The sequence below is a fragment of the Pseudochaenichthys georgianus genome, chromosome 8 (genome assembly GCF_902827115.2).
Source record: "Pseudochaenichthys georgianus chromosome 8, fPseGeo1.2, whole genome shotgun sequence".
NCBI classification, from domain to species: domain Eukaryota; kingdom Metazoa; phylum Chordata; class Actinopteri; order Perciformes; family Channichthyidae; genus Pseudochaenichthys; species Pseudochaenichthys georgianus.
In genome coordinates, this window is record NC_047510.2 from 16,761,095 (window position 1) to 16,833,183 (window position 72,089).

General features: G+C 40.9%; 1 protein-coding gene and 1 long non-coding RNA gene across 2 annotated transcripts in view; one reads left to right on the forward strand and one right to left on the reverse strand.

Moving 5' to 3' along the window:
• Nucleotides 1–645: 645 nt before the first annotated feature.
• On the reverse strand, nucleotides 646–53,512 carry LOC139434319 (uncharacterized). Its single transcript, XR_011643678.1, has 4 exons — nucleotides 53,127–53,512; nucleotides 27,389–27,466; nucleotides 1,180–1,344; nucleotides 646–731 (listed from the first exon to the last, which is right to left on the reverse strand). It is a non-coding gene; the product is annotated as an uncharacterized lncRNA (long non-coding RNA).
• Nucleotides 53,513–59,034: 5,522 nt separating this feature from the next.
• LOC117450636 (neurexophilin-1) overlaps nucleotides 59,035–72,089 on the forward strand; it is a 17,020-nt gene continuing 3,965 nt past the window's right edge. Inside the window, exons 1-2 of the mRNA XM_034088502.2 lie at nucleotides 59,035–59,489; nucleotides 71,676–72,089. The exon at nucleotides 71,676–72,089 is cut by the window's right edge and continues 3,965 nt beyond it. Of these exons, the coding sequence (XP_033944393.1) occupies nucleotides 59,433–59,489; nucleotides 71,676–72,089 (471 nt within the window). The 5' untranslated portion in view covers nucleotides 59,035–59,432. The remainder of the gene's footprint in view (nucleotides 59,490–71,675) is intronic.

A 72,089-nucleotide genomic window follows, 5' to 3' on the forward strand; every position in this document is an offset into this window, starting at 1 on the left:
ATGTTTTACTTATTACAATGGAGGATCGACGTCCAAAATAAACTATTTCTTTACCGCACGGAGTTTTGAGCTTATGACACAAGTCTGGATCCAAGGCCTGTCTCTCTCTTCTTACTGTACTACATTGTAGTCAGCCAGTGCCAACCTTTATGAATGTGGATATCATTAGGATTAAGTGTGGGAAAACTAGAACATGGGATAATATCCAAATAACTGAAGAAGTGCATGGAGTGTTTGAGAGGACATAAAAGTAAATGAAAAAAGCAGTCAGATATTTTATGATTTAAAATGGCCCACCAGCAAGAGTGGTTTGCTTAATATACATAGGGTCCCACACAGAATATGGCTCTCCTACCCCCCAAAACCCCAGCTTTAAACTACAGTAAAATAATCCTTCTGGAATTTGTGTGGGTGATCTCCAGCTGTGGGCACCAAGAATCATGACCACCTTCCACGCCCGCGCCCCACGCCTGAGTGTGTGTTAAGTGTGCATGCTGGATTCAGCTGTTTTTTGATAGAACACAGAATGAAAAAATTGCCATTTACAACTAAATTAAAAAGTAGTCAAAATGTTCATTTAATACTTGAATTATTTACAGTAACACTAGAACAGGAAGAATTTAAGCATTTGGAGGTAATCTTCCTTCGCTCCTTTGATACGTTTGGCAATGTGATGCACACATGGAACATATTATGGCACCTCCATTATTGTACACTGCTGTCACTGTGGCCTGGAAATGAGTTTGAGGAAGAATCACTGACACGAGACAAAAAGTGTGAAGTACCAAGTGTGTGAACAATATGGCCGCCTATTTCTCTGGGTTTCTGGAGTGACTTCAAATGTTAGCACTTTACGGGTCACATGAAAAGAAAAGACCCAAGGCCATTACGACATGATTGGTTCAATACATTTTGGTTTATCCTCTTTTTTTAAAGCGATTTTAATGAAAAGTTCCATATTCAAGGACTGGTGGGGCTTTATGTCTGCTTGTGATCTACAGGGGAACCCTTTAATTCATGAGGTAATTTGATGAGGGGTCAATGCTTTCCATGCACAGACACAATAAAAAGTCCAATAAAGTAAAATCCTATATTATTATATCCTGTGTAAACTGGGGATGCAGGCAGTCAATGTATATGGAGGCTGGAAACATATGATGCGTATCAAAGTGGAGTTACCTGTCTGTCTCTCTGCAGTTTGGCATGTGTTTGGCCTTAGTTTGGGAGGACTGGGACCTGCTGTCGTGAGTGATGGAAGAGTGTTGAGCACCGGGGGGGGGAGGAGAGGGTGATGACAGTGTTTAATCCTTCACTGGCACAGGCCTGCTGTCCACCTCACTGCCCCTGTGGTACAAAAAAGAAGGATGAATTAGATCGAACTCTTAACCCTGCCACTGAGCACAAAGACGACAACACTTGGGAAGAAGGACGCTGAGAAGAGGGCAGTGAAATACATGCATGTGGGAGTAAAAGTGCTGAAATAGATGTCTGGATGGACATCAATGTTATGTTCTCATGAACTGGGTCTTAAAAATAATTCCCACTACTCCCTTCCAATCCCTTCGGTCTTACTGTACTCAATTAAATGCTCACTAAATCCAACATGGACCCCTTGTTTCGCTCTGCTGTACACAACACTGTGCCCAGCTAGATGTAGGGCATGTCTGTTTCACTTTAAAGATCCAAACCTTTTATTACAAGAGTTCGGGCCAGCCAGGGGCCGCTCCTGGGAAAGCCATTAGGAGGTGTGTGTGAGCAGAGCCAGCCTCGTTGCGGTTACAGTAGTGCAGGGCTCTGTCTAATGACTGGAAAGGCCTGTATCTGTATTGTAATGTAGGCACGAGTTACCTAATCTTCAGGGTGACTTTATAAGGTGTCCTTTCAGCCCCGTTGGAGCAGGGATAATGTTAAACATGTCAGGGACAAATCCTTATAAAGACCTGCCGTTTGACCGAGAAGTGACGGCACATTGACATGCAACACTCGGATCAAACTTGTAAGGTCAGTCCCTCCATTAAGAAGATTACATGTTTTATTGTTACACGACATTTGACATTCCATGGCAACAGTGATTAGGCTGTAAATCCACTGATGATGGGAAGAGCGCTGCAGCAGAGAGGGATGTAGAAAGGAGTGGGAGATGAAGAGGGGGGCTGCAATTAGAGAAGTGAAAGACCACCAGGGCGGCTGCTGCCCAAACTCTCAGCTGCCACATATTTAAAGTATTCAGAGAGAAGTAGCAGCAGTACCAAAGTCAGTGACAGTGAGTGAGAGTGAGAGAGGCAGATAGCAATTTGAGTTGTACAAACATCTTTGAGGTGCTCTGGAGAAAGAAACCATCTTATTGGTTGAGTTGAAGCTCAGTGGGTAAATGAAAGAAATACACCGGGGTAATTTCATACAGAACAATAGGTACTTCAGAAAAAAAGTTTTTAGTATAAACTTTGCTGTGTTTGCTGACATGAAGGTTTTACTGTTTATAAAAGTCACTGAGAGGAAAAAGTCTTGATTCTAGTCTCCTAATGTTATTAACAAGCAAGACTGAGTTCACTTGGGAGTAACTACAACAATCAAAATAATATATTCAGTAGACAGAGTGAACAACTTCTGCTGCAGCATACAGTATCACTTTTTCAAGAGAATTTGATAAAGATTAGATCAAACTGTATTGTCATTGCACAGTGTGCAATTAAATACAGTTTGCATCATAAGTGCAAATAGTAATACAGCGCATTAGTCCAATTAATTCACAGAACAAACCAACATCTTTAACTATCATATGTACATTACACTGTGCAGTAATGGGGCCTATTATTATACTGTACATGTAATTGTATATGCTGTAAGGTTAAGAACAGGATTGTCCTTGGATGGTAAAATAGAATGAACTGTCCATTGATTATATTTAGTCACAGGTCAATGTCATGTAAACATACCAAGGTAGAGGTTGAGGTCTTTTATGTAATCTAGATTTAAGAGATAGCAATAGTGACAAGAGGGACATTACAAAGAAGATAATAGCATTATAACACTATGTACTGTTGAGAAACAGGCATAGGTTCAAGGTTTAGCTTTATTGTCCTCATACAGTACAGGGTCGCACATTGATACGCAGCTTAAAGTTCCCTCCATTCTACACACACAGAATGGCACAATTATAATCCCGCCCCTACACCCACATCGAAAACTATTGCCAGTTCTTGTGGAGGGTCCGCCATATTCCCAACCACTAAGTGGAGAGTGGGTTATAAAAGCCTCTAACAACCCGTATACATAAATGCTAACTCTTTGTTTCTATCATCAAAACCATTGTGTACAAATAGTTCTGTGCAAACATGAACCTGTAAAACTAAGATAAACATTTCATCATGTCATACAGGCGTCAACAACTAAAAGGTTATAACTTATTCAATCAAGGTATCAATCGGCGTTCTGTGGAAAATAAGGGTGAAGTTTAATAATAGTAATGAATAAAATAGTTGTTGAACAAAAGCTCAGGAAACGCTGAAGTTAACAGGAAATACAGTGTGGGATAAATACTTTAAAAAGTAATGCAACACGGTGTGACCTCATCTGAGTCATAATTGAGGGATGTATGAAGCAAATATCCCTACATTTTATGCGTTTTTACCCCTCTTGAACTTTATTATCAAGTTCCAGTTTTCATTCACCAGTAGAGCAGAGAGACAGTAGTCTCTGCAACAAAAACAAATAAAAAACATACATTTAGAGTTAATGGTTTTCGAGCTGATTGAACGAATTCCTTGCTACTCAGGGTCTGTCAGGAGCCATTGCCATTATAACCTGGGGTGTCCTGCCTTGATGGGGGAAGCACCGAGTAGCTGTTCGGCCCTTTGCATTGCAGCAGAACAAGTCATCTTTAATGCCGGTGTTACTGCTTATCCAACTAATTAGTGTTTGCTTAAGATGGAAACTCTAGCTTCAGTTGGGACTCTTTACATTCTTCTCGCTCAGAGTTGCTGTTGACCTTTTGGTTGGACATCAGGAAAGCAGAAATCCAAAGCCATTAATATGTTTACTTAAAGCACAGACCGCTGATTGATACCTTGATTGATTGAGTTGGGAGCAAATGACAAGAATCAAAAGATCAGCGCTTTCCAAACAGTGTAAACAAGCCATTACCACGGAGCCTTTCCTTCCTTATAAAGCTCAAGTAGAAGTACAGGTAGAGCTCTCTTTCACATTTGTAATTCATATCCTGCTGGCTTTCAATTTGTCTGAGGTCTACCTTTGGACCACAGGCAACCCCCTTAATGACTTGAGGTGACCTTTCTAATGGGCAGGGGCATTGTCGAATGGACACAACCATCGGTTCTCCATCATGGCTGAGAAAATAAAGAGGAAGGAAGTGACAACCTGGAAAAGGCTGATGCTTCCCATATGTCAGAGTTACTGGGACTTGGTTCTAATCATGGCATAGCCTGGAGACGTGTATGGTAAGACAAACTTTTAAATAACCAAATCACTGGTAGTATTCCCATGACGGCGATTAATATACACAAGAGAAATTATGATGAATAAATGATGAGCGGAAGAGACGATTAGATGAGACGATCCACCCAAGGGAAGAAATCGAAGACATTATACCTACAAATATTCTCAGTTGAAGCTGGCACATGTTTAGATTTGAGTTGCTGTATTGCTACCTCTTTAGGAAACCCTCTGCCCTTTGAGCTGTAATGCTATTTTAAGGCAACACTATTTACATTTCAAGCATTTAGACAAGTGTGACATTATGTGTACGTGTGTTAATGGTCCTTAGAGTCAAAACACAAAGTGGAAGAAGACGTCCTCACAGCATCACGTCAAATTAGAGCGGTAACCAGGTATCAAACACACCCAGGAGCAGCACATTAAACAACGTGTGTTAACCACGCACGCAGGTATTATCACAGGAGGAATGCAAGATCACCGTTAGCTTTTTCTGGTTTCCTCCAGTTCCTCTCACGTGAGGACAATCAGTTGTTACGAGCATGTTTTCACAGCATCCACTCACATGCCAGTAAGCCAGAACAAAAGGAATTGCAGTTTAATAATCTACCACTTAGACAGCTGATATAGAAAATTCATAACAAATCTAGTAAAATAACATCCTTGACGTGACAACTTAATAGAAATTTGACAAATTACTTTTACATGATATATTGCCACATGGCTATATAGCGACGACATGGTATTTTATGTGAAGTCGCTCTTCACTGTTAACCTTGTTGGCCTTTATCCTGTACTTGTAGCTCAAATCCCATCGCAAAGCAATTACAAGTTTGAGGCTCAACACATGTTGTAGGGCTTGAACACTGTTCTTATTATCTCGCTGTACAGCAGGATATCAGTCACGAAAAAGCACGGTTCACAGCATTCCATTGAGACAAAGTCCAGCACCGTCCCCTTCAGGGTTAATGCTCTCTGGGCTGCATTACTGCTTGCTCAGTGGGTCATAACAGAATTTCCTGAAACCCAGAGGCCATCAAAGCTCACCTCAGCAGGCTGAGTGGGAAAACCCTTTTAGACTGGACCTCAGGCTGTCAGTGTGGATTATACAGCCTGTGTGTCTGATAGGCATGGGACAGGCCCCCTCCCTTCTCCTAAAGCCTGGTTAATGGTTAATGCCAGACCTGGTGTCTGACTCATGACCTGCCTGAAAGAAAAATATCCATTCTGATCCACATGATTGTCAGAAATAATCCATTGTGCAGATTTGTACTGATCAGTCACACAAATACTGCCATTTATACATTATGATATAGAATAAACTGGGAAATAAGTATTGAAAAAGGAAACTTTGGAATATATTATATTTTATCTGCAAGCAAGTTAATTACATTTGTATTGCTAAACATATTGGCAAACATGAGTTTAACAGTTGCTTCCCGACGTTGGAAACAATTTACAAAGCAATATTAAATCCACTTGCTGGCCTGTTTTAACCTTTTCACCGAAGCAAATCGTCTACTTTTGCATATAGCTTGTACATTTGTAGATATTTTTGAACTTTCCATTATTCTTAGCACTTTAAGGACTATTATCAACCATTGGCTTTGGCAGTTGATTCCACTGAAGGTGGATTCATAGATTATGTTTTGCCTATTGTTGAAATTGTTTTGTAAATGCTGTTTCAAAGTTCAAGAATAAACTGATTTACTGTTATGCCAACAGAGTCCCGAGTCAGACTAGCCCTCAAATGCAAGTGCACTCTGAATTTGATCTGATTTGGTTTTCCATCACTGGATGAAAACGTCGGAGTCTCTTTGCTCACCAGATGCTCCTTTCTAGTCCCATATTTAAATCAGCTCTTCACAAATCCATTGTGTGTTGGCAAGTAGGCAGTTACAAATGAGGAGTAGCATACCTACTGGCATACTAAGACATTTAGCTACAAAATGCATCAAGTCGACTCTCAGAGAGACAGGCAGCACAATACATCTTTCACCACCCCAAACTTCTCTTGTGCTAGTTTCTTCTCATTGTGAAGTCACTAAGATCTTATTTAAATGTATTTGAAAAAGGGCCATTTCCCCCAGCAGAATCATTGATGCTTTTTCTTAAATATCCCTCAAAGAGCAAAGCCGTGTCTTGAAAATCGAACAGCCCAGTATGACCATAAATACAGTTTTTCAGACTGAAATAACTCAAGGTGCTATAAATGCTGCTGATTCTCAGCCCGTCTTTCAACCAGCAAATACAATGGCAAAGCATGTCCAATTTGACAGCGGGATGTAAAACAAAGTTCACGACTTGGGTGAGTGCGCTGCCAACATGTAATAAAAATGTCATCGCTGGCACATACATATGGTGTAACACCACAGAGATTGTCACTTAACAGTAGAATATGAGCAATAAATTAGTTCACCGTGACGTCTGCTGCCTTGTGTTTGTGAATTATGGGGGTGAGCTGTTAGCAGTGATCTGAGAGAGGCGATCCTGACGGCTTCTTCTTGGGGTCAGCACACTCAGCAGAGCCCAGTAAACCGTCCTTCCCACAGGCGGGGATTTTAATGACAGAGGTGGGAGATGCGGGCTCCACACCTGGACATCATCCAGAATGACATCCCCCTGTTGCTGCCTGTAAAGAATGGCTGCCTATGAACTGCATATGGAGGAGTCAATTATTTTACTGTACACCAGTGTGTGGGTGTTCAAGATCTGTGAGAGTGAACCACTAGAGCTGGGCTCGACTAGCATTGATGTCAGTGAAGCGTAATATCAACACTGTCAAACATCTTTGTGTTTGTTGTTGAAACCAAAGGTGATGGTTAGGGTTAGGGTGTTTATTTCATCAACGGTGCGGGTATACCATGAACAGGCATGTTTATGGAATTTCGACAGATGTACATTGACAGAGTAAATGACACAACAGTAGAACTTACACACAGACACACACATAATTGGACACACATATGCGACACTGCTGTTGCTGCTTATCAACAATACCCCATATATATATCGCAGTTGTCTCAATTCTGTTAAATGGGAAGAATTCAGTTGAAAGAAACACAAATAAGATGGGGCAATACAATCAATGTTTGTAAATGAAGACAAATCCCTCCCAAAGCGCAACACCGCCATGATTTACAGGCTGGAAAACATCCAATGACAATACACTGGAGATTAATGCTGTTGGCTCTAGTTTTCTGAGGTTTTTTTGTATACCTAAACTGTGCTAAATTACACAGTAGATCCACCAGTAACAAAACAAATAGAGATCCCCTTAGAAAAACCTGTTGGTGCTGTTAAATCCCCATGTCTATGTTTTGATTACTCTTCTTGGTATATCTGTAATATAAGTTGACATGCATAAATAATCTTCTCTGGGTTTAATGGAGGCATTATTGATCTTGTGGGGAGATTCACTCTTCTCTTCCTCGCTTCACAGGGAGGTCAAATGTCAGGGGCTACTGAGCAGCATCGATGCATCTGAGGCTCAGTCAATTTTGTTTAATGGAAGGATGTGTTAGAGTTGACTGTAGACTCACTTAGAGATTAGTTTAGGGCGTCTATAAATGTTGATGAAGAGTGGGTTAAAGCTCCTTTTCTGGTGTCCCCTATGCAGACTGAAGGACTTGGGAGGGGGGGGGGGGGGGGGGGGAGTAAGAGGACAAAGTAGTATTCAATCCATCTGGAAAACAAATTAATTCCAGGCACAAGTGGATGTTTTAGAGTAAAACATATTCAATAAAAATGGACTTTTACATGCCAACATGTATTTTCCGCATGGGAATAAGTTTAATTCCACATTCTTTGGTGAAGGTGAAGCCACAATATGCAAGCACGGGAAAGGGATGCCAGGGTGAGGACATTTTCCCATTGGCTAAAAAAACTTGCAGCGCTTGCGATTACACTGGAACATTTTACAAGAAAAATGTATAGGCAATGATGCTCAGGTTTAATCCCTGCGCCACATTGCTGCTCCAACTTGGCTTTGGTCCCATTCTCCACATGGCCTTGTACCAAAAGTTTAAAGATTGATTTATCATTGTTATCTGTTTTCCTTTAGCATTGGGTTTAAATCCGAAATATTGACACATTTAGTTTTCTAAATGCAGCAACACAAAGTGGGTTTATAATTGTCATGTCTTATGCACTGTTAAGTATTGATGTTTTTATTAGCGAACAAATAACAGGTTGTTTTTTTTATGATACGAAACATCGACATATGTATTTAAAAAAAAAAAAAAAACATTTAGGATTTGGTTAGGTTGATTGTTTTACTGTACACACACTTCAATGTTACACAATTCTGCAAATGGTTATTCACAATTTCCCCTAATCTGGAGCGAGATGCTAAATAAACATGGAGGTAAAATATTAAGGTTTCAAAATATCGAAAAAACAAAACGTTTATGCAAATTATGATGAAGGAGATGCATTTTATTGAGTAATACCGAATCAAAAAATATTTTTTGTTTATTTAAATCATTTAGGAACTCCACAAGACACACTATCTTGTTGGACGTATTCTTTAGTCACATGACTACTGCTCCCGCCAGTGAGCACACATTTGCAGGTTTTTCTTACCTTTAGGCCAAATGTGCATTTAATAGATGTCCTCATATTGACTATTATTTGACATTTTTGTTCCAACATTAGAAACATTCATCTGTATTTGACCTGAACAGGTGATATTTTCCATATGAAGGTTGTCTGGTGTTCTCACTAGAGTTTTTGACGGTTTTATATTTATGTTCTTGGTACTCTTCCATGTGCATGTTCCTTCCATTATCACCTCCATACTGCTCCCACACCACCATCTCCTGTCCCACAAACTGCAGTTAAGAGACAGCCTCAATCTGCAGCCACAATGAATACTACCTGAATGTGTCGCTTTCCACATAACTGCACTCTATCAGTGAAAACACACTTTACAGCACTTGCTCTAGACTGAGCTTTTGTAAACTGTCACATGGTAGAGGTCAGCTTTTCACCGGGGTCATAGTAACTAAGGTCCTGTAAACTGTGTCACATTTATTAGTCCCAGATGATTGAGATGAGTGATGGATTATTCATCCTGCAGGCTTTCATGAACTCAAGTAAAAAGCAAGATTTCCACTGGAACAAAGCTGTACAAATAGTTTAATATCGTACTCGGGACAACCAATCTCCTAATGCAAAGTCATCGTAATTGCATTTTGAAAAATAATTGCCATTTCATTATTGAGAATGGGCCAATTTGTATTTTTGAATAACAATGCTTATAAAGCAACATCGTCCAATACTTTTGAATGGGTACAATGGTGGTTAGATGAATTTGGTTAAGAATAATAAAACACTCAACATTGAATTCATTCTGTAAAAACATAAAAATAAATAAATAAATGATTCAGTCTATAAAACCTCAAGACATTGAGTGTAATCATGTTTTGTCCAAAAAAAGCTACAAATGAGAATGAAAAATAATCTGTTTTAGGATGTGACAACAATATTTGTAAAGGTTTAATTAGATTAAGAAACAATAACAACTTTGTTACAGTAGGTTTAGAAACATTGTGGTTGGGGTTTAAATTCCTGAAATGTCAGAAGCTTTCTGCAGTCTCCCATGATAAGGTTTTATGTTTTTGTTGTCCCACACATTCACCTTCTGTAGACTTTGGGAATACATATTTAATTGATTTAATTTTTGGCTAGAAAAACTAAACACAATTACCCACAATGACAAAGCCAAAAAACATCCGGTCATAACAATTAAAGAAACTTGATTAATTTACAACAGTAGTCAGACTCTTTAAAAGTATTTTGTAGGCACGTTTGCTGCAAATACAAACAATAGAAAATCCTCTTGAATAACTCTCGACAAGCACACCTTGTTTAGCTTTGGAGAATCTTTGAACTGCTAGCAGGTCTGATTAGTTTCTTAAGCTACTGCAAACTTTACTGAACCTCCACCAAGGAGGTTATTCTTTCAGCTTGGTTCGTCTTTCTAAGAAGCCACAAAGAAAGCAGTCAGAAAACCAAAACTGGCAACACTGATCACAGACTGGATTCACAATTTATCTTTCACTTTCATTCACTTTACAACATCTGGAATTTGTGCTGCATTCATGTGGTAAGGAAAAAAATCGGAAAAATATAAATGTACTTCAACTCCCCAAGGCTAAAGTCTGCACTTTTGAGTGCTATTCTACTAGGGACTTCTTTGAAAAGATGACAGATTTGAGAGAAAATAAGTAGATTAAAAGGCTCATAAAAAAGCAGTAAAAGAAAATTCATAAAACTAAATGAAATATACACAAGCAATGGTATAGAGGCTGAGCAATGTATTCAAATGACTGTACATGGAAATAAAAAGGAAATAGTCTCCTTAGTTCAAAATAAAAGCTTTTCTTTGACAACAATAACCGCAATGGGAATCACAGGGGGCTGATTGTTAGTCGTACGGAGCACTTATATCTTTAGTCATCTTATTTTTTAAGAGGCTCTGTCTTCTTTGTTGAAATAACCGCTGTCATTAAGACTGAGAGGCTCCTGCTCTGTGTATCCTTGACTATAATAAGAAACAGAATGGATCTCCACTGTTCTGTGTGTATACGCCATTCATCACACACACAAAAACTCTCACTGAAAGTACACGGCAACATTCTGACAGTGACTCCTCGGTTTGTGCATCTCTGCAGTCAAGACGTTACCACCCAGACAGCAGCATTCAGCTGGTGGGGAATAGAAGATAGGAAAGGGTGGGGTGGGGGGAGAAGAAGAGAATGCATTAATCTTCTCCTCAAATGGAGATGTTAAAACAAAGCATGTTCACCCTAGAGATTGTAGACATTTGGACAGAGAAAAGTAGATTGTACACATAAAAGAAAACGGCACACTTCTTCACTGTGCGCATCCTTAAAGTAACGGGGTACAGAGTCGCTTAGATAAGCGGGGGAGTGCATCTGACGAAGAGATAGGTTGTTGTGCTCCCTCTCTCTGTTTCTTATCCTATATCTAATAGAACTGCTCGGGTCTTGATAGATTGAGTGGGGAAGTTCATGAGATCTTTCTAGAGGGTTATCAAGAATAACTTTTATCCAATGACCTGTTCCCTCTCTGTCTGTGTCTGTGTATTCTCTTGTTCCGATTAACCCAGCCAAATCTTTTTTCTTGTTTTGCATCTATATCTACGCCGGGATCCGGAGTCGAGGCTGATCCTCTTGCTGTAGTCCTGTGTCTTGGATCCTCTATCCTGAGTTCTGGATTAAGTCGTGGATGTTCGGGTCGTGGCTGAACCTGTCTCTGCGGTCCTGCCTTGGGTCTCGTCATGCTGCTTCCCTGATGGCTTCCACAGGATTGTAGCTGACATCCTCGTGGATTCATCTTCTTATTACCGACACATGCATTTCCTAACATTCGGTCTATATGCTGTAAAATGCATTATCTCTTCGATTTCCACACGGTATCTATTGCACGTCTGTCCGTCCTGGGAGAGGGATCCCTCCTCTGTTGCTCTCCCTGAGGTTTCTCCCATGTTCCCTTTAAACTGAGGGTTTTCTCTGGAAGTTTTTCCTTGTACGATGTGAGGGTCTAAGGATAGAGGGTGTTGTTTTTCTCATACTGATATTCTGAACAATCTGTGCTGTTGTATTTGCTGTAAAGTGTCTCTACTGTAGGCTATTTCTATTATATGTACAGCACTTTGGCTCGACCAAAAATCGTTTATAAATGTGCTATATAAATAAAACTTGATTTGATTTGATTTAAAGGGACAGTACGGATGTTTTAAAAGTGAGGTTGTATGTAGGTTCACAGTCGGCGTGTTACCTAAAGTAGATCGCTGCCCCAGTTTTGCAGGATAGGTTACTTTTTTCCTTTGTGTGCTGCATATATGTAGACTTCACCGCAGTATTCAGATGCATCTGCTGAAACATGCTGCTTTTAAGATGGAATAAAACATAATTGGATGTGACTACATTTGAGGTAAATTGAGATGGATTGGGACGCGGATCGATATCAGTAAGTGACCGGCTCTGCTGCGCCACTCGATGGACTCGGCATCTCTTCTTCTGCTCTCTGCGTCCAGCTCTCATATTCACCACAACATCATAACCCACCAGGCTCATTAGAGGCAGATAGGGAGGGAGGCTTGGGCAAAACCCATTACAGGAACCACCTGCCCTCTACCCATCCCACCACTCTGCCCCCAGCCTCTCAGCCATCATACACTCTCTATACCAACCTCAATACCATCCACTTAAAAGCCCTCTCACTCTCTATATCAGAAATCCACTTTTATAAGATTAAAGGGAGGGAGGCGGACCAGACATAAGTACAGAGGAGATAGATGATGGGGGATGAGGGGGAAGATGCGCCGTAAGGGGTCGGGTTCAAAGTAAGCAGAGAGGGGGGTTGAGGGGAAACAGTCCTACCAGTCTTGAGGAAAAAACAAGAGTGGTGACTAACACAGTGGCCTTGGGTAAGAAGCCCTGCCATCTACAATGAGGGTGTGGGTAGTGGCAGAGAGGCGGAATGATGGAGAACACAAAAGAGACAGAGGGATGATTCAACAGCTGTAAATGAAATCTTTATGAGGGCTGCGGTGCACTCTGGAAGCTCCTAAAGACGTGTGATGTCCGTCCATGATTTCAATCCAAAAGGGATGAAACCGCCCGAAGGCTTTTTGGCTCAGAGAGAAACGCAAGACGCGCTATGTGTTATGAATGGATCAGCACAAACCTTGGTGTTAAAACTGAACAATGGATGAAGCATGTGGTCCACACATTTTGAGCACGATGCATTCATTAAACAAGAAAATTACAACACTCGTACATGAACATCACAGGGCTAAGAATGGACATAAAATGACAAAACGTTTTTTTTTTTTAAACAAATCCCATCCGGTTTGGGTAAGCATTGCCGACTCAAACAAATATTGGTGATTGCAAAGTATTGCATTATTCATATCTAGTATTTGAGATGATTGACCATGACAGCTTGATTAAACCAAACAGAAAGCCCATACTTAAATGCATCATCATGTGTTTGGAATGTGATTTGAATAAACAAAAACAGCCAATGCCAGGTGAAGAGGTAAGAAAGGTAAGATGCAACATGCCATTTTTATTCCCACCAGGCAGCATCAGAGCAATGCTGAATTAAGGATATAATGGCTCAAACTCACTTACTCGGGCACAGTAAACTACAGTCCAGCTTAAAAAACGGCAAACATCCATTTTCCAACCATAACTCATGGGAGAAGACCAAAGCCATCTCAGTATTGTTCCTAATCCGCTACAAGAACATTGTTTAGATGGAAACACAGATGTGGTTTCACTAACTAATGTTGAGCACACACAAACATACCCGCAGTGCACTGAGATGCTCACAAAATATACAACAAGCCTTGAGTGTCCCATCCTCAAACACTTTTCAATCTTCAACATCTGACATTCAGTGGATTCAAGATGTTAGGCGAAGTGATTAATAACAGCTGCAACGGTTTGACAAGATGCTTTAAAGATGACGAGGGTCCTCTGTGGAAAAGTCATGGAAGCTATTAGGAGCAGAGAGCTATGGACAGGCATTGACCATTGTCACATTTATCAGATCCTTGTGTAACTCTTTAGTCTTAATTTACTAAGAAAGCAGCTTTTTTCATTCTTTTATTTAGCACTTCCTATGCAGTTCTGTATTTTAATGCCTTTATTCTCCCCGACTTTGTTATACCCAAATTGTGCAAGTATTATGCATCGATATAATACATTTACTGTTTTTTTATTTTCTTCTTTGTTCCACAGGCCACTGGACTATCCAACTATCAATTTGGAACAACAACTAATTTGTCTTTTAACTTTTCAGAAGTTTTAGAAAAGAGGTTGGAAAGCCTGACTCCATTGCCAAGAAATCATTTGATGTCACACACCTTAAGCGCCCCACAAATCTAAACTTCTAGCAATCTCTGCACTGTACAGCACATCACTGAGACAAAGGGCATCATTCTCAGTTGTATCCTGAGGGGTCATTCATTCTTGTCACCAGAGCCATCATCAATGCAAGGAATCTTTATTTTGTGTGCATGTTGCATCACCCTTTATCAAAGTTACTTCAAATATGTTCATACTGTAATACAGTACTAGGACTGCAACTAATGATTATTTATTTTCCTCATCTGTTAATGTGCAGATTATTTGATAAACTGATAGATTAATTGTTTGGTCATTCAAAATATCAGAATATAGTAAAACATGTCCGTTCCAGTTTATTTAAGGTGATCTCTTTAAATGTTGTTTTCGAAAGTCAACAACCACATTATTTAGTTTATTATGATATAAAACAGTGAAAATCAGGAACGCTTTACATTTGAGATGCTGAAAAGAACATGTTCTGCCATCAAAAATTACTTGATTATAAAAACAGTTGGCAACAATGTTTCTGTCGATGTATATACAGTATAACATACCACACAATGTCTTGTTATTGGCAGTTTGTGAGTTTCACTGTTTTATAAAAGATCATCATGTGGTTTTTTAGGGTCCACAATAAGGTCCGTGGTGCATAAGAACCATAACTGATGGACAGGAATAGTGAATGTAGGTTTGCAGCTTTTTAAGGAAATTGGTTGCTCTTATTTTCCTTGAAGTAAGTAATTCTGAATGATTAGCGTAATTCAGGGTGTAAGAATAGAGGCTTTCTATGTTCACAGAGTGTAGTGTCCTGACATTAGCTGACCAGGGTCTTTTCATCCTCAACCACGAGACCACAGGCAGGGGAGCCGAGAGGCAACAATAACATATGAGGTGAGAGATAAAGCAGCCTAATTTGCTCAGCTACTCAGGTTGGGTGTGATGGACACTGCCAAGGTGCCGGCAGAGCCTGCGCCACACTGTGATGAATGGATCCTGCGGTGCGTCGTGACTCACTCTGCCTCAAGCGGGCACTGTGCCCACCCCCACTCCTCCACTCTTGGGTGCTTTTCCTCTCGTTCCCCCTTTCCTGCAGCAGATGAGTCAGAGAGGCTGTTACAGTAGGTGATGGCTGAGCAAGGAGAAGGAATTAATTAAATAAAATAATGTAAAAGTCTGCCATTCAGGGACCCTCCCCGGCACGCACCGATGGCACTCTTGATTCAATTTAGACTTTTTAATCTAAGGAGGGGAACTTTCCTTTTATATCCATTTATTTTTTTCTTGGCAGGTGAAATGTTTTAGCTTTCCAGAAATGTGTAATTGTTTAAAGCGCCTCCTGGCCAGGTGTCAGCCGTGACAGCCTTTGCTTAGAGGAGAAAGGAAGGTTAGTGGACACAGGCTTGTCTTCTGCGCTTAGGAGAATGAGCTGAATGTGTGTCACAAAGTGTTATAAACCATGCGAGATGTGAAACATCGGGGGAGGGCTTGGGGACTGTAATGTCCAACACCTGACAACTATTCAAAAACAAACCAGCATCCGCCAAGTTGTCTGTTATTCACAGCTTTCTAGAGACAGCCACATGTCCAATCCACTTTCAAATAGACATCAAAGACTGTTACACAGGTCGCAGTTAACTTTGTGACCTTCATCGTCATTCCATTCGTCATTACCGAACAGGTGATATATTGGGAGCGGTGCAGGCTGTGGGGTCACGATGAGGAATTTCTCATTTTGCTGGTGTTGACTGAATGACAGAACTCTCCTCTCTGTCAGGGTTTGGCAGAAAAGGAAGGTAAGGCAGCTACAGTGTCACTAAAAATATCCTTGTTGTTACCGACAATATCTGTACACAACAACAGTGGAATCCAGAACTTGTTATACTCATACTGTAGCTATCATTCACCATAACCATTGCACAAGAGGTAAACAAAACTCAATTAATTCAAAAGGACTTAAAAATAAAGGACTAGCTATATCACCAACACAAACACTGTGACCAGGGTGGGTTATTTTAGGTTACATGCCAATCGACAGATTCTTTAACCTCAGACAATGATTTATATAGCTCATGCAGTCACCTTAAGAATGGGGGAAAGTCTGATTGAAGTCGATAGACATGGATAAAGTCAAATGTTCTCCTTTTAAGGAATCCTGGCAAGACTTACTTAAGTTGCAGTAACGAGCAATCCATTATCCTTGGTCAGCTCATTATAGTAGGGCTAACTCTGACGGGGACTTGAGCTTTCATCTGGCTGTTTGTTTAGTATAGAAAGTGTCAGGGGAACTGGTGTGTTACTGCATGGTGAGCAGTAGTGGTAATTGAGTGTGTGTGTTCATGTGTGTATGCGTGTTTTTGCGCACATGTGCACAACTGATGGTGTGTTACTCTATGCGCAATGAAAAGAATGACAAAGTGAACGTCTCTGTGAGTGTGTGTTTATTTTTCAGGATGTTTGATCCATCAAATTCAATTGAAACCTGTAAACCGGCACCCCTCCATCCCCCAAAACGTTGCAAAAATAAACCCTGAAAACAAGAACATCTTTCCCCTTCCTCCAGGGCTTCACCTTCTCCACTGACCCACGTCGGGAGCGGGCCGAGCTCCATTTCGAACTTCTTCCTCCCTTCACAGCGGCAACAGATCCACATGCCCTAAATCACAACCCATGCCCTTGACAGCGTGCGATGGTGCTGAAAACATCTTTCCCAGCTTGTGATTGTGATGGATTAGCCGGTGCATAAATCATAAAAAGAAAGAAATGTCTGTGGGTGGAAAACAACGGTTTGTAAAAGAAAGGGTGTGCGCTTTAATAGCTGAACCCAAGCCCCTGATGAAATGAGCCCGCTTTTTTAATTTCAGGCGGAATCAAAGAGTGACCATAAATTGCCTCCAAAGACTCAACCCAATCTCTAAAACGATCACTTCCCCCCCAACCCTTTATGCAGACAAGTAATTCTGATGCTGACAAAAAAAATCATAAAAATGAGATATGCATCCATGGCAGAGGTCAGCATGACATCATCGTAGCCATGCAGGGATTCATTGGCTTTTTGGCCCTTATCCATAAATACTGTCAGGACCACAGTGAAAGACCTACAGTGTTGTATCCTATGTGTTGGGATTTGGGGACTGGGAGTGAATACTATCGCCTCATTTGACACAAATGAATAATTGCTGCAAGGTTACTGAAAGCTAATAAATAACAATAACGGGTTGCAAATAATCCTGTTTGTGTAAGAGTGCGAGAGCAGCCAATCTTTCACACGCTGCGACTGTTTCCTGTTAGCTTGGCGGTAAATGCTTGTACATATGAGATGGAGAGATGAAGAGATACATGGTGTTTGTGTGTGCTCACAAGCATTCCTGGAGATATTACTGAAACTCCAGTGAGACAATCATGAGTGAGTGGGAGAAGCAGGGGTGCTGATTGGATAAAATGATGGTGAGAATTGAAGCAGGCCGTTTCTTTAGGGATCAATTGATTCCCTCCTAGTCCCTGACTGGGCATGAAACACATGGAACCGATAAAAACCTGAGAGTCATACGGTATAGCTGAACCAAATACACCGACTACACGCAGGGAGGCGCACAGAAAAGAGAGATCACGGGGGAGGAAAAGAAGTCCATTATGGCTCGGTCAAAATGGTAGGATTGTCTTTCACATCTATCTCCAGCAACAATCGAGTCCATTTTCCTTATCTACCAAGGGAAATAAGATGAAGGAGTTTGTGTGGGGTCAGTGAAAGTATACAGCTTCCATTAAGTCAGCCTATAATGTATAATAATGTATTGCCTTTTACATAGAAGCAGCCAATACAATGTTAACCCTTAAGAGGGATGCTGAATTTATGGGACAAAGACAAAATAAGCCTAATTAAAGGCTCAATAATAAAACTAAGAGCAAAATATACACCAAGCGTATTATACGAGTTTGAAAGCCAAACATGAAACCAATAAAACATCTGTAGGGGAATTCGGCATATTACTTCACAGAAAAGCTACCATGCATTTTCCCTTTTGCCTCTCACCCTTACAACCGTAGCAGAACCTATAAATATAAAAGCCTATAATTGCTCCATATGGCAAACGGTTCAACCAAAGTGTGTTTGCAGAGTCCAACCAGTCTTACGTTTAGTTATCTTACCCTGCTTACACAGAACTTGTTTTTGTACAAATGGTGTCCTAATGCGGTCAGGGCAACAACAGATAAAGTTTATTTTACAGGGAGTTGTCGGTACCACCCGTCCAACAAGACAGAGGCATCCATCAAATCCACCTCCCACGCTCTTTCTCGACAACACGATCAGATTTTCTGGAATTACATTCATATGTGGAGCAGCAGAAGGTGTAGATGGGTGTGGAGTTACAGCTCTTTATCCATGACTGATGTGAACCTACTCCCATGTGCGGAGGCAGCTACTGGTCTCGGCTGACAGCTGGTAGTTAACACAGGTATCGTCTCACAGACACTGAGCTCAGATCAAACGCAGTGGAGGTGAATGGGGAGCACTGCCATGATAACATGTACAGCCAACAACAAGACCATGCTTAACCTGGGGGTCACAGAGAACCCAATCATCATAAGTACATAACAAATACTCTATAAATACTTCCCTGCAACATTAAAAGATGATTTTTTTTTTTTGGTTTCAGGCGATGCCATTTTGTTTTATACAAGAAATGGGACACTTATGGCACTATCACTATAAAATGGAAGAAGATGGAGTTTTGTTGTTTCACATTCAACTCAAAAGCATTTTGCTTGACCAAAAACAATTTCCTGGTGACTGTTCTTTACTAGAAATTATTTTCAAAGAATATATACAGTTTTGTAACACTCAAAGAACATACATTCAACTTCCTTAACCCCTACTAAAACACAGGACGAATGTTTGGTTAGGACAGAACATTGTTTGACCATTGAGACAATTTCACGACTTTCTGGGAAACAGAGGCTGGCACTGGCGTGAGGATGATACATTTGTAGGTGCTTTAATCTATTGCCCAGCTGTAGGTTGGCTGCTGTTGGAAGAGCAAATCTCGATCGATGGCAGCACCCTGGATTAAATTACAAATTGAGTTTAGCGGGGCTGCTTTTCCCCTCTTTATTTCTGCAGTGTCCCCCAGTGAGGCTCCACTGCAGGCTATTTACAATGCCCTTTTCCTGGGTAAGTTAATAACGCGAGCCCAGCCTGGATGCAGCTCGACACACAGGCCCGCACTGAGTCATTTGGGCTGGAATTGCTCCGACACACCCAATCAATCATGAAGTGGGATGGGGTCATCCCTAGAGCAGCCCAACCCCTGCACCTCATGGCCTCTCACTTTGGTCAATACCAGGCATTATTCTGATCATAATTGCATTAGATTGTTCACAGTGCGCAGCAAAACGCCATCCCGCTGGACCTACTTACGGGCAAGAGCTTTAATACACTATTGTGGTTCCATGAATTTGCCTAAACTGCCATATTGACCATGCTCATTGACTTTTTATTAATGGATTCAGACTGCTGCACTTAGAGTCAAACAAACTGACTCTCCACAATCCAAATGTCTAGTGATTATGAAAATGAGGGATGCAGTGAACCTGAGGGGGCTTTGAACAAAGCCAATGTTCAATAAGACTCTCAGCCTGCAGGTGCCCGGCACAAGCTGCTCCAGCATCTACAGTAAACAAATCGTTCATCAACGTCACAACATGAACACACACACACAAGCCTTTTGTGGTGAATCTCCATTGTCTTCTGGCAGTAGTGTTTGGAGATAATCAAGCGTGGTTGCACAAAGGCAGATTTCCACACTGTTAGTTTACATACTTTACATTTCACTAATTTGAGATTCATAACGTGGTGATGTTGGCAGTGGATGTGAAATAAATAAAAACGCTTACTGTCAGACTATGGGCTCAGAACAGTCTCATAATACACACATGCACACAGAAGGATTCACACTGGTATTTCCAGATCCACACTTGTGTTTTTCAATGCACACACACAAATGTGTTACGTTTCATATACATGTAAATAAAAACCAAATACAGAAAAAAGTTTTACATATGTATTTTTGATCCTCACATATTTGTTTTCCATTTAAAACCTCTGAACCTGCAAACACAAACCGCTTTCTGTGCACGGATCGCTGTGCATTAGTGTGTGTTTTTTTTTTTAGACTCCCCTGACGCTCACCTGATTCGTACTTGTAATTTTTTCTATCTATAGCCAATCAGATGTCTCCTCAATTCTAAGCCAATCACATGAGTGCGCCCCCACGAGGGTATGATTTCTTGCGTTCACGACGTAGTGCTTCATGTACGCATGTTGCGGAGTCCAGTCAGCTCGCTAAACAGAGGGCGGAGCTTCAGGTGATCATGCAGAGCTGCGTGTCTCTGTCAGACTCAGCAGCTGATCTGATCTCTCTCTCGCGTCCGGTTATACTTCACTCGCCGTTATGTCCATATCGATCAGATCCAGCTCTCCTGATCGGCCTTTATAGAGAGCACTGATCAAACTATTAAGAGTGAATATCGGCCGATAATGACCGGCGGGGCTCCCCCCTGTTGACAGTTCACTGTCTAGCACTGGCTTCGTAGTGCACTGATCGATTAGGCTAAGCTAACCTGTAGCTGCTCCCGCCACACTCACAACAACTTCATACAGACATAAATAAAGCAGCTGTATTCGCCATACAGGAAACACACATTTAAAACGGTTTTGCCTGCCGTTTTTGTGTACACAAGCATTCATCAATGGTTCGGAAAGTGGCGCTGTACCTTAATAATATAACTTTAGGCTTGTATTTGCGTGCATTTCCTGTTCGGAAAGTGTCAATATACTGAGAGTGGAGGTGTCCTGACATTAGCGCCTGCAGGCAGGCTCCATGTCTATGGAACTGTCAGCTCCGGACTGCGCAAAATGCGTACATGAAGCGCTACGTCATTAACGCAAGAAATCTACCCTCGTGGGGGCGCACTCATGTGATTGGCTTAGAATTGAGGAGACATCTGATTGGCTATAGATAGAAAAAATTACAAGTACGAATCGGCTGACCGTCAGGGGAGTCTCAAAAAACCTACACACGAATGCACAGCGATCCGTGCACAGAAAGCGGTTTGTGTTTGCAGGTTCAGAGGTTTTAAAACGGAAAACAAATATGTGAGGATCAAAAATACATATGTAAAACTTTTTTCTGTACTTGGATTTTATTTACATGTATATGAAACGGAACACATTTGTGTGTGCATTGAAGAACAAGTGTGGATCTGGGAAATACAAGTGTGAATCCTTCTGTGTGCATGTGTGTATTATGAGACTGTTCTGAGCCCGGATTGTTGGGTGTGATTCATGGTTAATTGCTTGTTCTAAATTTGATGTTAAAGCAGTTTTTCTTGCAAACCTGTGCTCAAAACTGAGAGCAGTTTGTGCCAATAGCTATGTGATGTGTATTTAGGTTATGTGTGGGTGACGAGTCCAGAGTGAATTCTGTGTGGCTCACTGGGGGCCACATACTGCTGCTGTTTATGGGCTCCACCGCAGGAGTCTAATGAGGGTGATGCAGTCAGGGTAATTACACTAAAGGTTGTGTTTCTCATAGCATTACAGTAAAAGGTATAGAGAGGGAGCGGTGGTTGGAGTGGAGGTCAGGCATGAGTTGGTGGTGTTTGCAGGGCCGCCCCTCCCTACAGGCCAATCACGCAGGCTGCATGGGGCCCCGCCTTGCGCAGGGGGCCCCGCCTTGCGCAGGGGGCCCCGCCTTGCGCAGGGGGCCCCGCCCAGAGGGCCTCAGCTGCTGTGCGCAGTTTTCCGCTCAGTTCTCCGTGCACCCCCCGCGAGAGTGAGAGGTGACAAGGGGAGCACGTCTGTAACCCGACACCGTTGCAATGAATCAAAATCTGACCAATCACGGCTTTGATACGGCCACTAATGCAGGTGAAGAGATGTCGGTGAAAAGACAGTTTCAGTCCGGCGCAAGCTAGAGGGGAAAAAAACAAAACATGGAGAAACTAGAGCATCACTCGAAGGTGGGTTATTGTATGAGTCAAATGTACAACTTGAAAATGTTGTATAAGTCAAATTGCCAATTGCCATATTAAAACATCAGCTGCAATTCACAACATGAAGAAGGCAGTCTCGGCATAGCATAGGCTAATGGAGATGCAGTTATTTCCAGCATTCTTTATTTAACATTCATTCAAGTATGTTATGCCTTTTATCTGCTAATGCACAGGAAGAAGAGTGATCTGTCTGTCTAGTTGGCTTACATAAGAGTTAAAGTTTACAGCCTAAAAAACATGGAGCATGTTTTCCCCTTTTATTCATTTTTATGTCAATTTGCACATTTCCTGGTGATGCTCAGCCTCTCCCCTGAACTCCTAACAGTCATTATCATGTCAACCACAACACAGAGAAATACTGATAGAAATGTGTGTGTAGTTGTTGGTACATTGCTGACAGAGGGAACTACGTTTGAATACAGATTTAAGAAATATCAGTTTTGAGCATGTCATAAGCATGTTTTATCTTGACTATATTACAACTATATTATAATAAAATAATATAGTATTTATATTATTGAATTGATTATGATTATTATTATTAGTAGAAGTAATTTATTTGCATTCATTATATTTTAATCTTTTTGAGGCTAGTATTTGGCAGGAAATGCAGACGTAGTAACCTGTAAACGCATACATGCACATTTACCATTTTCCTCACTGTATACAAAAGTAACTGTTGATAATAATAATAAACAGGAATTATATATGCAATGTAGCCTACTTTGTTTCCAACATTTTTTGTGTCACTCCTGTCGGTTGGGGGGGGGGGGCTCATCTCACAATGTCGCTTGGGGCCCCAAGTTGGCCAGGGGCAGCCCTGGGTGTTTGGCAGAACTGTGTAAAAACGAGGCAGTCGAAGCAGCAAATTTAACAATCGTTGTTCACAAAATCTCAACCACAGCTGACCCACGGGTTGCATGAGTTAACCCAGTTGCACCCTTTTTCCCTTTCTGCCAACGCCCACACTGCCTCCAGACAGTCCTGGAAATCACATGACAAGACAGGGCCCTCGCTCCTGAGAGGATGTCTGCAGGCTGAAACCACATCAGCCCGCCACAGAGTGGTGGTGAGCGCCACTCTGATCACAAACACAAAGTGATGAAAAGGCGCTATGACAGCGTGAGAGAGAGGGGGAGAGATACAGCATGAAGAGATTGGTTTGTCAGAGAAAACTGGACTGCGGCCGCTCTGTGTGCGGAGAACAGAAGGGGATTTTCACCGTGACGTGCAGAGCGGCCTCTGTGAAGGTTGTGGTTGTGGTTGTATTCTGTAGATTACAGGAATGAGTTACTGTATGGAAATAGGAAACATTCAGAGGTCATGCACTTTGTCAGAGCTTCTTTTCTTTTCACCATGGAAGTCACCAAGAGCTTTTTTAGATCAGAGATCTGGGTGGATGCATTTGACTCTTTCTTTTAAAACTTAAATATAATGTACTGTGTACTCAGGGTTGGGTTGTAACGGAATACATGTAACGGCGTTACGTAATCAGAATACAAAAATCAAGTGTATTCTGCTGGCGTTACATTTGAAAAACGAGTAATCTGATTTCGGTTACTTTCGTAAACCTGAAGTGAATACATTATGGATTACTTATTGGAATTATTGGTGGAAAGGTTTCCTCACAAAATGTAATATTCATTATCAGCAGATCTGTGTGCACGGCGCTGCAGCATGTCTGTGAGCGAGAGAGAGATGCAGCGTGTGTGTGAGAGAGAGAGATGCAGCGTGTCTGTGAGCGAGAGAGAGATGCAGCGTGTGTGTGAGAGAGAGAGAGAGATGCAGCGTGTCTGTGAGCGAGAGAGATGCAGCGTGTGTGAGCGAGAGAGAGAGATGCAGCGTGTGTGTGAGCGAGAGAGAGATGCAGCGTGTGTGTGAGCGAGAGAGAGATGCAGCGTGTGTGTGAGCGAGAGAGAGAGATGCAGCGTGTGTGTGAGCGAGAGAGAGATGCAGCGTGTCTGTGAGAGAGAGATGTAGTGTCTGTGAGGCCCCGCCCCCGCATACAGATGAGAGAGAGAGAGATCTCTTTTAAATATATTGAAAGTTAGAAACGGAGATGGTTAGTTAAAATGTGCAAGATAACGTTTATGTAGCATTTCTTTATTGTCGAAATGATGACATTTCATAACGGGATCAAATCAAGATGAATGGCCTGCTGCTGCTGAATGCATGGGGCAAGTGACTGGAAAAAGTTAAAAAAGTTATTACATCGTTTCAGATAATAATAATAAATAATGATAATTCATTATATTTAGAGGCACCTTTCAAAGCACCCAAGGACACCTTACAATTCATAACATATTCTAAGGAAAGGTTTAAGACGGTACAAAGAATGCAGTCCGGGGGATGTTTTGTATGTGGGGTGCAAATGAGAGGGAGCTGTCCAGAATGACACCAAGATGTCGTGTTTGAGTTGAGTTCTTGATAAGCCATTAAAACAGTAAAATACGTGTCTCCTGTTCACCAAAACATACCCATCTGTTATGGAAAAATAAAGTATTCTAAAAGTAATCTGAATACGTTTTCAGACACGTAACTGTAACTGTATTCGTATTACTTTCAGAGCCATATATTCAGTATTCAGTAACTAATTAAATTTACAAAGTAACCCTCACAACCCTGTGTGTACTGATAACAAGGTAGAGGATCTCAGATTTTTTGAAAAATGTCAAAACTAACTATAACTATTTTCTTTACATTATTTTCGCTGTTATAAATGAATAATATAACATTTCATACAATCTGGGTATTTCTTTCGTAGTTTTGGTTTAATTTTTGTATTCCTGTTGGTTATAATATCAATGTACTCACTGAGGTAAATGCTGCCATCTTTGAGAACAACATCACATTGAACACAAGCCGTTAGATTCCAAGAGCCTTTCCTCTCTGAAAAACAACCTTATTCTTAATGATGAGAAAAGAATGCAGTTAAAATAATATAATAACACTAATAATATGAATATTTGTATTGATAATTCCCCCAAAAATAACAAGAAAACGTAACCCTAATTCAATATTAACAAGCAATGTATCTGTATCGCTATTTTTACACAAATTAACTGCACTTAGCATTAACAATGTGGGTTAAATATACTGCGTATAGTTTTCGGTTTACCTAAATGATTAAAAAAAAAAAAGGGTCCCTTGAGGAATAAGGTTGGGGACCACTAGATTTTGATAATCAGGGTAAACTATTGGTTTATTAATAGCCAGTCTGACAGAAACACTGTGTGTGGTTCTGGCTGTCCCCACACTTTGTTGTGGTGAGGTAGCCAGATAAATAAATAGATGAGTTATTGGCAATGATGGCCAATATCACAAAAATAAGAAGCAAAGCAGTAATGAACTTTAGTTTTGAAAAGTTGAAGATATTTTAATCTGTACTAACATACACGAAAGCAATTGAAACGTTTATTTTAAATCATGACTGAATCAAATCAAGTTGAAGCTGTGCTTTAACAATGGGCAACAATCTTTCAAACTGAGCTGTGCATTTTCAAGTATCTGCCAAAATCTTATCGTGTCGTATGTCATCACCATCAATGTGCGCAGGGACTTGGCTTCATTTTGAGGTCTGAGGTAGATGCAGACTGTGAATTGAGGGGGTGGAGGGATGAGGGGACAGCTATGAGGGAAAGTCTCCTCAGCTCAACCATGAAAACAACCACAGTCTGCCGTGTTGTCAAAGAACACAAAGACAGGTCAAAGGTCAAATGTGGACACATTATGAGAGCAACCCCAAGATCTCTTAAATCAATAAGCCACTCTCCTATCACATACTTTGATGTTTATCTTAGAAACTCACCATGGAAACCAATAACACGCAGCTCTGCATAATTGCATGAGAAAATCCAGGAACAGTCTGCTGATGGCAGGTTATCGAGAGTGTGGGGAAGGAGGGAGGGATGCTTTGGAGGTGAGGGGGAGGTGGAGGCAGACAAATTGAGCGGCAATTACAGTAATCATCATTAGAGTGGACTTCAGAAGGAACAAAGACGGCACGCACTCCCCAGTCCATCTTAGTGGAGAAGAGGTTGAGCGGGTCACCAGCTTCAAGTTCCTGGGAGTCCACATCTCGGAGGACCTCTCCTGGACCACCAACACCTCAGCCCTAGTCAAGAAGGCTCACAAGCGCATCTTCTTCCTGAGGAAACTGGCAAAACTCCGCCTATCCTCCCAGGTGCTAATAAACTTCTACCGTTGCACCATCGCGAGCATCCTCTCTACCTGCATATCTGTATGGTACGGTAACTGCACGGTCAAGGACAAGAAATCACTGCAGAGGGTGGTGAAGATCGCACAACGCATCATCAAGATGCCACTCCCCTCCATAGCCTCAGTCTATGAAAAGCGGTGCCTGCGAAGGGCACGAAACATCATCAGAGACTCTTCCCACCCCAACCATACACTGTTTGTCCCCCTACGTGGCACCCGCTCTGGGACACGCTACCGCAGCCTCCCGGGTAGAACCAACAGGACTACGCACAGCTTCTTCCCTTCAGCAGTCAGACTGCTGACAATGAACCCCACGCTGTCCCATACTGCCTAGTTGTTGTCGTGTGCTGTGCTGAAGCGCAATTCTGTATTCACTGTATTTATTTATTATTATCTGTGTATTTATTCCTATTTATACATTTCCCATCTATTTACCTTTATTTTTGTATCATTCTTTTTTGGTATATACTTCTGATAAATGTGTATGTAACTGACTGTTTTGCGATCTGGTTAGACCATCCTTAAATTTCGTTACACTGTGCTTGCATTTTTGTAATGACAATAAAGTAATCTAATCTAATCTAATCTAATCTAGAGATTTTTGTGTTTCATCTGACTAAGAATGACAAAACCTTGCCATTACACAGGCTAGGACCAGGTAAAATGGAAATGTTTGTAAGCCCACCAGGTAAAAATAGAAGAGGAAGAAGAAGACCATTCCAAACCATTTTCTATCTTCGTCATGAAGTTAGAATTCTGCACAATGAAGAGATGATCACCTGATCCGCAGCTATAACCATCCCCGTGTGTGTCTTGTGAGTGGACATCATGGCAGACAGGGTGTCGTGGGTCACAGGCTGCAATCACAGATGGAGAGAAAGAACATCTGAAGAGAGCGCGACAGACAGAAGCTCGGGCTTCCCACCTTTCTATTTGCATGCAAATTAAGTTGCATTGAATAAGACAAGCTGAATGGGTGCGACAAAATAACATTTTGTAATCATAAAAAAATGTAATGAGGCGAAAAAACGTCTTTATTGTTAAGGACATTAGCAGTCAATACTCACCATTATCAAGGCCGAGCACAATCACTTCTGCAATTTTATTTGCTGATGGAAATGGGTTAAAAATATACTCGGGGCCACAAGCTATTGATTTGACGTCTGTCACTTACCAGGGATGCAAACTCATCAGGTATGAAAAAGGTGACAAGGATCCGAGTCCCCCGACCCCACGGAATATCGGCTTTAAAATGAGGAATAACAGATGATTTTAGCAGTCAGAACAACTAAAGCAGCAGTGTTAATAAGAACAGAAACGCCAAAGAGTCACATCTAATATAAATATATATAAAAGCATTTATTTTAATTGTGTAGCAGTGAGTTTAACATTTTGGCAGCACTGTTGAGCATTTTGAAAATGTATTTTCATGCCTCTGTGCAAGGCTTAGTCTTTCTATCTGTATAGCCACTGGTGTGAAGTAACTAAGTTCATAAACTCAAGGACTACTTGGGTACAATTTTGAGATACTTGTACTTTATTTAAGTATTTCAATGTTTCTTTTGCTACTTTGTACTTCTAATCCACTACAGTTCAGAGGTACATGGTGTACTTTTACTCCACTACATATATCTAATACCTTTAGTTACTTTACAGATCTGGATGAATGATGTGAAATATAATCAAGTGTTAAATCAGACTTTAGTTCCACCTGGAGTAAATCCACCAGCTACCCTGCAGTCTACAAAGTCATTCAGACTAGCTGCACTTTCACCAGCTTTGAGAACACTTTCATGATCAATCATTAGAAAACATATATTATTCTGAAATGGACCAATCTGCACAATGACTACTTTTACTGTCGCTACTTTAATACTTTTACTTGAGGAACATTTTGAATGCAGTACTTTTACTGTAACAGAGTATTCCTACACTCTGGTGCTTCTAGTACAAGACCTGAGTACTTCTACTTTTACTGTCGCTACTTTAACTATATTTTGATGATAATACTTTTGTACTTTTATTTGAGGAACATTTTGATTGCAGGATTGTTCCTACATTCTGGTACTTCTACTTTTACACAAGTACAAGATATATACTTATACCACCTCCGTTTATAGCCTATAAAAAAAACTAATAGAAAACGAAGGCTAAAGCTAACGTTAGCAGATAGTGATGCTAGTTTGCTAGTTAAGTTTGCTCAACGATAATATTGCGACAGAAAAACTTTTCAGTGCACATCACGCTCTGCCGCTCCGACAGGGAGCTCTGCTCTGAACACCTGAGCGGCCCGTTCTAACAGCTGTTCACCAGCGGTCCAACACAGTGACTCCGGACAACACAGTTAATATTAACGAACGCACCCGTAGGTAATGTAGCTGCTGAAGCTAGACACTCATCGTGGAGCAGCAGAGCCTTATTATACATCCATGAGCAGAGCCGACAGGCAGGAAGACTCGAGCACACAGCTCGCGCTTCATTATAATATATAAAAAAAGAACACCATGCGTGTCATGATGGCACATAGCAGCTTGCGGCCGCAGATTACTCCGGGTCCCAGACCCCCCCCCCCATACCCCAAAAATATTTTTATTGCAGATCTACATGAACCACACAAACGACCTATTTTGGATTCAAAACGGCGAATTTCGCCGAAAGGTGACAAGTTCGCATCCCTGGCTACCTGCGATTTTGACTTTTAAAACATACAGTATATAGGTACAGAGTTACAAGTGTTACTAGAAAAGAAGACTTGTCTGACACATTGTCATTATCAACTGTACGTTGGAGCAAACATTAAGACTAATTTGTAGTGTTGGAACAAACAAATTGTCAATCATGTTGTTGCTATGACAACATCTAAATCCAATAGTGGCATGTTCAGTGATGATGCTCAACATCTGTACAGCGCTTACTGTGATCTTTCAAGGGATTATTCTGTCTGGCCTCTCTGGTTTTGGTGGGCTTGGGGTGTGGGTGTGGGTGTGTGTGTGTGTGTGTGCGCGTGTGCGCGTGGGTGTTTCTGTATTAGAGGTGCCTCTGATGCTGTTACTTTCATCACAACCAAGTTTACAGATTCCTTCAATAACATTATCAGGTTCCCGATTTCCATGGGGTTAAAATCTAAAATATTTTCAGATTTTTGCTTTACACTTTGACACCAAAATATCCCCTATAGTCGTGTTAGTCTACTCTTAATAATGGATTAATGTTCATACAAGAACCTCAATATATTTTGAAAACAGACTTACCAAATAGTGAACTTATCTTTTGAAACCATCCTGCATGGGATAAAAAAAAATAGGGACCTACTCATAAAAAAACAACAGTGATAACAGGTCAAACACTCAAAGGGCAACCTTCAAGAGCAGATATAGTCGAACACACAATCTTTAAAGTTAACAATGTTTTCTCTTGAGGCAGAGGTCTGTATATTAAACACTGCCTCTCACATTAACGCCTGCAATGATCTAATTGGGCCTCATACATTACATTAAACACATGGGGTGAGTGCTGGCAAGCGCTTTAACAAGGTCACGCTCTAACAAATCTCCCCCCACCCACTATCCTCCAGTGCCCAAACACACACTGTGCATTAAAAAAAACTCAGCTCACCCTGTCAGCCACATACAGTGAGGAAACACTTACACTGCAATGGACAGACACTCACATGTACACAAGAGCATGATCTTTGGAATTAATACAATACTGTATAATATTACAATAACACATTAATAAGAATCAATGGATTGTGCAGTTATGTTGACATTTTCTTCGTTAATTGAAGTTGATTCATATATGATGTAGGAGACATTAAAAGCACCACGGCATCTGAGTTTCATCAACTAATATAATCACTGAATTTCTCTTTGTGTGTATGGGATTGATTAAGATATCATTTTCAAAGAATGTTAAGTCCAACACATTAGACCATCAAATAGAGCTGTTATTAAGCACTACAATCAACTAAATCATGAAGTGTTAATTACCGTAAGTATGCAATACATCATTTGCACACTTATAACACATGAAGCGCAAGTTCAATCAGGAAGACTACCTACGTTACTCCATGTCTCCCTCTCACTTCCCCAAATGTCTCTAATAGGCTAATCATAGTTAACAATAATCATCTTCATTATTAATCATAGTTAATAGTTAACCAAGACCAACAACCAATCATTGTGCTGCAATCAAACATTTCAGACGTCATGGCTGCAACCCTCCTCAAGGGTCTACTGGCCAAAGTCTATTCATATCATATTGTACTCATGTCAATACTGTACATATTTTATAATTACAAATTAAGTCTATCCTGATTGAAATATGAACTCCCTTGAATGTATTTGGGGGCTGCCTTATGCCAACATGCCACTCTACACCATATGATGTACACCTGATTTGATTATAAAGTATCAACGACATCCAGCAGAGTACTTCATGCATGAACATGTGTATGGTACACTCTATTGACTTACTGTAGCCCAGATGGATATTTTCTAATTAGGACAGACGAACAAAGAGTTGAAATACCAACCAAACCTCAGGAGACAACCACCCAATGCGACCGAAACGCTCCGACCTGGTCGCTCCAGTAGAGTGAATCTGCAAGCAGGGGTGTAATGTTTCAGCCTCGTGCAGCAGTGGACTGAATTGCGGTCAAACCACCAGTGACAATCGTTTACATACCATCCAAATCAGCCACCATATCAGGCGCACATATGTTGAAACTGAATGGCCGGCTGTTGTGACAACCAGCAGATGTATTGTATAGGAAAATGGCTGTAGGTAACCTGCAAGATGATGGATTGAGGTTGAAGGTGGGATTTGACTTTCATGAACTGACTGTGTGTTGGACCTTCTTTTTAAACTTCAACCATGCAGGGAAGTATGGGCTCAGAACAGTCTCATAATACACACATGCACACAGAAGGATTCAAACTTGTATTTCATGATCCGCAAAAGGATTCACACTTGTGTTTTTCAATGCACACACAAATGTGTTCCGTTTCATATACATGTAAATAAAATCCAAAAGTTTTACATATGTATTTTTGATCCTCACATATTTGTTTTCCGTTTAAAACCTCTGAACCTGCAAACACAAACCGCTTTCTGTGCATGGATTGCTGTGCATTCGTGTGTGGGTTTGTTGAGACTCCCCTGACGGTCACCCGATTCGTACTTGTAATTTTGAATCTATAGCCAATCAGATGTCTCCTTCATTCTAAGCCAATCACATGAGCGCGACCCCACGAGGGTATAATTTCTTGCGTTCATGACCAGAGATGGGGTCGTTACTAAAAAAAAGTAATATATTACATATTACATATTACTTTAAAAAAAGTAATATATTACACTACTTCGTTACTATCTACATAAAGTAATTCGTTACTTTACTCGCAGGGCCGGCCCGCCCCTCCCTACAGGCAGATCACGCAGACTGCTAAAGTTTCAAATGTTCTCTTTAGTTCAGTTTCCATTGTCGCATAAGACTGATCCAGATAGCTCCTGAATGTTTTCCTATCTGACCATGGCTGTCCTCTGTCTCCTGCTATCTGACCGTGGCTGTCTCTGTCTCCTGCTATCTGACCGTGGCTGTCTTCTGTCTCCTGCTATCTGACCGTGGCTGTCCTCTGTCTCCTGCTATCTGTATATTTTGCGCAGTCTATCTCTGCTCATGCTGTTGCGTCAGCGTGTTCTCCTGCGTGTTGGCCATGTGTTGCACTGGAGCCAGACTTCAGCCGAGCACGTACGAACTGCGCATGCGTGAGTGGCAATAACTCTCCTTACCAGCAGGTAGCGGTAGTGTGTATTCGTCATTCAAAACAAGCAACAACCGGAAAACAGAGAAGAAGAACTACGTGTGTGTGTGTGTGTGTGTGTGTGTGTGTGTGTGTGTGTGTGTGTGTGTGTGTGTGTGTGTGTGTGTGTGTGTGTGTGTGTGTGTGTGTGTGTGTGTGTGTGTGTGTGTGATATAAATAAACAACAGCTGTGTGCGTTAGCTTCACCTAGCATGTGTTCTTTGCAGGTGTTTGTTGAGGTTTGATTATGACTGATTTTAGAAAGTAACGAAGTAACGCGTGTCGGGGCAATGTTAGTAACTGTAGTGTGATTACTGGATTATAAAAGTAGCGCGTTACACTACTCCGTTACCGACAAAGTAATATTATTACAGTAACGCGTTACACCCAACTCTGTTCATGACGTAGCACTTCATATACGCATTTTGCACTGTCCGGAGCTGACTGGTCCATGGAGCCTGCCTGCAGGCGCTAATCTCAGGACCGAAGGACCGTAGTATAGTCGTCTTTATTTTTACGGTATTATTATTCAAAGATAAGTAAGAAAGTGTGTGTTATATGGGATGGTTCCAGCTCTGATTATTAAATCAAAGAGGCTTAATGTTTTCGATTATATTATTTCACTATAGCTATGTGGACAGTGTCAAGGTCCAATGTTGACAAAATTAATCAACAGCGGGTGTAACAAAAATACAAGATGTTTTTATTTATATATTATTACTAATAATAATAATAATAATAATAATAATAATATAAAATATTGTATTTGAATGCATTACCTGTTCGGAAAGTGGCGCTGTACTGAGAGTGGCGATTTTATTTTGTAATTATATAATAGCCTACTTGTAATGATGGTGCGTTCACACCGGACGCGTTACGAATAATCGCTCTAGTTTCTTGCCGGCTGTCAGCTGTTTACTCTCCTCATTCATCTGAGTCAGCTTCTCGAGCTGTATCTGGCCGTGCAACACTTATACTGTATGCCGAAGCAGTGGCGGACTGGCCATCCGGACGTACCGAAGTGGGCCGGTCGGGCCACTCCGATCGGCCCACCTTGGTACCGGCAGGGGCGGACTTGGCCATCTGAAGTGGCTTTGACAGGCGACAGAGGTCCACCGTTTCCCCGCAGCGGGGCTCCCTCCATTGACAGTTCACTGTCTAGCACTCACGGAAAGTGGCGCTGTAGCTTAATAATATAAAAGCTTGTATTTGCGAGCATTTCCTGTTCGGAAAGTGGCAATGTACTGAGAGTGGAGGTGTCCTGAGATTAGCGCCTGCAGGCAGGCTACATGGACCTGTCAGCTCCGGGCAGCGCAAAATGCGTATATGAAGCGCTACGTCGTGAACGCAATAAATCATACCCTCGTGGGGGCGTGCTCATGTAACTGGCTTGGAATTGAGGAGACATCTGATTGGCTATAGATAGAAAAAATTACAAGTACGAATCGGGTGACCGTCAGGGGAGTCTCAATAAACCCACACACGAATGCACAGCGATCCGTGCACAGAAAGCGGTTTGTGTTTGGAGGTGCAGCGGTTTTAAACGGAAAACAAAGGGGATCAAAAATACATATGTAAAACTTTTTTCTGTATTTGGATTTTATTTACATGTACAGTATATGAAACCGAACACATTTGTGTGCGCATTGAAAAACACAAGTATGGATCCGGAAATACAAGTGAGACTCATTTTACGGATCATGAAATACAAGTTTGAATCCTTCTGTGTGCATGTGTGTATTATGAGACTGTTCTGAGCCCATAGGGAAGGTTTAGTCGGCTTGTTTTCTACAAAACCTGCTTCACATCGAGACAAAAACCTATACTTAGAGCCCTCTAGTGCTGAACAGACCATTTGGCAGCTCCAATGGAGCGGCTGACGGTTTGGAGGTGTTTTCACACTCAAACTGATTAGCTGGTTCTGAAGTTTGGGTCCCTTCAGAGGTGTTTTTTTTCCATCCTTGCAAAATTGCTTCCATACACAAACACTACCCCACATTGGGGTTTTCTTGTTTCACTCCATCTCAACAGTCATTTTAACTTGCAAACATGGAAGAAAGTACAGGAGACTTTTTGGTTTTTTCCACGGTTGATTTCTTTGAGAGCATCAATTACATTGACATTGAGGTGTTCAACTGAAACTGATTGTAGTTTTAAACATTGCCCTATGAATGCACATGTAAGTTACCTTTTAACCAAAAACAGGTGCACTCAAATAGGATATCTCTTTCCCCAAAGTTGTTCTTGCAAGTAACAAAGCTCTACATTTCGCTTACACATTGTGTAACAATGGAAGAACATTTACAAAAAGATAATTGGATGAAATGCTCTCACACCTGCTGCAGATTGCATCACATTTCAGACATGAAATCCAGAGTTTTGTTTTTATTGAATCCGATTCCACTTTTCTGGAGTTCGAAAAAATGTTTTTGTCATACACACTTAAATGTTATATGAAAGAAGTAAACCACTTTTTTCAATGGCAAACGAAGACGACTGATGGAAACGAAGCAGTGTTACTTGGCCCTGAAGTGCAAGTCAAAACAACATTTCAGAAAACACTACAGCATTTCAACTTCTACGGAAAGGGTATTCCTTTAGGGAGAACACTTCTTGTTTGTGATTGGACAGAGCCAGCCAGAGAAGCACTGCTGTGATTGGTCAGCACCCGACAGCGCAACATGTCCCAAAACATCAGCCGTTAGCTCTGTTAGCTACAGGTTAGTTTAACGGTTAAACTAACCTGTAGCTGCTCCGTCCAAACTCACAACAATGTCATACAGACAGAAATAAAGCAGCGACTGTATTCACCACCACACAGACAGTCTGTGGTTTGTTCATGTCTAATTTGTGTCCAGTTTCTGAACAGATATGAGGAGCTGTGAGCTCTGTGTGCTAACAGCTAATGTTTTGGGACATGTTGTGCTGTCGGGTGTTGACCAATCACGAAGCGTAATTTCTTGACTGGCAGCAAAAACAACCAATCACAGCAGTGCTTCTCTGGAGGGCTCTGTCCAATCACAAACAAGAAGTGTTCTCCCTAAAGGAATACCCTTTCCGTAAAAGTTGAAATGCTGTAGTGTTTCTTGAAATGTCGTTGTGTTTTATGAAATACTGTAGTGTTTTGGGAAATGTTGTTTTGACTTGCACTTCAGGGCCACCGCAGTTACTCATTCATTTTCCCCACCTGTAACAGTCTGAGAAACGTTTATGTTTGGATGTTAATTTGTGTGACTTCTTTATCAATTTATGATTTAGCAAATGTTAGTGTAATTAGACAATTGTAAAATGTAGAGTATTATCTGGATAGCGAAATGTAGAATGTTTCATATTTGGGATGTGGTCGGTGAGTCACATGACCACAGTCAGGTCAGAGGGCATTGCCATGGCAACGTGGGTAAGAGGCAACATGGCGACATTAGAGGGTGTACTCATGCCGTTGAAGTAATCTACAAGGTTCAAGAGGCGCACACGGTAAATGTTTCTCTTTTGTTGATATGTGTGTGTTAATATTTAAGAGTGTGCTTTACACTTTTTTGTACCGTTTGTGTAAAATTACATTATTTTGTGACCCACGTTTTGATTTTGCTAATGTGTTAGCTGTTTATCTATGGACTGAAACGACTTAATGTAAACTTTGAGTTGTTCATTTCTTAGTTTACACGTTGTCTTCAGAGAAAGAGAACGAGAGGGAGAGAATAAAACTTCAAAATACATCAGTATGTTTGTGGCCTTATTTGACCGGTGTAGCACTACACCATTTTCTTTTGTCCAGAGATTCAAACCTGAAACATCCGGTTACAAGCACTCGATTAGAATAAATCAAATTCTTGAATGCATAATGCAGCAAAGCACTCACTTGATTAGTATTACTCTTCAGTAAGACCGGCACACCATGCATTAAAACAGTCCCTTTTTCATAATTAATGAGACACTTGGTTACAAGTACCAATTACGAGGGGTACAATGGCAGAGTCCAATTGAACACTTCAGCCATCTGCTCAGAGCTCAGCTGCCTAACCAATAGATGGCTTAACATAGCCGGAGCAGCCTGCCCACATGCAGACTCAAAGCAGCTGTGTCTTTGTCGATATCGAGTCATGAACAGGATGTTTCTGACTCACATGCAGACACAGGGGGGAAGAGGAAGAAGAAGAAAGTGTTGCGACAAAGACAGGGAAAAAGGACATCAAAGAAAGAGCTAGATTCAGAACATGAAAAGTTACTTCAACCATGAAAAAGTTTAGCTCAGTTGGAATTTGGAAGTATAGATTTGAAAATGGTCTTTTTAGGTGATGCCAAAATCAAAAAATTGAAAAAAGGATAACAGAAAAACAATTAACAGACCCAGAAAAGTAAGTTCGGAAAATGGAAATTATGTGTGTGCAATTTTGTATTTCTCCAGATTTTCTTAACATGCAATGAATGTGCGAACAAACAAAAGAGAAGAATAAACAAACAAGAGCACCAACAGCCAAATCATGAGGACAAACACACAATGGGATAACAAACGTTAGAGCCACAGAGAGGCCAGAACAGATAACACTGTGCTGATCACAGAACCCCTGATGAAGAGACGAGTCTAGAACAAGAAAAAAACAAAAGGTTGGAGCCATGATGTTTCACCATGGCAGAAGAAGAAAGGAGGCGAGAAAATTGGGAAAATAAAAGGCAGGGGCTGTTGGGATAGATCAGCGTGTGTCGTTGGGTTGGCTGTTGGAATGTGTTTGACAGTAAATCACTTCCTGTGAGGAGAGTGAGAGCATAAGGGGAGAGGAGGAGAGGAGACAGCTGGGAGTGGGGGGGCCGAGCAAATCAGAAACATATTTTCATCCATTGACTTAACAAATGTGGAAGGTATGCTGTAAAAGCAAGCAGAACAGAAGTCTATATATATATATACAGAAACGTGATGATGTTGTATGACTCGGATGATGCAGTAGTTTAAATTGAGATAATCAGCAGTCATTAGTGTTCATCAGCAATCCTCTTTGTAATCACGTCCATCAAGCAGCTGTCCAAATCATAATACTGCTAATCCATCAAGAGCAGCATTGTGTTTCAATCAGCATTGAGACATGGAAATCTAACAACACAAGCCATCAAATCTATGACTTTGTAACAAACTGGGACCGACTACAAGCTGAGCTCCAGGCTGGGGGCTACCGCAATAAACAGACCCGCAGACGATTACAACCATCCCCAGCAGAACTCTACTATTGTATAGCAGGTATTTAGACCCAAAATTAGCTTATTGTATGGATACGCACAATAGACGGTGCTTCTAGACGAGGCTGTCGTTTTCTTTCTTTCTTTTTTTCTCTTGGTTGGCCGCCTTTCTCCGTTCAAACAGAAACAGAAGACTTTAATGGAAACTGGCTGCTTTCTCCTAAACAAAGGAAAGTCTCAAGTCTGAATATATATCATTTGTGATGAAATACTAACAGAAAATGTTCTCTCTGCATGTGTGCGCATTGGTTTGGATGATTGCGTTAGAAGTATGATATGTGTGTATAATATATGTGTGTGTGTGTGTAAGATGGAGAGGACCATTAGGTGCTCTAATGCGCATCCTAAACCTATTGTCTCCGCCTGATCATTGTTCACTCTGATAGCCCTCAACAGCAGAACCCTGTGAGCCTTTGAAAACAGATTAATACAAATAATGTTCTCCTCCCTGTGACAGCGGCCTGGAAAGCATTACAACAGGCAGACCTAGGACAATCTCCAGGAGCAGGATTAGCAGCATTAACCAGACAAATTAGGGCCACTGCTCCTTCGCAACGCCAAGACAGAAACTCCCTGACATTCATAAACAAATCTCCCCAAGTTGTTAATCTAACTGCTATTCCACTTTCGAGGCCACCCATGGTTGGCTTTATCTTGCTCCCCCACCACTTCCCTATTGGCTCAGCCTGCTGGAGTCAAGGTCCTGGTCACCTATTTTGAGTAATGGAAAAACAAATAGGTGTGCATAAGTGTACTGAACAAAAATGGGTGTGAAAATAAACTTCACCAACTGACATTACACGCGTTGACAGAACAGTGATTCATTTGTGGCCAAATTATACTCCCTGCAGCCTTATTTGCTTTATCAGTCAAAGTTTAAAAAACTCTCCCAACCTCCCCAGATTTGACATTGATAAATTCAAACCTCAGGGCCAGTCTCATTTACAACTGCAATCAAACATCTATGTGAGCAACTAGAGATTGTGTTACACTGCGTATCGAAGAACATAGCTAATGTCACATCTCAGAGTGAATTTGAGGCGCCGGAGAAGCAGGAGGTTTGTTTCACAGAGGTTGTGAAGCTTTGGATCACAATCACAGCACCGCTGACCTATCCATCATGACGGCCAGGGCCTCGACCCACATCTGATAAAAGAGTAGAGGGAGACTCATGATGAATCACCTTGATGAAAATCTTCTCCTCTACCTACAGGAGGTGAAGAGAGGAGGTGCTGGTGTAAATAAAACTTCACGTTACACCCACACGCCTCAATTCCTCCAGCTCGTGCTAATGGAACTCAATTTCAGTGACTGTGAATTATATTCACATTGAACACTTTAAAGTTATAATTCAAAATGATTTCGTACATTTTGTATGTGACAGCATCTAACTCATGTCTGATGCTCATAAAAACCTGATGTCAAAAAGATGCATGTGTGCACAATTACTGTCAATTGCATTTATGTTTTTTTCGATTGCTCAACTAAAGTGAACTCAAGATCACACACAAATTACTTCTAGATGTGTTGCCCTTACTGAACGGCCTGTAATAGAGGAAGGTCTCGGCATCTCAATGACTCAGAAACTAAGATTTGGATCAACAACGTATTACTGCAAAGAGCTTGAAAGTAAGACAAATAATCTGATCAGAGCGAACTATTTGTCATCAGTCCCCGTAGGGCGCTACCCCAGGAAAAGCCCCACAATCAGCATCCTGATTACAGACATATTACATTTCAGTAAATTACGCTAAAGGTTTTCAAAATGCCACACAATTAAATGTATGTCCTCACATACCATTAAAATATTTTCTATTTGTTCCAGCTGAGGAAAAAGAGGACAACTGTCGAAAGATAAATGTTATATTTGACCAGATCTAATAGTGAGACACACTGTGGGCTCCATGCCTCGGGATGCAATCTTGTAGCATAATCCCATGAGGTCCAGATGAGCATTGGAAAAGACTGGTTGTTGTTTTCTTACAAAAACACAAGATATGTGTCACTTTTCCAGGCATTCACATTGACAACACAAATCTGTCAGCAGCAAGTCACACAAAAGGATGGTAACTTAATGCAAAGCATTTTTCCACATACATGCAAATGGTAAAATTAACCAATCGGGGAGCTTTATTTCTACTTTTAATCAAACTAATAAAACAGCAATGTTTTTATACTTTTACCCCACTCGACACAAATGTAAATATTATACAGTCCTTAAAGAGAAAAAATCCCAAAAACGAAATGTAATACAATAAAGATGAGTGATGACGAAGATATGTCTACACGATTGTTATTATCCCACATAAAAAAACTAAAGGATTTCACTGAATATTAAACACAGCTGCAGTTGCCCTTTCGATAAACTGCGTCTTTTGTGCCTAAAAGACAAGAATCATTTGTCAATATAAGTCAAATGAGTGCTGGAGTGTAAATAAAGGGTTCATTGTAAACACTTCTGAAAATGTGCTGGATGGTGTAGATTTGGAAAATAAAGTAACACTGACGAGTTCTACAAGGTCGTGACAGAAGCTGATGCATGTGACGCATCTCCTGCCAGAGCAGAAGAATTATGTTGAGATAAAGCTGGCCTGCGGCTATAATCCGGCCCTGTGCCTGAAATTCAATCAAACAATGACTCCAAAGTCACTTCATATTCTTTAAACACAGACAGACAGCAGTTGATTTTCAGAATAATCAATCATACTTGTGAGTCACCATCAACATCTTAAGCACCTAATGAGTCTTGGGGTGACAAAGTCTCTCAAAAACAACTTCACTCCAATCAGACAGCTAGTCACGTACCATGTATTCATTAGTCATCCCACTAGGACCGTTTCAATCAGCAGAATCTAAGGCATGCCTTCATACAGATTTCACACATATTGTGTATACACAGTTTTAGATAAGCAATAATAGTGTTGCAGCGATGACACATTTGTTAAACTCCTTTCTACAAGTTTCATTTCATTTCATTTCAAACCTTTATTTATCCAGATTGGTCCCATTGAGATCATAGATCTCTTTTTCAAGGGAGACCTGCAGCATATAGGTTCCACATGAAACATAAAACAATAAAGGACATTATACATTATATTTACAGGATACATAGTTATAGACATTTACAAGTACCCATTGTATCAGCAAGCATTTCATTTTGTCTAGCTTTAAAAACATGCAGAGGAATGAGATTGCTCTGTTTCAATTCTTGCTGAAGATTGTTCCAAGCAAGTGGAGCTGCGCACATAAAAGCTGTCTTACCTAAGACAGTCCTTGCTCTTGGCACATCTAACAAGACTACATCATGTGACCTCAGACAATAGCTGCTTGCAACTGTCTGTGTTATCAGAGAGCAGATATAATACGGGAGTTTACCCAACAAAGCTTTATAAATAAACGTGTACCAATGACTGAGCCTCCGTACAGAGAGTGATGGTAAACCTGCCTTGGTATACAGTGTACAGTGATGTGTAAGCGCTTTACAATTTGTGACAAATCTCAATTTGCTCAGGTAATTGGCAGGTGCATTCATATAGACCAGATCACCATAGTCCAGCACAGGTAAAAAGGTCACAGTGACTAGCCTTTTCCTGGCCTCAAGCGAGAAACAGGACTTGTTTCTGAAAAAGAAACCTAGCCTAACCCTCAGTTTTTTAAGCAGGTTATTGACATGAAGTTTAAAAGAGAGACAATCATCAAGCCAGATACCAAGGTATTTGTAACAGCGAACAACTTCAAGTTTTGTTCCTTGCGTAGTTACAATATCTAAAACAGGCTCTGGTGTCTTTTTAGCTTTTGAAAAGAGCATTACCTTGGTTTTATCCACATTTAAAAGAAGTTTTAATTCAGAGAACTGAGTCTGAATAGTGTTAAAAACAGCTTGTAATTTAACAACAGCCTCCTTAATGGAGGGACCTGCACAATACATCACAGTATCATCCGCATAAAAATGTAAAGTAGCTTCATCCACATTATCACCTACACTGTTAATATATATGGAGAATAAAAGTGGTCCTAAAACACACCATTATAAATGTTTAACCATTCAGAAGACAGTCCATCAAAATGAACACATTGGGACCTTTCAGAGAGGTAGTTCACAAACCAACCCACTGCATTGCTGGATAGGCCAATACTGAGTTCCTCTGCTTTAAAATGCAATGATCAACAGTGTCAAACGCTTTGGAAAGGTCAATAAACAGAGCTGCACAACTCTGCTTATTATCTAAAATACTAGTAATGTCATTTACCACTTTCATTGTGGCAGTGATGCTGCTGTGTTTCTTTCTGAAGCCTGACTGATGTTTAGACAGGATGTCATTTATACATAAAAACTCCTTTACTTGTTCACTCACTAAGCGTTCGAGCACCTTAGCCAGAACTAACAATTTAGAGATTGGCCTATAGTTATTTAAAATAGTTGCCTCCCCTCCTTTCAGTAAAGGCAAGACATAAGCAGACTTCCATACTTTTGGAATTGTGTTCGTGCTGAGGGAGAGGTTAAAAAGAGAAGTAAGAGGTGGAGCAATAAAATCTGCAGCTATCTTTAAAAAGAAAGGTTCTACGTTGTCCGTGCCAGCCGGTTTCCTAGGATCTAACTTGGATAATGCTTCATGAACAATACCAATAGTTAAAGGAGTAAAACTGAAAGGGTTTTCCAGACCACATTGTTCAGAGTCAAGGATTGGAGCGTTCACAGGAGCCACACAGCCAAACAGAGAGCCACAAGACACAAAATGCTCATTAAAGCAATTTAGCATAGTAGCCCTGTCTGATATAGTGCCAGATGCTGTGGTAAGGCACGGAGGTAGCTCATTTGGGATATCACCAGTGGAAATCGATTTTATGACTTTCCAAAATTTCCTAGGATTATTCAGGTTTTCTGTGGTAACCGACAAATAGTACTTTGATTTAGCACTTTTTATTTGAGATGTGAAGCTATTTCTTAGCTGCCTAAAACGTAGCCATTCTACCTCTGAGCCTGATTTCCTAGCCTTAGCCCAAGCATTATTTCTCTCATGAAGGAGACTGGACAGCTCAGCAGAAAACCAGGGATTGTTTCGTCCCTTCACTCTAAATGTACGCAGAGGTGCATGTCTATCTATAATTTTCAATTTTCAACCAAGATAAAAATAAGACCATGCAGTTTCTACATCAGCACACAGATTGATTCTACCCCAATCAAAACCAAACAGATCATGTAAAAAACCCTGCTCCACAAAGTGTTTTTTGTCTCTCTTTGTGATGATATGAGGTTTAACCTTTTGGACCTTAGTGTCCCTAATTGTGGCTACAACACAGTGGTCACTCACATTATTAGCAAATACTCCCACAGATGAGTATCTATGTGGAACATTTGTTAAAATTAGATCAATTAAGGAGGATTTATTTGGGGACTTAATATTTGGGCGAGTAGGACTGTCTATAATCTGGGTAAAATTCAATGAGGTACACAGGTTTTTAAAATCCTCTGACACAGAAGTTAACCAGTCCCAATTAAAATCACCAAGCAGCACTATTTCCTTGTAGGAAAGTTGTGATAACAGTTTTGCCAATGACGATAAAGAGTCCTTGACAGCCGAAGGGGCCCTGTAGCAGCCCACCACCATGAGCTGTTGACCCTTTGTTACCTCAATATTCACGGCTAAAAATTCTAGCTGTTTACTAACAGATTTGGAAACCATATTAGTTACACAAAACTTATTTTTCACATAAATGTCAATGCCACCACCTTTTTTAGGCCGGTCAGTACGATATACACTGTAACCATTTATGTAAATGTCAGAGGCCAAAATGGATTTATCTAGCCACGTTTCTGATAAGACAATGACATCAGCCGAACTCGCCCAAATACGGACAAAATCTAATTTAGGTAACAGACTACGCACATTTAAATGAATTAAACCTAGCCCAGATCTAGATATAAAATCAGCAGGAGTAGCTATTTGACTAATACTGCTCGGTGGACCTGGATTTGGCTGTACATTTCCTGATAGTAACAACAATAAAAATACCAAGCACCTTTTCCTCTTAATCAACACACATACATTGTCAGCTGTTCTAGAGTCACCAGCAAACTTCGCGAAAGTGAGATTAGAGTTTAAAAAACAATTCTGAAGGACCATCGTGGCAGGCATGTGAGAAAGACAAACATTTTCCGAAATGAATGTCCGCGACAGTGCAACCAGCAATTGTTTGTGCAACACCTCCGAAACTGTACAGGGGATGTCCACAGCGGGCGGCAGAACATACCCGAATCCAGTAGATTGTTCAGGACGACTAGCGATCTTCTCCTTGTCCAGCACAGCCAAGAAAAGGCACAGCAGAAACACGACACCCGCCATTCTCCCAGTCCAGCACAACAGTATCCACGCTGTTCCCGGAGCAAGGTGGAACCAGGCCTCAGTTACAGCAGCACAGCAGAGTAGAGAAGGTAATCCCACCGCGTTACACCGGCTATTTAATCCACTTTACATCTCCGGCGTGCCTTTAGTGGAACTCGGGTCCGCTATGGTGGATGAGGTTGAACGTGGCTCTCATCCGGAACTCAGCAAAGGTGGATCACGTCTCAGCGCTGACGGCGTGTAACCTGTTCCTCAAGTTAACATAACCCTGGTTGCCTTGACGAAAACCCAATGGAATTCTTTCCATGGATTTTTGGTTTATTGCAGAAAACCAGCTCTAGGCCAAACAAAAGTAAATTATACTAACACAGCAAGATGATCTTTCCAAATAAATATCACTTTTATGCTTTTTGAAATGTAATAGTAGAACAAATCTAACGTTACAAGGCTATGAAGGAACTACATCACGGCTTTATGACTTAAACATCACCAACACTAAGCTTCCAATTTCTACTTAACTTATCTTTTTGAAAATGTCTTTCCTCTTAGCATGATACATCTAAATAATATACACGGTGTAATGTTTGAGTTGAATAGCTTGCTAAACATGATGAGGCTGGTGGAAGAGTGAGTTTGTCGAGATGTCTTTTCAAGTGTCTGTAGTGTCTATTTAATGACATAATTGAAGGTAATGAAAACAAAGTGATAGATATATATTTAAAATCTCTTTCACTTGTGTTTAGCACAGACCCTTTTTAGGCATCTAAACAACAATCCATTACAAAAACCCATTGACTTCATGATGGGGGAAAAGGCAATGGTGCTCTTCAAAGTTTTCCTCTATCAAAAGTAGAAGAAGAACCAATGTTGACTGAAGTGTATAGTGCTAGACTGAAGCATTTCATATCCTTTCATGTTGCTCAGCAGGAAATCTAGCTATATTCTAGAGTTGAGAGCAATAAGGAGGGCATCTCTGCAAGATCTGGATGCAGTAGTCAATCATGCTTGATTTTATACTTCCAGCCACATTCATGTGTTACAAGCCGTGGAATGCAGGGCAGCCTGCTGTTCCCACCATGAGGGGCATAACCTTTTCATCTGACAAGTACGGACTGAGTAAAACTCAAGGGCCAAGGTCTAACCCTTAAACACATCTTTTTTTAAATGTCTACATACCTTTGGTCCTTAGTGATGTGGTTTGTTTAATACGATTGAATGTTTTCAATCCATGCTCATCATTGCTTGTAAACTTTTCACAATTAATTATTTTAACAAGCAAAAACCCACAAGCATATCTTTTTTAAAACAAATGCATATAGTGTGCGTGTGTGTGGTTTTTGAGAGAAAGTTTAATAAAGTGAAAGAAGAAAAAGGAGAAATTATGACAAAGATGTTGGAGATGACATGAACGGCACAGTTTTCTTTGTGTTTCTGGTGGTTGTATCACAGTGTGGTGAGAACATATGGAAACTGAACAGTGTGAAAACACAAAAACATACTTACGAACCCACACACAATACCACAGAGGGGACGAGGATGTTGTGATCAACAACATGTATTTTATAAATGGGCAACATTACATGTCAGTATCTGCAAGTGGGATTGACATGCAATGTACTTAAGCGGTAATTACTTCCAGTAAACTGCAAAAAGCACGCTGATCTGCGATATGCTTCCCATCATGGATTAAAGAGGCAAAACATCCAACGGGAGCGACTAGCGAGCCCTGCTTTCTTTGGATCCACTTGTACACTTGATTCTTCAGTACTTGATTTCCTGCCTCAAGTAATGTGAAAACCAAAACGTAGTTTTACAGTGAAAATCTATATTGTCACCACAGACCATCTTTACGACCAAAAGTAAATGAGAATTGTAATCCATGGATTAAACAGCGTGTTTACTTTAAGATACCACAAACATTTAACCATGCAGCCAAAGAGGGTTGTGTTAAATGAAAAAAATGTTATTTATAATACCTAGAATACTTTCAGTACTGGGACAAACTAACACTACATTCCAATGCTGCTTTTTTATTAACATGGACGTTAAGCTAAAGCCTAAATGTTTTAATACAATACCATGTATATTTAGCATTTACATTACATATTTAGGACTTTTTTACAAGATCAAAGTAAAATCCAAAGCCTTTTTGTTTTGTTTTTTCGTCTTGATTTAAATGGATATTTCAGATATATTTTACATAATGGCATTTAACTAAGTTTTTCTTATTTCAATTAAAATAGTTTTGACTGTGTACTGATCTATTAGTCATCTCACCATTGGTCACAGGCCACTGGCCAGCATCGTGTTGTGGTCTGGGCAGATGGAGGACTCCACAGGACTCAGAGCACAGCGCACACACTCTTTGAACAACTCGGTACAATGTCTTTCTCTCGCTCTCTGTGTGCTTTCTAACTTTCTAATTTCCAGTTCCTCTCCTCAGTCTTGTTCTGTTTGCCTGCTCCACCTGCAGAATAAATAAATACACTTCAGCGCCATCGGTTTTCCATACTGCACAGCTCCCCCAGTCAACAGAAACATGTCAAAGCCTGCAAATAAATAGCTCCCCTGTAACCCAAATAGTGTAATTGCTCTGATCCTGTGCCCTACCTGCTCTCTTCCTGAACATAAGAACCAGCCCAGAAACTCCCTCTGCCTGAGAACACGAGACTGTCTGCCCCAAACACCTCCACCCATTTCCCATTTCTCAAGCCAGACAGGGGGTCCAGTTCACCCATACACCCCAACGACTTCATGTCAAACTCTCCGTTCAAATGAATATTGTACGATCCCCACAGGGGATTAAAGGGTCACTCTAGCAGCGGATAATAGGACAGAGCCAAAGATTATAGCAGAGCAATAAGAGGGATTAAACATTTCACAACCAGTCACTGAAACGGTGAAACAAATTACAGTAAATACAACTTGCACAAATTAAATGTGAAATATGATCGCAGCAAGCAACGCTACATGACAGCAGAAGCAGGATTTTAATTTGAAACACATTTTAATACATAGTATTAGAAGAGAGTAGATAATATATGCAGAAGGCCAACTAATACAGAACATGAAATAATAAAAACAACCATAACTGCACATTTAAAACAATAGCATGAGACTGGCAGCTGTAGTTCAATGTAAACAAATGTGAGTAAAGACACTTAGTGTGAAGTATGAAGCAGTTAAACGCACATACTTTTAACCTCAACCTGTTTCTTTAACTCTGACCTGCGCCTGAACCCGAGACTCACACCTTCTCCCCCATGCAAGTCGCTGCTTTTACCTCTGGGTGCAACTGTAAACAGAGGGATGTTTCCCTGAGCGGCGATATTCTATAGGTTCAGCAGAGATAAACTGTGAGGCCCAGTAGTTGTACTCACCAGGATCAGACCGCCTAGATATGACCCCAGAGGTCACAGCAAAGCAGGTCTGCTCCCCTGGACTTCTGTGAGAAAGCAGGATCATTTACTTTGGTGTGTGTGTATGTGTATGTGTATGTGTATGTGTATGTGTATGTGTGTGTGTGCGTGCGTGCGTGTGTGTGTGTGTGTGTTTGTGTGCGTGCGTGTGTGTGTGTGGGATGCTCTCCAGTTCAACCTAAGGAAATGAAAAGTGTTTTCAAATGTTTTCACAACCTGGGGGAGTTTAAGGACCTTGCTAATCACAACCACACGTCCAAACCCCATTTTCACACAGCTAATGGACGGACGCCTGGACGCTGGATTACAGTATAACCTTTACTGTGTGAAACCGTACAAATGCAAAGCTTCATTCAAAAATCTGGTTTTGATAAAGAAACTAACTTGAATTTCCTTGCTGGAGCCAGGTAATGTAATTTGAACTTCTGTACAGTATAAAGACCAGCAGCTGAAAATGTTTCTCCATCATGACTGAAACATTAAGAAAACCCCTGAATCCTATTTATACCAGCCTCTAATCCGGCGTCCTATGAATATGTATGCTTTCCACAGGGTAGAGTCGGCACCCTTATCTCTTGGGGCATGTTCGAGACGTGTAATTGTTTCCATCCACGCACATGGTGTTTACGTTACAGAGCTTTGCCAGCCAAATAAATGTTTTCTAGACATGTAAACACAGCAGCTAATGGCAACAAGAATGGCTCAGCAGTGGTATCGTTACAATGGGTTGGTTTATAATAGCAAAATAATTGAAATACTCTTACTCTAGCGACCAGTGGACGACCGATGACCTCTTGGTAACACACATTTTCTAAGGTAACAGTCAGTGCTTCCATGTTCCTCTTTTCATCAGCATGACAGTCCTGACTCTCCACAGGCCTTCACACCAAAGAAACAAATATTACAGCAAAACAGACTGTTTTAAAGCCTGTATTCTTTCTCTTACTGTACATGACCTATTGTGCAATCTAACTAAGTACTTCCCTTCAATACTTTGAGTTCAATTAGTAGGTATTTTGTAAAAAAAGAAGCTCACTATACACTACCTGCTGAACACTAAAAGAACAGACCACAAGCATTGTTGAAAGAGAGTGAATATTGGACTTGTATCCATCATGTGACCAGAACATGTGTAACAATGTTGCTCTGTGTTTGCTGGATGTGTCAATAACAAGTTTGCAATGTCAAGGGGATGATATGTGAATGTTCACATCTCGATCTCAGACTTCAAGTGTCCAGGAATGTGTACTCGCAGGTTTAAGGAAACTATTTAAATACTCATTCCATTGGGTATTATAATTTAACATGGACTTTCAAAACAAGCCGTTGCAGTGCCTAACAAGACCTTTCAGTGAGTTGAGAAATTAGACACAGTCAGATTAAATTGCATTTGTTCTGCCATCATGCAGTATGCCTGTGCAAAAGGGACCTGTTTTTTGGCAGGCAGTTGTCCTGCACTAGTATCTCTGCGCCTCCAACCAGCTCAGCTCCGCCCCCACCTTGCCCCCTTTAGTAGCACACCCTCCTCTAAAAGCTTTTTTAATTATGGCAGCCGTTAAAGCAGGGCTGTCTCTGGGCTCTGACTGATGGCAGTGTATGCACCACTGCTCCTCTGGTCCAGCCACATGCCTAAATGCACTTATATGACCACACACAGACACTCGCACGTACAGGACATACAAATGCACACATGTATTACCTGCACACAAGTCTATAAATGCACTTGTGGATGCAAAATGCTTCGACCAGACAACCAAACGGGCTCCACTGGCATTACATTTGCCTAATCATCTTTTTGTTAAGTCTGCAAAAGTGATGGTGGCATCCCCTCATCCACTCAAGAGAGAGGGAAAAGACAACAAGTAAAGAGCAAGAAAGATGGCAGAAGTGAGCAGAGCTATAAAACACAGTTTCCGTGCATCTCCCTAAAGAGTAAGTGTGTGTCTAGATCAGGGGTGTTCAACTAAAATTCAACGAGGTCCAGTTAGAGAAAATGTCCCCATGCAAAGGTCCGGAACATCAAAATGTCTAACTTGCTTTATGAATTAGTGTGATATGTATTGAAGTAGCTGCAGCTTGATCAACGTCTGCATGTAATCAACAGCTGACTGCCAAATAAAGAAAGTACAATTCAAAAACAACAATATTTATTGTCAATTAACATTGAACTATACAGATATACAGTAAATACTGTGGATATGTGTAATGTTCCTCTCGGGCTGCATTTAAAAATAAAATAGAGAAAATAAATAAAATAGCTTTTGAAAATATGTGCATCTTAAAAGTGCTTAATTTTAGATAAATAAAATAAAGTGTAGCAGCAGCTTGAGTTTCTCTTGTTCTTTGTTAACCGTTTCACATCATGACTTAACTGTTTCAGACGATTATAGAACAATATCAGTCTTTACACATCATAACAGTTGAACAGTTTTAAAGTTTCTCTTTCTTCCCTCTTATATTGCAGTCCCTCACTCACTTTTTTATTCAGTGCGAGAATTGAGCTGGAGCTTGTCCTGCCAGGAGTTTAGATCTGGGCTGAAATGGTGTCAGGGCCATTCTCATACACACATGCAGGTGCTCATTGGTTAGCCTCGGTTAGCCTGGAACGATATTTAGTTTTCATTTTGATCCTGGTGGACTGATCATATTGGGCTCTGAGACTGCTTATTTGTCAGTCAGTTCTGACTTGAGGGAATGTTTGGTCAAACACTTTGTGTTTTGTCTCCTAGTGGCGTTTTGGCACTTTTAATGAGCGCCACGGTCTCTGAACAAATGAGACACACTGGTTCTGTGCTCCCAGTGGGCAGGATGAACATGCATGAGTCCACTCAGGGTTAAAAGCTCTGTTCTCACTGTCCACTTTCCTCTTCTTGGAGAGCGCCATGTGTAATTAGTTGTCTCTCCCTGTCTGCAGCTAACACGCCTGTTCACTCTCCTCTCCGCTTCTCTCCCTGAATCGCTAATTATTCTCTTCACTCGGGGTCTGGGTCCGGACCGCGGTCCACCTGTTGCCGACCCCTGGTCTAGATTGATGTTCACATAAAGAAACCATGCTGAAAAATAAATGCAGAGCTAAAGATAGAAAGGCCAGCACAGCGGACTGGATGACTCATCCATGGAAAACAGATAAGTACACTTTCAATTATCGATCCTCCATCATAAAACAGAAATGAAAGTGGTGACATCATGTGCTTGATGAGCTATAGTTCTGTTGCCTAAGCATAAAGGGGGAACCTAAACGATGCGTGTGTACTCAAAGCCAGTCAGCTGAATTCAAATGTGTGTGTTTAGGATGAGCTCCAAGGACACGTCTACCTGTGTGAATGTGTCTGTGTGTATGTGATCCCCAGGCCGTCTGGTCTACATAAGACACTCATTCAATTGTCACCATTCTAAGAGACGTATTTGACCACAGGGCTTCACAGGGTCCCGCTCGCTTCCTGTTTGGACCAATGGGAAGCCTCCATCAGTGATCCGACAGGCTGCTACAGCAACTCTCAGGTTACACTGCCTGTGACCGACAGAGCTCCCAGGGGTCGTTTTCAGAGGTGTCCATATGTGATGTGCAGAAGAAGGGTGGGGTTCTGGGAGGGTCACACGGCCACAGAGATGCAACCCCACCCACTTCAAAGGGTCCCCGTCTTTCATATCCCTGAGGGCACCCTGCTGTTTTCCTTCAATGGCACCCCCAAACAGCTGGCCCATCTCTCAATGGCGGATGTCATTGGGTCCCGCTCAAAGGCCTTGAAGTCGGACACCTTCCCAGAAGCCCCGCCTCATGACCTTCCCTGTGTGTCTGATGCTGAGAGCATCCCAGCTGATGGGGGGGCTCCACTTTGATCTACCATAATAAAACCTGTAACTCGAGGACGCCACATCAGGACCACCACACTCCCTCCGATGTCACCATATATAGACCATATGGAGCAATCTGCTGTGGCTATACACTATCTTTAAAAGCAAGCTCTTATATTATATATATAGGGTGAGACATATTGCAGGCCTCTCTGTTATCAGCACAGAGCTCAACAAGAAGAGAAGATGCAATGACCACAACAAAGCCTTGCTTGTTCTCTGTGTTATAATCATGCATGGGAGAGGGCCTGGTGAAGGGTGAGCCTTTAAAAAGGTGAGATGATAGATTTCCATTATGTGATGCATTTCAATGATAACCCGTAGATGTTGTGTGTGTGTTCTAAGTCTATATGTCCACTTTCCCAGATTATAAAATGCATTTATTATACATTAGTCAAAGAGAGTCAAAGTTAAGAGTACTTCCCTAATTTAAAAAAAGTTTAAAATGTGTTTTTAATAAAATCTTGTGTAGAACGAAAAACAACTTCAACAGAAATGTATTCCATCATTGCAAATTAGAGTCTTAATTTTATTTCACCAAAGTTTGTTTTAATGTTGTTTTACTGCATCCAGAAACAGCATTACAAGATAACTGAGAAAAATGTGTACCAGCCTTACAAGCTAATGCGCCATAGATCTAAACACTGTTTATACTCTCCCACAGTATGAACTCAAGCTTTCCATGTGATGGATAAGGTAAGCCGGCTAAACTACCAAAAAGGCACCTTCACTGGAGCATGACCTCACGACACAGCTTCTATTTTTCTCTGTTGCTTAACCAATAGTGATGGAACTCACTCATGCTGATTAAGTACACAGTATTAATAGATTTCCTATGAAAAGCCTTCTGACAAAAATAGAAATACATTCAGGCTGAGCCTCTGCGGCCCTCCAGAATGATACATGGCTGCAGGAAATGTTTACGAGTGGACCAACTGCCTTGTTTAAGGTCAAAGGTTACATAAAATGTCAGATTGGTTTAAACTGTGTCAATCGGTTAAGAGATCCATCATGCCTCACAGTGGGAAATCCTAAATGGGCTCCATGAGATGTTTATTTTAAGTATTAGAGTGAGGTTAAACGACATCGGGAAGGTGCCACAGCTGAAGTCTACTGGTGTTAAGTCTGAGTCACTCTCACCCCCCATGTTGTCAAAACCCAAACAAACAGCATAACTAACACATTTAGAGACGCCTGGACCCAAACATGAGCTGTGCACAGGTCAGCATCAGACTCACGACTGATCACAAGCACATGAGCAGATCATTACTTATTCTGGCCAAACTGTTAAAATGGTTAACGGATTATTATTATTATGGAGATCAAGTTTTATCCAATATAAGTTGAGGTCTAGTGTACTGTCTTCTTTCATTGAAACGACTTTCCTGCCATTTGATTTTCTTTCATTACATTTTAAAAAGGAGTTTCCATTTGCAGTTAAAACAGTGTAATGCAAATCATTATTAAAAACAATAATTAACCACATTATAAAGTACATGTAGAGCCTATTCTATAATTCACATTTTTGAAAAAAAATGAAATTCAAATTACATGTAAATTGAAACAAACTGCTAAATACCAATCCTTTTTTTCTTCATCTTCCAGTCTTTCTCCAAGTACCAAAACGAATCTATATATTAGTATGGGAACAACCAGCTCTATCTCTCTGCATCTTTACAAAGTCAATCAGTGCAAGACCCACAGGCTCTGGGGTCAAACTGCACCAATTATTAGGCTTATTATCATAACAAAGTCTCATACATAAAACAAATGGGACTGGCAACTCCTTATCTGTGACACAATACACACATTGTTCAAACAAAAAGACTAATTGAGCTAATAGTCAATTAACAGAAAGTGTGTACTCACCACTCACAGAAGAACACGGTGAATCAAAGATTAGTTGTCATTGTCCACCTCGTTGCTGCTGGTTCTCCCATCGACACACTTGTTCCTCGGGGCTTTAAAGCACACAAAGCTCAGTTCTTAAGATAATAACAGAATAAATCGAGCAGAGCTTCCTGATAGGGCCTGGATGACACAAATCACGCATGTGGTTGGAGGTAATCCTATTCCGTTTTTCTTTCAATATTGCGCTTTGCCTGGTGAAGTCACTAACTCTGTTATTTTATGCCATTTGATGCAGTCAATTCCACTATTTTTTCTTTTTGAACAACATCAATCAGAGCGTATTCTGTACTTTATATATCCATGTTGGGAAAAGTTAGCTTAGCTAGCAAGCTACCCGACTCCTCTCTGATACAGGAACTTTCAGCAGCCAATGAAAAGAGGGGTCAATGTTTACTTGTCTCCTACAGGTATTTATATGAATACATGTTTTAAGATTAACTTTCATCCAAGAATCTGATTTAAAAAATATAAGTTTAAGCATCAAAATATACAAAAAGTAAAAGTACTAATTTTGCACTCTGGCCCATTTAAAAATAATATAAAGCACAGGAGTATTATCAGCTAAAATTGTACTTCAAGTATCAAAAGTCAAAAGTACTCGTTATGCAAAAAGGATCTTTTCACAGCATTATATTAATATGGTTATTTTATTATTTTATTATTTTCTACCTATAAGAGCATTTTAGAATTGCAGTTTGTCAAAGCCGAGCAAAAAATGAAATACTCTTAGTAGTACAGTGCTGCATTATACCATATCATCATATCATATGTACAAAGTAATTGAGTGTTAAATAAATGTAGTGTAAAAAGTATAATATCTGCCTCTGAAATGTAGAAGTATAAAATAGTATTAAATGGAAGTACTCAAGTAAAGTACAAATTTGTCAAAAATGTACTTAACTACAATACTTGAGTAAATGTACTTGGATATTTTATATTTTCCGTCACTGCCCGCTAGTGACAAGAGGTGAAAAAGTGGAAGCGGAAACGTCTTCATCCTCTGGGGGCCATGAATGTTTTTACAAAACAATTGCTCCGATTGCTTTGTTATAAAGGTGTTTGAGCGACAGAGTGGCCAACAGTCCTCCCCCGCAGCCACACCACAATCGTAGCTTATAAGATTTAAAGAACATTTCGATAAAAACACAGTGTGTGACTAAATCTCCTTGTTAAGGTCTGGAAGTAATCTACTCCTCTTCAAAAAGTAAAAAAAGAGGGAACATTTTAAAGCTGACAAGTCTCAAATGTGTGTCCATTTAAAGTTTACATTAGATCCCACTGCAAAACTATGAGGGATGTAGGCCTACTCAATTTCTGAAAAGGTTTTTAGTGGGAACAAGAGAGAGAAAATATACATTGAGGCATTAAATGTTTGCTGTATTGGTGCTGTACTGAAAGCACCCATATTCAAAACATAATGACTAAACGGTTGATAAGAAAATATTGGTGGTTATGGCAAAGAAAAAATTAAGAAAAAGTAATACTTCTTTTCTTTTTTGTCGACGGAGGAAATGAAACATAAAGAAGAGGGGGATCTCTACAGGATTAATGGATTCTGAGTGTGTGGACCTTCCCAGAGCTGCATATTTGATTCTCCTCCGTTCATCCGGACCTCTTTTCATCCCTCTCCTCATCCCCCGGCCCTCTATACTTCAGTGTCTGTCATCACTACTACTATCCCTTCTGGCCATGTTCACTTATTGGGCTCAGTCCTCTTTTCAAGAAAGACATTGATTAGAAGAGGACACATTGATTGACTGCCATGTCACAGAGCAGCTCATGGAGATTCAATCAGTCCATTGTTAGCTTCAAAGTGCCTTCTATATTTATATCTCCGAGATCAAAGATTAAGACAGAGGAGGGGGTGGTGGAGGGAAAAAGCTGGGACGTAGAAAGAGAAAGTAACTGCTTGTGTTAATCTGATATTTCTGTACAATTAAGTCCCCTTCTCATGATATAACTGTGGTTTACAGATGGTGCATTACATCGGATTGAGTCACACTGCAACAAGATAGATTTGTTCCAGACTTGAATCTTGATACGATCTATAATGTCCTAAACCAGGAACACCAGCCAGAAATAGACAGATATCTTACCTTTCGCTAATGCGCTCCACACAATAGGGGGAAACAGTTACAGCAAACAAAACACTCTGAACACTTTGTTCATGTTGACAGGCATCACTCTCCCATGTTTGAAGGATGGTTATTGATTTGCATGCAGAAGTCTGCACACGGCCAGAGTGGCTCATTAACTCCAATGTGTTACCTTTGATTGTAGCATCCCCTAGTGGCTGTAAGAGCTCAGGATTAATCCTCACTCGTTTCCTTTCATTTGTAGTTCAGTTTAACAAGCACAGCTGAATCACATGATTTGTATGTATTTGTTTATTTAATGGGGAAGTGGCAACTTAATAAATATCAGTATAAAATACATGATGTATAAATGCAGACATTAGCAAAAGTGCTTATTTACATGTGTAGTCCCCAGGCAGGTAACACAAATAGCAACTTAATTAGCCATGTGAAATCAATTTGCAAATATAAATAAAATATGCAGCATGGTAAGAAATGCGAACAAAAAAATATACAGATTTATAAAAAAAAATCTGATTCATTACTCCCATGAAACGTGATCCTTCTAAAAAACAACATGTATTTCCTTTTTTATATAAAGCACAAACACAAAATCTCAGACAGAACAGGACAAATAAGATAAGTAGGAAAGAATAAAATGTAAAAATAAAGGAAGAGGGCATTATATTGATCCCCTAACCCCACAACTCCCTACAAATGAGAGGAGTTAATATATATTAATATAATTAATTACAATATAAACAAAACAAGAAACATATTTTATTACTGACCACGATTTATCAAATATTACTGGTATCGTTTCATCAGGTTTTAAGATAGTAGTTTGTGGCATTTCTGCATGCATTTAAGGCATTTACAAATCCACACCATGCACATACACATTCCAGATATAGTGCCATGGCATGAACCCCTCTAAACCTTTTTTATTGAATCTACGTTCTACAGAAGAAATATGCCCAGTTTCAGTGTCCAACTAAAACCTTAACCCGTACACTGTTTATTGTTTTCATTTAACATAGTTTCTATTTTATTTTAACAACATCTGCATAGTTGAGGACTTGATGAAAGTGTGTTGCTTAAAAGGTCAAACAATTAGTGATTTCACAGTGGGATAGTCCTGAGCCCTCTTGGACTGTAACGGAGAAATAACATGATCCCTAAGGAAGTAGTTGAATGTGTTGTCTGTGTGTAATTCAGAGTAACAAGGACACTTTCTATTAAAAGGGTATGCTACTGTAAATTGTCCATGCAAATTTGCAATGCTGTGAACACCACAACCTGATCTAAATACACTTCCTTTGTTTAGGGGCAGAACAATTGTCAATTAAAGATATATTACTTTATGGAAGCCCTGAGATGCAAGTGGAAACAAATACAATGATTATAATTTGTAATACATTTTTTTCTCTATGTGTTCATGATTAAGAACAGCTATTCTTAGTGTTCAATCACTTTAATCAGGAAAGGCTGAAGTACACCACTACCTCATGTAAAGACACGTAAGACATACATGTTTCCTCCAGGTGAGTTTTATATTCGACATGCACTTAATACACAAGAACATAATAGTGCTGGTAAGTTTTGCTAAATAAATGTTACCTTTTTTAAATACAGGGTTTGTTTTAAACCCTGTATTTAAATAACATTTAGAAATAGTATCACCAAATGTTTTATTTCTCCCACTTGCCTTTCATGGCTTCTGTAGAAGCTGGACAAATAAAGGCAACACTATCTGTCGGCTTAAATACCTATTGATGTAATGATTATGTCGGTGAACTGACCCTTTAATTGACCTCCATCGCCCATTTGTACCCCATCACTACTGAAGCTTGGGCTCCACCCTGGGGTGCAGAAGATAGCAGAGACACTAGAGGGCAGCCAACACTCATGTATACATCCTGCAGCCCGGGTCCCTGACATCTCACCAGGATGTCTGTTGCCTGCAGCTCCTCATTGAAACTGAATTACACTGTGAAATAGGATTACGTGTCAAGCAATACAATGATTGAGCACAATTGTTGGGAGTTTGGCAGGAAAGCAGAATAAAAGAAACCATACAAACACACATTCCTATTTGTCACGCTGCAGTGAGACGTCTGTGGAACGACATTAAGATAAGTCGATCCTGTGTGTCAATTGATGGGTATCTTAGCATCCACACTGTTCTCTTTTTCATCAAGTGAGTGAAAAATAGCAGCCGCTTGTCTGGTTGTTCCCAAGAGAGAAAACAGACTGAGTTATGGCCCTATATTATGTGCAGGAGGGAAAGTGTGTGTATGAATGAACGTGCCCCGTTTTAAAAGGCGTTTTATTATGACTGCTGTTTCTTCAGATTGTGGGCCGGGGAGCGGATCTCCCTTTATAGGTCTGCTGTTTCCTCTCCCAGAGAGCTCCCTGATACCCTTGGCAACTGAAGAGACTGGCTCGCATTATACAGAGACACATTTAGCTTCTGAAATAATGTAATAAAAAGAAGAAAAAAAAGAGAAGGAGAAAGAGAGAGATCAAGCAACCTCCTAAGTCGATGAGCTCATTCCCATCTTTCATCAACATCTCCTGCATCATAATGAGCAGGGAATCTGTATGTGTATGAAGAGAGCAGTCATCTTAAGGACTTCCCTGCAGCCAAACTCTTTGATATCTCAGTCGCTCTGGATCGGCAGGGCCTCATTTTCTCCGGTGACCCCCTCAACTCTGACCTTTGACTTCCAGGGGTCAGGTCCCTCAATATTACGCCTGGCGAGCCAATTAACCCCAGAACTGAGATCAATTAACCCTTAAACAGTAGCGAAGGCAGATAACACCCACTGCATTATTAGCAGGTGCAGAAACACCATCAGATCAAAGCATTTCAAATGGGCTGATCCAAGACAAATAGCACTGGTGGAAAACGTTTTGACCTGGTGACGGACACATATATACAGACGGGGTCTTCTACTGGGAGATTGGAGAGAGATGCAGGGAAAGATGAGCAAAGACTCAGCGAGACGGAGCGAGCGAGAGAAACCCATCTCTGAGTCTAATTAAGCAGAAATGGAGCCGTTGGGAGCCAGGGGAACTGCGAAGTGATACCTTGCATTTCACTCCATTAACCCACTCCTAATGAACTGTGCGTTATTGAGGAACGTCTTTATCAATCACACCCCCCTGAGGTGTCGGTCACTGGTTCCTCGGTGCTCTGAGAGAATGTCAATACTCTTCAGAAGATCCCTCTCTGACCTGTGGGGAGGACAACCAATCATGCTTCAAGTGACAGCAGGCATGAGGATCAGGCTTTGGGACAAATTCCCTTAGCTGCAGATTTCAACATCACCATATGACACACAAGTCCTTTGTGTTGTGACAAGAACAGTGTGAAAACAGTCCCAGTCTTTCCTAATCAAGGATGTTCACCCACCCATGAGCTCGGTGATGAGAAATGCCCACAATGTCGTCAGTGGATGAGTGGGGCAGGCTGTTGTAGAACAACTGATGTTAAATATATTAGTTAGAGATTAGAAAATAGAGGCAGATGCACTGGGACACAGATGGTAATTGTTGTGTGGCTACTGGTTATTCATTTGAATAGCTTTGTTTCCCTTTGATTGCATGCTAAATGAATTGAGGGGATAGGACTAGAACGTGGCTGGCAGAGGAAAGGAAGGAGTTGCTGGATAGGTGGAGAGAGATAGAGATAAGGGAGGGGGAAATAGAGAGAAATGGGAGTGAGAGAGTAGAAACTGTTTAAACGTGTGTTAGCTCTTGCCAGTCTCAGCTGAGTTTCTGCAGGAGGCTGTAGCTCATTCACTCCAGGATCTCCTCTGTTCCGATGACCAGATATGATCAACCCACTCCCCAGTCAAACCATTTTACTTTGAGCTGGGATCTCTTTAATTGTTTTCATGGATGATAAAAGCCTCCCGCATATTCATGGATTTCTCATACCACAACTAATTTGACTATAAAAGAAAAGACAGAAAAGAGGGACTCAAAGTGGTTTCTGCGGTTTTTTTAGGTTTGTGGAAGCTGCAGTTTAGTCTGCCTTGGACATGGGACCGTGCGTCACCCGAGAGGAATCCGGTGCCGGAGAAAGAACATCTTCCTGAAGGAGGAAAAACCCGTGTGCGGGAGTTTTTCGTTTCATTTTTTTGCTACCGGGGAGGGGGAGCTGTGGGTTTTACGCGCCGGAATGATGCGTCCCAACCACGGCTTCATCCTGCTCCTTCTAAACGGAACAGCTTGTTTGGTAAGAGAACAGTGGGAGTGGGTTAAAGTCAAGCTGTAATATTTACGCATCTTGCTCCAAATTACATTTTATTTGACATGTCACACATTGCACCTGCGTCACGCGGTAGCTACTGTAAGGTGTCTGCATCCCAACACTTATAAACTCGAAGGTATAGGCTACTACAATTGTGTGGAAACTGAAAACTGAGATGCTGGTCAAAATGATACATTGCTAGAAGTGTTGGTTTGTGTTTCTTGCAGAGATTATTCTCGTCTGCGGTGCTCATGCTCGCTGATTCCAAGTGCATTTGCGGCGACATCTGTGTTTTATTTAATTCTAATTATGAAGTACACTAAATAACATTCACTTTGACCCGGCTCGGCTCAGGTACGGCGGGTGCACTATCACTATTCCCAGCGGACACTCGGTGCGGAGCATTGTGCCACACGCCGGAATCTACAATCAGTGTGCGTATTTCGAGACAGTTCTGCTAAACCCATCACTCAATCAGCATATTTAAGTCACTTTAAACTTTGTAACTGTACGTGAATACATATCTTTTACCGAAATAATTACAAGACAAGTACACCTAAATAAATTGCACCGTATGCATGCAGGTGTAATTTCCCACTTTAAGCCAAAGCAAGAAAAGAGCCAACTAAAACAAAATCAATATAAACTGTTACTTGTTTGATATGCATGCACTGAGTTATCACCACGTGCACCATACTGCAAACAAAAGGTATATGTAAATTAGAGAAAGCTTTACTCTGCAGGTGTTCACCCACCTGGCATAAAACAACCAACTAACACCAGACACAGCACATTTTTGCAGATTTGTTTTATATGAAATTAATGTACCTACCACAACGTTGTATGTTAATGACCATGTGGTTGTACATGTGTGGACATAGGAAAAGCATAATCATACTGTGTGCACATTCCCATGTCTAAAGAAGGATACACTACCTCTTTTTGTAAAGTATTTATTCTGAGGACTCACCTTTTCAATTAAAGTATGATTAAATACAGAATGTATTCCGTGAATGGTGAGATAACTTTGAAACATCTCCTCAGATTCTCTGAATTGTAATTGGACTATCTGATCAAAAAGAGTTTTTTTTTAACCCAAGTGAAGCATGATAGCTTCCCTAAGGACCCCCACTGACCTATAACACCAGATGTGTAAACATGAACTGTTTCTGCAGTCCTAATGAACACATCCAGCATTACATAACCATACTATCACATTTGGATCGCCCACTCCTCTTTCATGTATGCTCACAGATTTATTAAAAAGCAGCCTTTAATGAGAAATCAGCTTTTGATTCACATGAGAAAACTTGAATAGTCGTCTGCTCGGAAACCCTTGGGCTGACTAACACAGGGCCCAGGAAATGAGCAAGCTCCAAAAGAAAGTGCAGTGGAAATATTCAAGTGAGGTTGAGTGCTTGTTTGATGCATCCATTTGTGCCGGCATTCCTTCAAGGATGACCTTGTGATTCTCATAGCGTATTATTAAGGTGCTCACAGTGAAGTAATGGCCCTTTTAGTGATTCGAGGTCTGATAGACATGGCTTGTAAAATACTTAACACACAGATGTATTGAGTATTGACCGATTTCTGAGAGAGAAGAGACCACCCTTTGACTTAAGATATGGAGGACGAATGCCTTTTCAGCCGTTGAATAACTAGATACAAGAGTGGGATAATAGGCTTAAACCTCAGCCTTGTGTTGTCTTGGTTCTGTGAGCTGTAGGGCTATACAGCCTTTTATAACCAGAAAGTTCTGTGGCTAATGATAATGAAATTAATTGGTTTTTTTTCTCCCACGCTAGACCATGTATCTATGAAAAACGTACATGACATCTCTCAGCAGGAGATTTTGGGTAATTCATTAGCCCCATGACATTGATCAATTATTGAGCAATTAATAAATTAAGTAACTTTTTATTATTCAAGAGAGTCGTGATTAATAATCGTATAAGCCTACTATGCATTAAAATTCGATTTGGATGAATTTCTGTTGTAATAGCGCCGCAATTCTCAGAGAGGGTTCAGTTCTCCAGGGGCCTTTTCCAAATGACTTCGAATATAGACAAGTATTAAGAGGTGCCACTATGGTTGTTGTTGATGTGATGAATGATGTGTTTCAAATGTTAATTATTATTCGTATTTGAATGGAGGGGTTATGAATAATATAAACCATCTCAGTTGTATAATTGACTGCTTGAGAAATTATGTTTATTTTTGGAAGTGGTTAGAGTTATTTTTCTTCTGTGATGCTCGGCAAGCTGACTAGATTTGTCTCGGTGAGATACATTTCTGATATGCATATATCAGGAAAATAATCTGTGGAATATTTAGGGGGATAGTTTGATATTTAATGTCCTCTCACGAGGACATTATTCAGTTGTTGGTTGAGCAGAGCCAAGATGTTCAAAAGAACTGCAATGATTATTTTCATTACGGAATTATCTGATTTTAAATGTTCTGATTCATCAATTCATCGTTTGGTCTAAAACACTATTTAAAATTGAGAAAAAAGCTCATCAGTAAAGCACATTTAAGAAACTGGAACCACCAAATGTTTTGGAAATTCGCTTGAAAAATGTATTCAACAGTGAGTCGAATATCATAATATCTTTTGCTTTCAAACGACCAATCGATTAATTGACGATTTGTTTCAGTTCTATTATCTAAGTCACAGCCTATGTTAAGACATAATCCTTCACTTATTATGCAGAAAATGTAAATGAGCGCATGCAATATGCTGAGAAAATAGAGGTATCTATAGAGGTACAGACTGTTGATGAAGTTAATGAGCAGAAATTAGACGAGGTATAGATAAAGGGCTACAAAAGGAATGAGTTAAACATCTGCCTTATACGTGTATACACCTCATTGACAGTCCTCACAGATGTTTACTTCCCTTTGCACATACAGTAAACACATTCAATCCACATACAATTACAACTGTGGCTAAACCATGCACAGCGCAAGGTTGACAATCTGAATCCCCGGACAAGCCAGTAAAAACTGGGAGGGCAAAGGTCAACAATCTGAATAATTACCAATAAAGAAATGAACTGTAACAGAACAGGGCATCTGAGCAAGTGAACTGCAGACTCTTCCCTTCAAATCATTCCAAACACATTTCCTTTTATGTTCTCGATCATCGTGTCTCATCATTTCAAATAGCTAAAATGTTTCAAACATTTCACTCAGTCAATACAAATTAGGAGCTAATATTGCGGTAAATGCACACCCACAAAAGAGCCAATAATTAAAGAAAATGACGCGCTGCACCCACATGTGGTAGAGATCGCTGGGGATGCAGCAGCTCACAACTGCTCTTTCACACAATGTTCTGGAAAACATGAACCTCAGGTAGTTTCTCTTTGGCCATGAGAGACAGGAAGGTTACATACTCCCTCTGATTGCTTTCAGTGCAGATGAGGACGCTGGCCATCCTGCTTGAAAGCTGAGTGTCACCGCTGCAGCTCTGCACAGAATGCGGATTGAATCTCTGTGAAGACATTATATATATTCCAAGGTTTTTGTGCTTTAATAATACAAAGAAAATACGACACACATACGGATATAGTGCTGTTACAATGTGTTTTTAGTTTACAAACTTTTACCATCACCCTTTATTTGACTTTGCCATCAGCAAGGAAACACACACTTTTTAACGTGACATGTCAATTAAAACAAACAGTTCTTACACTAAATGCTTCACAGAGCCGAACACCAGGATTGTGATGTGGAGAGAGCAATGGGACACTTGAATCATAACAAAGAGCAACTAAGCAACGACAAAAAGGCATACAAAACTAAGCAAAACTGCCTTGAGGTTGCTTGGAATTCCACCAGACAGCCTCGTGCAGCAATGTGCAATACACTGTGCAATCGTGAATATGTGTGTGTAAGATTAAAAAGCAGAGGCTGTCTGGCACTAATTCTAACCACATCAGACTCCAATCTCCATTTGTGAATGTCACAAAGCCTTAGATCCATGCTTCTTAGATACCTTCACTCCTCACAGGGTCGCTGACCTTGTCCACCCACATACATCCCGGGCTGAGCAGAAACACCACCTTAATCCTGAGAAGACAAATGGAAGAAAACTCACTGTCTGATCAATTCTATATTGCATGCAGACACAAATGTGAGACAGCAGCAGTTGAGTGAATACAGATTTTTTTGTTTTGGGCATTCTCGCTCTCTTGAGTCTTCCTCTTTGCCATCACGGTTGCAATCTGCATGTCAGAGCTCATACTGTAAGCTTCTACTCTCCACCTCACATCCCACACAGCTGCAGGAAACACAAACTCATTCATAATTGTATAATTTCCCTCGTAAGGGAGGGTTTGAGTGCAGAGCTACAGCGGAAACAGACAGAACCGTTTATTGTGCAGAGGATCTGTCCTGTACTTTGTCATCAGGTCATGACATCTTCCGATTTATATTGTGTGTGATACAGCAACCACACTCATTCCCATTTGTAAAGCAGCAACAACTTAAAAATACAATTATTTAGATAAATCGCCTTTTTCAAGCAAACATTTTTCAGATTCGCTGCTTCCAGCTTCCCACAATATGAAGATTATATGGCATATTTAAGTTGTGGACAGTAAATGGAACAACACAAGCAAAAAGAGTATTAAACATTTTTAAAAGATCAAATTAAATACCTGAATTAACCAAGTAATGACTATGACTATCATCAGACATGTTTTGTATTGCGTTCTTAGTCATAGCCGTAACCATTTCACAAGTTCTACCAGGGCCACAGTTTTCCGAGTCCACAAACGGCACAATGTTCAGTTTATACATTATTTTTACACTCAGCCCCAGCCATGAACTTTATGAATGCCCATGGCTCGAACCTTATTGTGAGTCGAAATGTATTAAAGTAGATGGTTTGCTCAGGTAATTGCATGATTGTTGTTTTTGTCCTTTCATTTCATGTTTTCTTCAAGCCACACAGACCGTGTGGCTTTTTTGGCTCTGCCAGCTCATCTGGTGTAATTCTTACTTTATGTTTTGCTCAAACTTTTAGATCCATATGTATTGTTAAAAAATAAATAAAACGAACAATGAGCATGACAAAAATAATAATAAAAGAACAACGAAGAAGCTATACATGAGAAGGGGTGCTGGGGTTATAACCTATGTTGTTTCCTGCCTGTGGTGTAAACAGCTTGAGTTATGCACAACCACAGTACGAGTGACCCCAGAGGTGCATCCCTTCCCTTCTGACCACCCATCGAGGAAGCCGGCAGCCAGTCCTCCCCCCCCCACCCTTTCCTCCTCCCCCCTCAGGCTCCCAGCGGCCACACAGCAGAGACAGACAGACAGAGACTGAGAGAGACGGACAGAGAAAAAGCACACTCCCTGACACACTGACAGCCCTTCATGGTAAAGCGCAGAGCTGTCCTGAGACAGAATACGTTGTCTGCTCAAAACCAGTACAATGTAATGTGGCATTGCTCTCTGGGAGGATGCCGGGGAGACAGGGCAGATCCAGGAAGAATATCTGTGGGTTTGTCTGCCTGTTGGAGTACTGTAAGGTGGATTACAGTGCAACGCTTAAAGTAAAATTCCTCATAGCCTTGGGTAGATTGAGTGGGTGTAACTCCCCAGAGGATACAGATAAAGATGCGCTTGACTTTCACACGGAGGAATAACTAAGGGAAAATCCATGAGAGACCTTTTAATTTCAGAGAGCTTCGGCGGGAACTGACAATAGTAAAAGTTGTTTTAGTGCGTTGTGAAAGTGTTATGGAAAGTGTCAATATAGAATGAATGTTCACCCTTTCAAGTATGCATCTAAACAATATTAGAAAAGACGATGTGGGACCAGGGGACGTGGGTTTATTTGAAGGGGGAACATAAGGCTGTCAGTGCAGTTTAACGATGAAGGAAACTGAAGCTGGATACTACAGCAGAATGAGACCGGAGCAAAAGCCGATTTATATTCTCACACAATCTGTAAACAGTGTGTTCTGCATGAATGAACATTTAGTGTGCAGGTTACCAGTGTGCAGCCCGGTGATGGTACAGTGATTTTCAGGGTCAGCGTGGTGCACATGTCCAGACAAGACCTGCTGAGGGTCTTTACTGGGGTTTCCAATTAAAATAGCACACAGCCATAGGGATCTGGGAATTTGGCTGAGCTTGAAAGAGTGTTTCAACTATAATAAATGGATAATACAGTAGGAACAGTTTTTGCAGAGTACACTGATCTCTAAATTGAGAATGTATTGCTGTGAAACATGTATGACAGCAAAGACAAGCAATTATTTTACCCTTTGTTTGTCCAGTTTCAGCGGTCAATGCACCACTTCCCAGTTACACTGTTGGGAGCTGTAGTGTTTCATATTTTGGAAAGGTGTTGACGTTTTCTGACCCAACGTAAAATTAGATCTTAGTTTATTAAAAAGTGACACATCTACAAGTATTCTGAGCTGTTGCCACTGTAGTTTGGTTAACTATAACTGCTTGGCTAGGGTTAAGGAAGTATTGGTGAAAAGAAACCTTTACTCATGGTATGAGACAGATAACAGTATGCAATGTCAAAGCCAACGTGTTCAAACATCAACAAGAGTCACATTTGTAGAAGAATAACAACAAAATGTTTGCTACTGGACGTTAACAAATGTCGTATTTATGTTATTCTTTTTACTGCTAGAGGTCACTTGTCACTTCACACATAGCACAATGTCCCTCCCTTTGGTGATGTTCTAATGCAGTTGAGAGAGACTGCAGTTCACACCTGTTGTGAGGATGCGTGTCAAATGTTTCACAAGTAAGCACTCGTGATCAGATTTCACTTCCCGTCTCACATTTGCCGTTATTCGCTGAAGACTGCGGCTAAACAGAAAAAAGTTCGACTTCAGCTAAAGAAGCAGATTGCAGTGCCAGATTGGTGCTTCGCTGTTGTCTGGGTGTGGTATTTTGTAGCCTTAAAGGCATGCAGCCTGCAACACTGACAATCAGGGTAGTAATGCATTTGTGTTCACCATAATGTACACACATCTGGCCCACCTGGGCAACCACATCTGTATGTAAAGCTTTTCACTAACATACTTTTACTGCTACTGTGTGACTGGAGCCTGTTCATATATGTACACACACTATCAGGTGGGAGCTTAACAGTTAAAATTGTTTTGTGTTGAGTTGACCTTTACTGAAGCAATTTAAGAACAAAGCAAAATATATTTGCTTTTCAGTTTAGGATTGAAACGAATAACTGTTTAGGTATTTGTGATTTTAATCTCCTGGGTAGTTTTTTCAGAATCATACTGAAAGACTGCAGCACTAAGTCAGACAACAAGACGCTTTTTATACCTGAACCTCCCTTAGACAAGAAGTGCAGATTCTTTCCAGCTTTTACCCGACAGGTGTGAATTCTGTAACACCGCTTTAATCAGCTCTGCCCTATCGAGGCTTCTCTCCCTGGGGACACACTGGGGGGAAGCAGTCCCCTGTCCACCCTCCTTGCACCGCCAGTTTGTCAATATCTGATAATGTAAAAAATGTAATAGCCAATTCAGAGCCTGTTTCTCTCTGAGCATACAAAATGAGCCAAAACCCCACTTGGACCACAGAACTAAACCTATCCAAAAAGAGCTGCGGAGAGGTTGGAAGATGCAGTAAGAAAGATTAGATCGGGAAAAAACATTCAGAGTAGTTAGTTTGTTCGCCAACTGCAGATCTAATCTTCAGTGACCCCCAAGAAGCAGGAGTAAATTATTCATTAAGAGTCAAATGACTTGTTTCTTGTGAAATTACCTTTCTCTCCACCTCTTCTTAGGCTCTACACTAGCCAGAAGAATAATTAGTTATAAGGCCAAAGACATTTTCAGACTTTAATCATGTTACAGAGAAGGCTCCTGCAGTGAGCATATTATATCTGGAGACGGGGAAAGCAGAAAGAGAAAAAAAAGAATAAAGCATTGACGAACACTTAAGAAATCTGAGCTGCCTGGGTCTTTAATAAAAAATTGATGTCATATTAGAGATGAAGATTGCAACTCAACAGTCAGAGGGAAATGGAGTGGTTATTGAACTTGTCAGCTCCCCAGGACACGCACATGCTTTCGGCCCTGCTGGGTGTCTCTACAGGAAGATCTCTGTATCAATCAATCCATTTTATTCAATCCAGATCATGCATCCATAAAAATACAATTTCAAAGTCATAACTGTACTGTAGGTTACCGTAAGCAACTGCAGGGTAAGTCTGCTTGTTTGGACAGAGATAGGCAGTTTACAGTGCACATACAAATAAATATATATGTCCTAAATATTTATTGAAATGAGTAAAGAGTGCACATTTAAACTTGTAATGTTCAGAGGTGAAAGAAACATTTAGATTCCTTACTCAAATTGATGTTATGAAACACAACGATGCAACATATTGTTAAAGGTAAAGTCACAATTGTATTTAAACCTGCAAAAGCTGACTTTTTTTCCACCTGGGGGCAGCAGAAGCTAGTTGTGACTACGATTGTATATTATCACCTTTTAAATTCATATCGAGTTTTATTCCTACATATTCAGTATAATTAAGTACTCCGTATAGCTGTTAGTAAGATATCTGCACCGCTAATTTATCTCTAACATAACTTAAGTAGTCTAAACGTTAAAACTGAAGTAGGAGTCTCAATCGGAAGAATATCCTTTGCTAGACACACTGGTTTGGTGTCAGTCCCAAGCTTCTGTGTAAGTTATGGCACAGATTCCAGTTAAGTGGCTCCCTGTTCTCTCTGCTGCATTAAAACTATAGTGTGCTTCTGGGGGAAGGGGTTAAAATGGTGTACCTGTCACTGTAACAGGCTGATTATTGCCTGTGAAGCTGGCAGGCTTGTGAGGATCACTTCCCTCCGCACACTCCCTGCTGGGAGAGAGGCCTGGGGCCTGTGCTCAGTGAGGCTGAATGACTCACAATTACCACAGCGACAGAGCCTGCAGCCACCTCCCATCCTCTCCAGCCGTTTCACTGACTCACTTAGCCCACATGACAAATGACAAAATCACCCGAACCTCCGCCCCCTCACTAAGACCTGATTGCCCATCGCCCACGCTTTGCCTACAGTACTTAAATCTGGGATACATGTTGCCAAGCTTCATGAAACAAAACAAACTTGGTCTGAAAATAAAGTAAACCGTTGACATTAAAAGCTGCAGCCCTGAAAATATTCATCTTGTCACTTGACAAACTTCTTTAATGTTACAACACAAGTCATTGAAAGAAGTATATATTAATTGGGGTGCATCATCAAAGGGTGACTTCTTGGAAAAAAGTGCTTCACTGTTAACCAAACAGTGTTGCCTTACGCTTGCTAAAAAGTATGAATATTCCACTAAAGTGGAGTAATGCATTAATCTTTAAGCACTGCGAAAACAACAGGGAACTCAGGGGTGTTCCTCCAACATTTCAACTTGCTTACACTGCATAAGGCAAAGTTGGATGCGTGCTGATAGTTAAATCTTACACCTCATATACTCTGCTAGTTAAATGCAGAGCGGCAAGAGAATTGGAGTAGTCGGCAGTTTTTCAGAATGGAGTGTAAAATAGTGATTGTTATAATATTTAATGATGAAAAATATGTTCTGTGCTGCAGTATAACGTGTGACCTCTGCAACCGTAAGACGCATTGTTCAGCAAATCATGAACACATGCAAAGACTATATGTACAAAATGATGCTATAAAACATTTAGATTAAGAAATTAAGCCACAATTGCATTTGAAGACAGGTGGTGTGGACAGTCACACGGCATGTGTTCTCACACTGGAGTAGTAATTGCAGCTCTTGCTCGGTGCTTTCTTTTCTTTTTTAGAGCTCATTTGAACATTTGTCTTTGACAATGATGCTGCACACTGAATCTGACACCTCTAGCAGTGCCAGACACTTAAGTCTACTGTTACAACAATAGCACAATGCTCTCTTCATCTGTCCTCCTGCAGCCTGTCCTCTCAGGCTTTTTAATCAAGACTGTGCAAGAGAGGGAGAGGGAGGGATGCCTTGCTCAATTTAAAGGTTACTGTACAGCAAAGCATGCTGCAATATGTGTTTGCTCAGATAGGAGTGTTGGCGCCATCTGAGAGTCGCTCTAGACAAGCAGCAGTGTTGCCAAAATGATCTGGATCTTAAAAGCAAGGGGCAGTTTTATAGAAATAAAGAGCAACATATTTTTCAAGAACCCTAAAGGGCCATTTTTTAAAACACCGCAGGAGATCTTAAGCACTATCTGGGGAGGCAGGCGAGTGTTACGCTCTGTGCCCAGCAGCCACCAGCTCATTGAAGAACAGAAATCAAACACCGCTTGTCCTTCAATAGGAGCCGTGGGGAATGATGTATTTGTCATCAAAGTCATCCTGCCTACCCTTAACTGCCCCTCTGAAAAAACAAAGACACATCTGAAAAGATTAAAATCATTATGTCTTCAGCACCTCAACATTGTTGTTCATTATTAATGTGTTTGGGGTTCTCGAAGAAGCTATCGGAACTATCGGATTCGAGAGGAAGGAGTCCTTGTCAAGACATTTATCGCCCCCCGTGGAGAGGCTGAATGATGTGAGCGGCAGTGTAGCGTAGCAGCAGACAGGTAACTGGAGCAGAGGACGTCTGGCCTCTAACACCCAAGTGGTAATCGGGCCAGATAAGAGGAAGAGGGGAGTCCTCTCATCGGAGTCCCAACACCAGACCACAACCACATCAGCGGGAATCCTCGCAAGGCAGTTGAAATGCGATACGCGTTGTTATGAAAGGAAATACTTGTTTTAAGAGGGACGGGAAATCAATATCTCTGACTGACTCAGAGCAAATCTGGGCGAGCTCAAAAAACCTGCATAAAATGGAATAAAAAAGAGTCTGACTTAATAATCCTGACTAAGCCTGTGTGAGGAAGCCCTGGCAGACAGTAGCTGGATCAGAGAACAGACAGGCATGCATGCATTATGCATCGGTGTGAAATCTCTCCGGGTCGAGCACACATTCACAAACTTATCCTGCATTTGCATCACTTATTGTTCGTGTACACCACAGTACACAACGTGTGGGTGAGCTCCCCACTGCCAAAGGACAATAATGCTGGTGACTTGAATGACACATCAGATAGAAGCTACCTGTTACTATCGTTACCGTTAAATAATTACCCAATACTTCGCTCTCTCATTCACACAAAGCTACTGCTGAGCACAGCAGCACTTTCTTATCTCCCTCACTCCGCTTCTCTTTCCCTCAGCTGATGTTAACATCTGACAGCTTTGTGTGTGTGCCGATGTAGATTTTTGTCTTTAATTAAAACACTGGAGGTCTTAATTGGACATAACGCTTGCCCAGCTCCCTTTCCTCAAACTCTTTGATCCTCCAACCAAATCTTTCGAGGCAATAATAGCTTCCCCTGTTCTCAGACTCACACATGTGCTTGAGAAGCAAAGAGCTCACTTTAAAACAGGAAACACAGCCTAGTGTCCTCTTGGAGTTTCAGTGTATAAGAATTTTGAATTTCTTTCCAATTAGATTTTCTTCAAGTGACCTTATCTGAATTAGTTTGACTTAAAATGAGCTAAAACATGATTATAGCGCCTTAGAGGATGCAGAAGGTAGTTGTGCTCGTTGTGGTGCATCCGACACTTACTAAGTGCATACATCAACCTCAAGACCTTTGCTGTCAGAGAGATAACTCTTGAAAGTGTTTCTTAATGACAGAGCTTTATTGTTTTACAGGATTATAGACTTTGTAGAAAATTGTCCACCTTCACAAATATTGATTTAACTGCCCGAGACCACAGGAGTAACACACTTGATGTGAATTCAGTTTTAGTGTGGATTTTCTCTTTAAATCTGTTCTCTGATCCCTCTGGCCTCAAGTAGCATATGAGCCCATTACTGGAGAGCTTAGGGAATTACATCGGCTCTGCGAAAACTAGACATAAAGGAGAATTTTCTCTCACGGCCAGGGTAAACAAAAGAATGTAATAATAGCAATACCTGCCAAGTTTCAAGCTTTTATTTATATATATAACATTGATAGAATGTCATGGCGACTACCACTAGAGGTGTGAGCTGTAAATTAAGTATCGATTAAGCCTTTCATTTCTTTTCTGTACACTTTTCTTTCTACCTTGCTGATAACTCTCTTTCTCTATTTTCTTCTTCCACCCCCCACCCCCCACCTCCTCTCTCTAGGTGGCCCTGGGTCAGGAAGACGACTCTTCCAGCACCAAGAGCTCTTCAGACCACTCCTCCAAGACGGTGGGCCTCCTGAGTGGGCAGGCCCCCCTGTCGCCCCTGAGCCGCTGGATGCTCCAGAGTAAGAGCAGAGCTGCTAACAGCACCTCTCTGGAGCTGCCCTACCGCACCCCCATCCCATTCTCCAAGCAGGAGTTTTCTAAACAGGAATTCTGGGAGATGTTGGGGAGCGACCTGCTCAAACCCGACTCCTCCAGCTCCAGGGTCAAACGTCGGCCCATCGTTAAGACCGGGAAGTTCAAGAAGATGTTTGGCTGGGGAGACTTCTATTCCAACATCAAGACGGTGAGGCTTAACCTGCTAATCACCGGCAAGATCGTGGACCACGGTAACGGCACGTTCAGCGTCTAC